At 46.5% G+C, this 68,986-nt stretch overlaps 4 protein-coding genes and 2 pseudogenes across 7 annotated transcripts; 2 read left to right on the top strand and 4 right to left on the bottom strand.

Moving 5' to 3' along the window:
• The first annotated feature begins 570 nt into the window (after positions 1–570).
• Positions 571–7,214, top strand: Trim28 (tripartite motif containing 28). Its single transcript, XM_038338817.2, has 17 exons — positions 571–1,318; positions 1,604–1,716; positions 1,887–2,019; positions 4,002–4,137; positions 4,218–4,334; positions 4,406–4,520; positions 4,623–4,769; positions 4,866–4,980; positions 5,067–5,173; positions 5,268–5,304; positions 5,392–5,437; positions 5,524–5,779; positions 5,856–6,178; positions 6,260–6,383; positions 6,469–6,555; positions 6,643–6,780; positions 6,868–7,214. Exons 1-17 carry the CDS (start codon positions 979–981, stop codon positions 7,042–7,044), a joined length of 2,511 nt encoding a protein of 836 aa, XP_038194745.1. The 5' UTR covers positions 571–978; the 3' UTR covers positions 7,045–7,214.
• A 659-nt stretch (positions 7,215–7,873) lies between these two features.
• On the bottom strand, positions 7,874–10,746 carry Chmp2a (charged multivesicular body protein 2A). Of its 2 annotated transcripts, none has more exons than XM_038338837.2 (6): positions 10,589–10,746; positions 9,770–9,983; positions 8,499–8,678; positions 8,298–8,428; positions 8,153–8,214; positions 7,874–8,079 (listed from the first exon to the last, which is right to left on the bottom strand). In XM_038338837.2, the coding sequence occupies exons 2-6, from the start codon at positions 9,935–9,937 to the stop codon at positions 7,952–7,954; spliced, it is 669 nt and encodes a 222-aa protein (XP_038194765.1). In that variant the 5' UTR covers positions 9,938–9,983; positions 10,589–10,746; the 3' UTR covers positions 7,874–7,951. The 2 variants fall into 2 exon arrangements, with proteins under 2 accessions (XP_038194765.1, XP_038194766.1); XM_038338838.2 differs by having other exon boundaries at positions 10,456–10,592.
• A 471-nt stretch (positions 10,747–11,217) lies between these two features.
• On the bottom strand, positions 11,218–14,258 carry Ube2m (ubiquitin conjugating enzyme E2 M). The gene is made up of 6 exons (XM_038338840.1): positions 13,586–14,258; positions 12,525–12,619; positions 12,378–12,416; positions 12,174–12,277; positions 11,818–11,881; positions 11,218–11,729 (listed from the first exon to the last, which is right to left on the bottom strand). The coding sequence occupies exons 1-6, from the start codon at positions 13,692–13,694 to the stop codon at positions 11,589–11,591; spliced, it is 552 nt and encodes a 183-aa protein (XP_038194768.1). The 5' UTR covers positions 13,695–14,258; the 3' UTR covers positions 11,218–11,588.
• A 5,500-nt stretch (positions 14,259–19,758) lies between these two features.
• Mzf1 (myeloid zinc finger 1) lies at positions 19,759–34,546 on the bottom strand. 3 transcript variants are annotated; one of them, XM_042055509.1, is made up of 6 exons: positions 34,330–34,546; positions 32,584–33,014; positions 32,010–32,196; positions 31,528–31,598; positions 31,306–31,426; positions 19,759–21,191 (listed from the first exon to the last, which is right to left on the bottom strand). In XM_042055509.1, the coding sequence occupies exons 2-6, from the start codon at positions 32,974–32,976 to the stop codon at positions 19,759–19,761; spliced, it is 2,205 nt and encodes a 734-aa protein (XP_041911443.1). In that variant the 5' UTR covers positions 32,977–33,014; positions 34,330–34,546. The 3 variants fall into 3 exon arrangements, with proteins under 3 accessions (XP_041911443.1, XP_038194742.1, XP_038194744.1); XM_038338814.1 differs by lacking the exon at positions 34,330–34,546 and having other exon boundaries at positions 32,584–34,194; XM_038338816.1 differs by lacking the exon at positions 34,330–34,546 and having other exon boundaries at positions 20,355–21,037; positions 32,584–34,194.
• A 4,280-nt stretch (positions 34,547–38,826) lies between these two features.
• On the bottom strand, positions 38,827–40,172 carry LOC119821112 (annotated as a pseudogene).
• Positions 40,173–51,522: 11,350 nt separating this feature from the next.
• Positions 51,523–52,386, top strand: LOC119820319 (annotated as a pseudogene).
• Positions 52,387–68,986: the final 16,600 nt, after the last annotated feature.

Here is a 68,986-nt window from a genome sequence, read left to right on the forward strand (position 1 = left end):
ATTCAGCTTTTATTCCTCTGCATTAAACGTTCAGTTCGCTCACCTCCCCAAAAAAACGCCATCAAAATCAGGCTAGCAGATGGCTAACACAAGAAGGGGCTATCGAGGGACAGGGCAGAGTTTTACAGAGTGGCTTCTCAATAGCTCTCTGGGATCTACGGTTTGAAACCTTGGGCAACTTTCTGCTTCCCGAGTTTAACAATAAAAAAGTTTGGGTTAAGACCGCCTCCGCGTTCCGGCGGGAACTTCCTTCCTGCTAAAGACCCCGCGCCCCCTCCACCTGGGCTCAGTCTCTTTGCTCCGCCGGGGCCCCGCCCCCCTATTGTCCCGCCTCTCTTCCCCGACTATAGGCCAGGTTGAGGCTGCAGACGTCGCCACGCCTGCTGAGGAGGCGGGGCCTAAGGTGCAGCTTTGCACGACTCGCACGCTGGAGCACACTGGGGTCAGCATTGGTGCACCGTGTCTGGGTCCGGGAGTCGTCGCGCACGCACTCTGCCGGTGAATCCCGTACCCGCCACTCGCTAAACAGGCCCTGGAAGACCGGCCGCGAGTGGAAGGGAGGGTACTGGCGCGTGCGTAATCTGCCTGCGCCCCGCCCCCGGGTTGCGGTGCTCATCGCGCGTGCGCGGCGTCGTCGGCGCCAGATATTTCTGTCCCGCCTCCAGGCCGCGGCTCTTTCTGCGAGCGGCGCGCGGTCGGGCGGTTGTTAGCAAGTCTTGCGGCCTGCGTCTCAGCAGCAAAGGAGGAGGCGGCGCGGGTGGCGCCGTCGTCTGCAGAGAGGCCAGTAGCCAGCGGCTCGGCCGCATCGCAGCTGCGCCCGGGGCGCGGCGGGCGTCGGCCCAGGAGACGCGTGGCGGCGCTCGGCCTCGCGGCAGCAGCAGCTGCCGGGCCGTTGGCGGCGAGCGCTCTTGCGCCTGCGCAGCGGGCTCCGTGCCCCTCCTCCCCTGGGTGGCCCCCCCACCCCCTGGCGGCGTGTGAATGGCGGCCTCGGCTGCGGCTGCTGCGGCCTCGGCCGCCGCGACGGCCTCGGCGGCCTCTGGCAGCCCCGGCTCGAGCGAGGGCCCGGCGGGCGGTGAGAAGCGCCCTGCCGCCTCTTCAGCCGCCGCGGCCTCTGCATCCGCGTCGTCGCCCGCGGGGGGCGGTGGCGAGGCGCAGGAGCTTCTGGAGCATTGCGGCGTGTGTCGCGAACGTCTGCGGCCTGAGCGGGAGCCTCGACTGCTGCCCTGCCTGCATTCGGCCTGTAGTGCCTGCTTGGGTCCCGCCGCACCCGCCGCAGCGAATAATTCTGGGGATGGCGGCGCAGCGGGCGACGGCGCTAGTGAGTGCTGGGTGGCCAGGTGCCCCTCCCCCTCCTCGCAGCCTGTACTCGGGACTGCGCCTGTGCGAGAGTTTGGGGGGCCCGGGTAGGGTCAGGCCTGGTGATTTACTTGGGAACGGACTCTTGGCTTCTGTGCGATGCGTGTGGCTTGGTCTGGACATAAGATAGTGTGATAGGAGATGGGGAAATAACGTCAAGGAAGGAGAATGTTTGTGGTTTAGTCTTTTGAGTGGGAGGCATAGCTTAGGTGAGAGTCCAGTATTTCACACATTTTTGTCTCAGCAGTGGTGGATTGTCCAGTGTGCAAGCAGCAGTGCTACTCTAAAGACATCGTGGAGAATTATTTTATGCGTGATAGTGGCAGCAAGGCTTCTTCTGATTCACAGGATGCTAACCAGGTGTGTTCTGGGGGAGAGAAGGGGGTCATATTCTTTCCGGAGCCTATCACTAGCTTTCTTCGCTGGTTCAGGATGCAGTCTCAGTCTGTCGGAGGGCAATGCATTTTCTGGAATGTAAATGCGGGTCTGCTGGGTGGTTCTGTCTGTACTAACCCTCTATTCTTTCATAGTGCTGCACTAGCTGTGAAGATAATGCCCCAGCCACTAGCTATTGTGTGGAGTGCTCTGAGCCACTGTGTGAGACCTGTGTGGAAGCCCACCAGCGGGTGAAGTACACCAAGGACCACACTGTGCGCTCCACGGGTATGTGAAAATTTGGAGGCTGTTGAAGCTGCCCTCTTACGTCTTTTATTTGCCTAAAATGCCTGCTCGCTAGATAACTGGGTTTCCAGGGACCTGACAGGGAACTCAAAAAATTACTTGTTTAAGGAGTACATACTCTGGGGGTCTACATGGAAAGGGAAAGGCTACAGACAGGGAATGTGTGTAGCCCCCTCCCCCTTTGGATTTTCAAGATTGTTCTCAGCGGCTCCTTGGCTGGCCTGGAACTCACTCTGTACTCCAGGCTGGCCTTGAACTTCTTGAGATGCCTGCTCTCTGCCTCCTGAGTGCTGGGCTTAAAGGTGAGCACCACCTATGTGTAGGAGTTTAAGTATGCTGCAGTCAGTACTAAGGATTGAGCCGAGATTGTCTTGGAAGACTTGGGGGAGAGCAAGGTGGTTTCTGGTAGACAGCTTAACATAAGTACGTAGTTAGTGAAAGCAAAATGGAAGTGACTTTGGATTTGGATGGTTTCTGGCACTTGACTTTAGACTGCTTGGAAAGTAAGGGCTCTGTAAGGAAGGGTTTCTTGACAGGTTGGTAAGGCTTTTGGGCCATCAGTGAGGGTGAGTCTTAGCATAATTTAGCAGTGACCCTTAGGCATCTTCCTTTAAGGCTCTAGCATTTTATGGTGTATGGTGACTTGGGTATGGAATAGGTCTTGTTTTATGGGCTTGGTCTAGATTCCTTAGAAGAAGCTTTTTGGTGTGGTAGTTCCTCCCACCCCAGAGGGCATTGTGATGGTGGTAGTGGAAGTTAGTGGGCATGAGAAGCCAGGAGGGATAGATAGGGATCTGCAGGTTCTACTTAATAAGCCTTACAGGACAGATCAGGGCTACAGCAGTGGGTAGTGTCATTAAGGAAGCCAAGGCCTGATTGGCCTGTGTTCTAGTACATAGTTGGACTTGGTTAGTATGGCCTGGATTGGGGAGAAAAGGGACTAATATATAAGTCTGTTACATTCTGTTTTTGTGAGAAATTGTCTTATTTTAGCTCAGGCTGGCCTTAGACTCTTGATGTTCTTTCCATAGCTCCAAAGTGCTTGATTAAAATAGGCTCTTGGCAGCATGCTAAATCTCCCCACCCTTTTTGATTTTTTTTTTTTTTTGAGATGGTTTTTCTGTTAACAGCCCTATCTGCGCTGGAACTCCCCTCAACTCAGATACCTTTATCTCCCAGGTGCTAGCTAGAATTAACGGAGTGTGTTGCCACACCCAGCTTTAACTCACTGTGTGTGTAGACCAGGCCTTCACTCTGATTCCCCAGTGCTAGGATTAAAGTGTTGGCCACACCCAGCTCTTTGTAAGGTTTCAGTATAGCCCTTCCTATCCTTTAAATCACTACCTAGACCAGACTGACCTTCACATTTACAGAGATCTTGCTTACCAATGCCTCCCAAGTGCTGGGATTAAAGACCTTTTTGAGGAGAGATAGCTCAGTATGTAGTTTTGGCTGACCAGTTAATCAGGTTGGTGTCAAAGCCAGATCTGTCAGCCTTTGCTTCCTGGGATTATGTCTAGCCTCTTTTCAAGATAAGTCTCACTGTAAAGACAAGTCTGGCTTTGAATTCAATTTATGTAGCTCAAGTTTGCCTTTGAACTTGCGATCATTTTTCATGGGTTGCAGATAATGCAATTAGATTTTTTTAACAGGGAGAAGGTACTATACTAGTGTTTTGGTGTCTAGGCATCATTAGCCCAAAGCCATCAGCACCATATAGGGTTAGGGTTAGGCATGATTTGTTGGCAGGCAGAAAGATGAGCAGGAAATAAGTTTCTTCACAAGCTTGTTATCCATTATGATGGATAATGTGATCATCTGGGAGCAAAATGTTCCATTGTTGATCTAAGTTTCAATAGGTGGGTCAAGGTTGTAGGATGAACTAGAAATAAATGGTCACAACGGTTTTGTCTGCTGCTTAAGTATTAGATGACTAAGGGCATGATTTTCTTCCTATTTTCCAGGGCCTGCTAAGACTCGAGATGGTGAACGCACAGTCTATTGTAGTGTGCACAAGCATGAACCCCTTGTGCTGTTTTGTGAGAGCTGTGACACTCTGACCTGCCGGGACTGCCAGCTCAATGCTCACAAGGACCATCAGTGAGTTTCAAGTCATACTGGGTAGGTGGATGCCACCATTTCCAAGTTGAGCATGCAGGCTCACTTTTTTGTGGTTTCAGGTACCAGTTTTTGGAAGATGCAGTGAGGAACCAGCGTAAACTGTTGGCTTCTCTGGTGAAACGGCTTGGGGACAAGCATGCCACACTGCAGAAAAACACCAAGGAGGTTCGCAGCTCGTAAGTGTGGGTGCCAAGGCTATTGGGTTCCCAGGGAAAGGTTTCCTGGCTTAACTTGTTTTGTCTATTAGGATCCGCCAGGTATCTGATGTGCAGAAGCGTGTGCAGGTTGATGTCAAGATGGCCATTCTGCAGATCATGAAGGAGCTGAACAAGCGGGGCCGAGTACTGGTTAATGATGCGCAGGTAAGCCTTATTCTGCTGGCATGACACCATCCAGGGTGTAGAGAATGATCCTAGAACTCACTGTCTTGTTTTTTAGCTGACACTGTTCTTTTGAACTTGCAGAAAGTGACAGAGGGGCAACAGGAGCGTCTGGAGCGCCAGCACTGGACCATGACCAAAATCCAGAAGCATCAGGAACACATTTTGCGATTTGCCTCTTGGGCTCTGGAAAGTGATAACAATACAGCCCTCTTGCTTTCTAAGAAGCTGGTGTGTAGTGGTGGGCTTTAGGTGGCCGGCCCTTCAGTACCTTTGGGACCCTGTAAGTTGCCAAGTGGGCTCATGTGCTACCTTTTGCCCCATTAGATCTATTTTCAACTGCATCGTGCTCTCAAAATGATTGTGGATCCTGTGGAGCCTCATGGTGAAATGAAGTTTCAGTGGGATCTCAATGCTTGGACCAAGAGTGCCGAGGCTTTTGGTACATTGCTTGTCTTGCTTGACCTGGGAGCATCCTGGGAGCATCCTAGGCAGTACTGCACCTACTGAGGATTCTCTCTCTTTCAGGCAAGATCGTGGCTGAGCGTCCTGGTACAAACTCCACAGGTCCTGGACCTATGGCTCCTCCAAGAGCTCCAGGGCCCCTAAGCAAGCAAGGCTCTGGCAGCAACCAGGTGAGCTGGGGAGAGGAACCAGGAAAGGAGTGAGGGCCATAGGGTGCCATGGCATAGTTAACCACTGATCACACATTCATTGTTCTGTCTCTAGCCCATGGAGGTACAGGAGGGCTATGGCTTTGGGTCAGGTAAGTAGTTTTGTCTGGGGAGTTAGTTGGAAGGGCTCGGGGAGTACCCTGTTTGTCTTTTCTGCCAACTCTTTTGTCTCTGAGCAGATGATCCATACTCAAGTGCAGAGCCGCATGTGTCAGGCATGAAGCGGTAAGTATGGCAACCCATTGGAGTAGGTGGGTATAGTACTGGTGTGGTAGGGATGCATAGGATCTCATGACAATGTGTTCTTACAGGTCTCGCTCTGGTGAGGGTGGAGAGGTAAGTGGCCTCATGCGGAAGGTGCCACGTGTGAGCCTTGAACGCCTGGATCTGGATCTCACTGCTGATAGCCAGCCACCAGTCTTCAAGGTCTTTCCTGGAAACACCACTGAGGATTACAATCTGATTGTTATTGAGCGTGGTGCTGCAGCAGCAGCTGCTGGCCAGGCTGGGACTGTTCCCCCAGGAGCTCCTGGTGCCCTACCCCTGCCTGGCATGGCCATTGTCAAGGTGAGCCCGTCTTCCCTTACAGGACGGTGACGCCTCTTAGCGCAGATTTGGTAACAGCACTTCAATTGTCTTACAGGAAGAAGAGACAGAAGCTGCTATTGGAGCCCCACCTATTGCCACTGAGGGTCCTGAGACCAAGCCTGTGTTGATGACTCTGGCTGAAGGTCCTGGGACTGAGGGACCCCGTCTGGCTTCACCTAGTGGCAGTACTACTAGCTCAGGCCTGGAAGTGGTGGCTCCTGAGGGTACCTCAGTCCCAGTAGGGGGAACAGGTATCCTGGATGACAGTGCCACTATCTGCCGTGTCTGCCAGAAGCCGGGTGACCTGGTCATGTGCAACCAGTGCGAGTTTTGCTTCCACCTGGATTGCCACCTCCCTGCCCTGCAGGATGTTCCAGGGTATGTGTGAGGCTGGGCAGGATAAGATAGATCATGGAGAGCTGAGTGTTTGTCATCATTTACATCTACTCTTCACCCTAGGGAAGAGTGGAGTTGCTCACTCTGCCACGTGATCCCTGACCTAAAGGAGGAAGATGGAAGCCTTAGCCTGGATGGATCAGATAACAGTGGTGTGGTAGCTAAGCTCTCACCAGTCAACCAGCGGGTAAGGGCCGAATGCTTAGATGTTGGGTGGCCCAGTGGCTGAAGCCCCCTCCATTGCTTTAACTGCCATCTCTTGTGCCCTCTAGAAATGTGAGCGTGTCCTTCTGGCCCTGTTCTGCCATGAACCCTGCCGCCCCTTGCACCAGCTGGCTACCGATTCTACATTCTCCATGGTGAGTTCTAGAACGTAGGAGAGGTTGGGGATGTCAAGAAGTGGTGGTGTATCCATCCCCTCATGCCAATGTTGTGTCTCCCTGCAGGAGCAGCCTGGTGGTACCCTAGACCTGACCCTGATACGTGCTCGCCTTCAAGAGAAACTGTCACCCCCTTATAGTTCTCCCCAGGAGTTTGCCCAGGATGTGGGCCGCATGTTCAAGCAGTTCAACAAGCTGACTGAGGTGAGCCTGCAGAATGAATGCGGGAGGATGGGGGCGGGGAGGAAAAAGCTGGGACCTACTCACAGTTGTACTCTTAAATCGGTCCAGGACAAGGCGGATGTGCAGTCCATCATCGGCCTGCAGCGCTTCTTTGAGACGCGCATGAATGATGCCTTTGGTGACACCAAGTTTTCTGCTGTGCTGGTAGAACCACCACCGCTGAACCTTCCCAGTGCTAGCCTAAGTTCTCAGGAGCTGTCTGGTGGCCCTGGTGATGGTCCCTGAAGCTGGAGCTCTTGTGGTCAGCCCAGTCAAGCTCTGGTCTCTGTCCTTTTACCCCATACCCTCTCCTTTGGTGGCCCGACTCCTGCTCTTGGTGGCCCTGTCCTCCAGTCCCTCTTCACAAAATGGTTTTTACTTCTGTGGATTTAATAAAAACTTCACCGAGTCGCTTACGCCTCAAGCTGTTTTGGGGACTCTACTGCCTGCATTCCACCATATCAAACTTCCCCAGGGGATCTTCTCTGACAGAGTGAAGAACTGGCACACTATCCTATCCCTAAGGAGTCTTGGGTTGAGGTCTCAGGCTACCATGTGCCTCCCAGTGACCAGATAGGAAATCTGGACCTGAAGCTACTCAGCTACCAGTTTGTACTATTGGTACTTTAAGTGGGTTATATGCCGAGATAACAAAGTTTTTTTGTGCGGGCCCCCCCCTCCCCCCCCAATGGTTTTAACTCAGGACCTGCCTGCCTCTTGAGTGTTTGTTCTGATTTGTTACTTGCTTAATATCCTGACACAAGATTGTCATTGACCCCTGGCTTGGAGCCCCCATTCTGACCCCAATTGGCTGACAGTCACTATATCTGTTGGCATGTTTTAACTTAGTATTAAGCTATGGGTCAAACCTTGTTGGTTAGTAGATGTAGGTTTGTATTACCAGGATGCTACCCACCCACTTGGATGGTTGGGCTTTGTACTGCAACTCTGTAGACCAGGCTGGCCTTGAACTTGGAGATCTGCCTCCTGAGTGCTGGGATCAAAGGCGTGAGCTGCCATTGCCCATCTCTTATTACATGTTTTATTAAATGGGGAAACTCACAGCCTTGGGAAATTATGTCCAAATTTCGTTTATTTCAGAGGGGGACAGGGTAAAGACCCTGAGTGTAGAGTCCATCATTTGGAGAATTGTTCAGTCCCTGCGAAGGTTCTTGAGCCTCTCTTCCAGGTCTGCATCAGCATCAGCCAGGGCTGAGGCTGTGGCCTCTGCTTTCTTCCCACCAGCAGCCACACTGAGTGAGCCACCAGTGGAGGGGAGGTCTGTAGAGAGAATTGAGGATCAAGGGCTGTGGCTGAGCTTTGGGTGGGGAAAAGAAGGGTTTGGAACACTCACTTGATAGCTCATCTGTGAGGCTCAGTCCTAGCTCATCCAGGACCTGGGACACAACAGCATCACTAGGAAAGAAGGATAACTCATGAGGGCTATGAATGGTTAAGAGGCCTGGAAAACATCCCTGCCTTCCTGTTACTTTCCATACCTCTCCTCTTCATCTTCCTCATCACCCATGGCATCATCGATGGCATCATTCATCATCTCTTCCTTCATGTCCATAATCTCTGCCTGCCGTTCAAACTCCATCATGATCTTCTGAATCTGGGGTAACTTCAGCTGGAAGAAGGGGGAGGGTAAACTGCCTGCAGGTCAATGGGAATGGGAAAGTAGATTGAGAGGGACAAACCTGTCTGTTCATGGTGCCCATGGCCTTAGTAACACCCTTCATGGCTTGTGCCATTGAGTTGTTGGATTTTAGAGTCTGTATCTTGAGGGACACAGCCTGGATGTTGGCTCGCATCAACACAAACTTGCGTACATATCGCCGGGTTCGCACTAGGTCTTTTGCCATGATTCGAACAGCATCCTTCAGAGTGGATAGAGAAAAAATTATGAAGCTGTGAGGTTTCGCTTTAAGAAGACTAATGGAAATTTACCCGAGTGATCACTTCAAAAATCTCACCTTCCTCTTAGGGATATCACTCCAGCCATCTATATAGCTCAGAGTAGCCTACTGGCAAGTTCTGTCTCTGCTTCCTTAATCCATCCAGTTATTCAGGCATCTCTGTAATCTGGTCCATAAGTGCAGGAAGGCAGCAGGTCTAGGCTCATTCCTTATCCCTGTTCCCTTCTATGCCTAGAGTCACTTCTTAGACTTACACAACGCTTCTCAGTTTTGACTCCTAGACTAGGCCAAAATCTACCCTGGGCAAGGGACTCTGGTGGAGCCTTGCCTGACATGCACAATATACTGGAGTCTATGCCCTGGCACTGAAAAAAACAAAATACACAACTCCTCTGTGTCACAGAGCCTATGTATGCCTCAGACTGTTTCTAGAACCACATGCAAACCTATCCAAGGTCCAGCTTTCATTCCTTACTTAAATGTTAATGTTGCTGGAACACTCAAGGAAATGGTACCTCTAACCAACTGTTTACACCAGCCTACCTCCCATCATCACTGGTTATTTGTTTTGAAATTTTATTTTTTGCATCAGGGTTTCTCTGTGTTAACAGTCCTAGCTGTCCTGGAACTCACTCTGTAGACCAGGCTGCCCTTGAACTCAAATCTCACGCCTCTACCTCCCAAATGCTGGGATTAAAGGTATGTGCCACCACTACCTGGTTCTCACTGGCCTTTTTGATAAGGCGCATTAACTCAATCCTTCATCCTGGCTCACACTGCGGCCTCCTGTTTGGCTCACAACCACTCAGGTCTTGTGTTCTCCCAGTTTACTATGGCTACCATTGTCTGCTTGATGCATGCACTTCTTAGGCTAGCTTCTCTGCAGGCTCACTCATTGCACTTCTATTAAGAAGTCCTCCCAGACAGCCCAAACTAGGACACTTCTGTTCCACCCTTCACTCAACTTTCGTCGAGTCTTCCACTGTCGTACTTAGAATAGTGGCTGAGATGGCATCTTGCCTTGTCCCAGCCCTTGACCACTTGGCACTTACCATCTGGCCTTGCTTTGCCATCTTTTTGATATCCGCAATGATTTTCTTTTCCTGGGTTTCTAGCTTCTGCCGCTCCCTGTCCAGCTCCCTCATGGCTCGGTTCAGGGCCCTCTGATTTTGACGAAGAAGTTCCTCTGGCGTCTTCCGGCGCCCAAACAACAGGTCCATAGTGGTAGGATTCCACCAGTATGACTGGGGCACACTTCAGACCTAGCTGTAGGGTGTGGGGCCCGGGCAAAAGGCAGAAGTAGGGTCCTGTAAGTGGTTAGGACCTGGGAACTGGAGGTATGCATGAGTAGTCAAAAAGAATTAGGACTAGAAGTGAGAATGGCCAGAACTAAAGTTATCCACTTCTTTGGCTCAGGCGCACCCCCTCCGCCCTGCTTTCGGACAGTAGGACAGAATTAAGGGTGTGGTTCTGGAGTATTCCAGGGACCCAGACGTGAGTGGGCACGCTGAGGTGTTTTAGGTTCAGTCAGGAGAGGATAGTGTGGGGGCCCCTCAACAAGGGAGAATAGGATGGGGTAGGTTCTGAAACATAATAAGGTGGAAGGTGGGCCCTAAGGTGATCAATGGATTTGAACGATGAGGGATCCTGGCTCCCTGGGGTAGAAGTGGCATTCTACACCCAGGACGTGACAGAGACACGGAGGGCAGGTCTTGGGGATGTAGAGGAGCCTGCATACCGAGGGCAGGCAGAGGTGGGGACCTCGTTGACGAGGGCAGGGTCGGGCAGATTGCGCGACATCTGATACCCCAGTGAGAAGTCCTCCTACGCTGCCGCCCACCCGGGACTGCGGCCCAGCAGGGGCCACTCACCGGAGACGAGAGCGCGATGGGCTTCCGCTTCCGGGTCACGCCCCTTTCTCTGCAAAGCCTTGGGTCCCCACCAACGACAGCCCCTCGGTTCGGTAGCTTCGGCCGCCGCCGCCGTTTCCGGATTAAACGGCCTGACGTCACAGGTCCCACCCTCTCCCGGAATGCTGGGAAGTGGCAGGACGCACGCGCACAGCCAGAAAGCGGGCGCATGCGCAAAATGCCCCACACCGCTGCGGAACTCGCAAGTCCCACCCTAATAACCCTTGCAGGACCCGAGCAGGAATGCAGCACGAAGGCACCTTCGGCCTATTCATTCTGGAAGAGTCATACCCCACCCTTCTTTGGGCGGTTCATTCAGAGAATCTTAGCAAGTGCGAAAACTGGCAAGAGCCAAATCGGCGGGCCCTCACATGACATAAAGAGGCAAGCCTGGAGATGATTTGTAGCTTCTTTATGTTGGTGTAAATGCCAGGAACTGAAATTAGCCGATTCTTCCATTGCTTGCTCCTCATCCCAGTGAGTGGTCCCACTCAACCCAAGGACACAGTTGCCACACACTTATCTTCATCACAGACGCTGGAGGACCTCACTTGTCCCTCCCAACCCACAGAAGGAAGAGGCAGAGGCCATGCAGTAACATTCCCCTTTAATAGCCTGGTGGGACCTCCAGTGGTGGTGGGGTGGGTTGCTTGGGCCCAGCGACCCAGGCCCGTTGCCCACTTACCCCACAGTCAAGAGTGGGGTGTTGGACAGCACCCAGCGGGAGGGGGGGCGCTAAACAAGCCAATTCATTTCCCATCGCTGAGCAGGTCGGGAGGAGGCAGCGCCGACCATAATCATGTGGTGGTTAAAAAAAATAACTAGGGGCAGGTGACAGGAAGGAGAGGCAAGGCCAAGGCAGGAGCCAAGGCTACCCCACACACCCTACCCGGGCCCCCAATAAATATTTGCAGGGGATGCCTGGGCTGGTAACCCTGGCAGGGATGGGTATTTGCTAACCCTATTTCAGGCAGCGCTCGAAGTAGGTGGACCCGATGTAACCACCTCTCATGGAGCGCTGCACGTTTTGTTCAAACAGCCGCCGGTTGTTCTGCAGGACCTCGGCGGCCTCCTTGTTCAGTGGGTCCTCGGGGTTGGGCTCCTGTGGCCAGCACAAGCGGAAGTTAACAGGCAAGAGAGGTAGGTAGACAGCCAGCAAACCCTCAGCCTCAAATGCCTCTCTTACTCACCAAGAAGAGATACTGCAGGCCATAAATTATGGAGTTTATCGTAAGAACTGGCTTCCAGTCCTCTCTGTGGGCAGAGAGCATCAAAGTTATCACGGGTTGGTGAGTGGGAGGCTGCCACAGGCCCTGCTAGTACCAAACAGGTCAGGCCCATAGGAGGCTCCTAACACTGAAGAGTGAGAGGTGAGAAAGGGGTAGGGTATGGAACAGGGCAGGCTATGGAGAAAGCCCAGGTCAGGCTGTTAGGAAGGCAACTTGGAAATGAAAAGACAGAATCACGACCATAAAGGAGAGACAAAAGGCTGAGAGGATGCAAGGAAGGCAGGCCTTGGGAGGGAGAGGCAAGGCAGTGCCATCACCTGAGGATGTTGAGGCAGACGTTGCCCTCGAGGTCAATGTTGGGATGATAAACCATTGTCTCACACTTCACCTTGGGGGGATCATGAGGATAACCTTGTCCCACCTGGCCCCAGAGAAAGAGAAAGGAGAAGGGTGGGTGTTTTGACTATGCCTCAGCTGCTGCTGCTTCTCCACAGAGCCACCTCTGTCCACTTGGGACTCACCTTAAAACTGAACACAAACTTCCCACTCTTGTAGAAGCCCTGGGAGAGGAAGGGGAGAATGAATTAAGACCCTATTCTTAGGGTTCCCTATTCTCTATGGGGCTACCCCTGGTCTGTTCTTGGGAACCCTGCCATGCTTACTCTTACCTCATCAGGACAGATAACCAGCTTGAAGTTGAGGAGGTCGTCTGGGTCTGAGAAGCTGATGTCACAAGTCTTAGGCAGGTTCAGCTCGTTAATGTCTGGGTTTGGGCAGCAGAGAGAGGAAGAGAAAACAGGTGAAAGAAAGGCGGTAGGTCTGGGCAGGTGTCAGGAGAACTCTCAAGTCCTGGATCTGCAGAGCTGGCTCTGCTGTATGGTGTGCTTTATTTACATCTCAGTCTGTACTATACACTCTCCCCACTTTTCAGTCTCTACATGGACTCTCCTGGATACACAGTATCCCACATACAAGCATCTTCAGTTGTAATTGGGTGCCCATCTCTTGGGACAGGGAAAAACCCTTACTACCCTTCTAAATCCCCCACCACAAGTGCCCACAACAGTCCCCAAGAACCTCTATTTCTACAACCCTGGTTTCCAAGAAGCCCTGAGCACCCTAAACCGGAGGCTCTCGAATCATGCTCTCCACTCACTACTATGTACCTGTGCATCCTAACTCAAGGACCACTGACCCTTCCAACACTACATCATCCCTTCTCATCAACCATCCAGCCTCCACTGTCCTTTCTCTTCTCCGGGTTATTCCACACCCCGGTTCCCATTTGACTCTTGAGACTTCCAGCACGGTAGCTTAAATTGACCCTCACTCCCATTTTTTAGTCACCTTTCCTCCCTCCCCTTCACCTCCAACTCAAAACTGCTCTGCCCGACCCCTGAGCCCTAGGCTACAAGTCCTCAATATAATATATTAAACTGTTTCCTAATTACCTCCAGTTTACAACCTTCACCTTATCTTCGTAGCCCGTGAAGCAAAGTTTCCGTCTGACTCTCAAACTATTCCCTTCCCCTAACAGATTCCGGGCACCTAACACTCCAGGCCTTAGTATCCCAACGCCCCAAACCCGGCCCCAATCGCTGACCCTCCCTAGTGACCGCATCCCCGTTCCGCACCTCAACCCTCGAACCCTGACTTCCGATACTCCACCTCAGAGGCTGCATTTTCACACCCCGGTCCCTGACTTCAAACGCGGGGTCCCGACCCCTACCCTTTTGGATCCGGAGCTGCGCCGCCGACGCCTTCTTGCTGCTGCCCTTGGTGCCGCCAGCCGACTCCTCCTCCTTCTTCTGCTGCTTCAGCGAGAAGAGCTTGATCATCCTGCCGCCGCCGCCGCCGCCGCAGCCGCCGCGGGGCCCGGGACCCCGGCCACCCGGCCCCCCCGCCGCCTCCTGCGCCGCTTCCGCTTCTCGGACCCGCTGCCGCGGCCTCCTCCGCTGCCGCCCGCCCGGCCTGCCGCTCTGCTCCGCGCCCACCACACGGCCCGCCTCGGCTTCCGTAGTCCGGCTCCTGGCCTGGCTTAGCGCCTCGGGTGAGTTCGGAGGCGCTCGGGAAGACTCGGCGATCCTCGGCCCCGCCCCTGCTTCGGCCCCCGCGCCCTTCTCCCCCTCTTCCGCTCAGGTCTTGCGAGGCCCCGCTGTGGCTGAGGACGCCGGCCTTCCCGGGTCCGCCGCTCTCCCGCCTACTTGTTCCCTTTGCGAGGAGGCTGTGGTGAGGTGGAAGGAGGAGGTGGCAGCCGCGCTGACGGTGGCAGGGTACCGGTGGAGGCTCAGCTTCCGCGGCAGGCGCGGGTGCTATGCGGAGGTCGGCAACGGCCTCGGGCTCCCCGCCGCTTCGGCACTTTCCGCCGCCTGCCTACTTCGGTTCTTCCTGTCCCGGTTGCGTTCTGCGCCTGCGCAACCCTTGCAGCCCCCAGGTTGCTCCTCGTGTTGTTGGGAATCGGTCTTCTTCGGCTAAGCTCGAGTATTTCCGTTTGTGGCGGTGACTATTCGGCGGTCCAGTGGGTACTTCCTGGGATGCACGCCCAGCAGAGTAGGAAGCGGTGCTTGCAACCATTTTTTGAGCGAGGCGGGTAGTGGCCCTTTGGTTCTTGGTGGTTCCATCCAATCTTGCGCTTATGCGGAACGCAGCGGGAACGTGCTAAAATGGATCTTGCTCTCTGTGGACTCAGCAAAGGCAGAGCCTGGGCATTATAAGGGACGTTGTCTGAGCTTCCGTAGTCCCTTCGCAAACCCAATTCCGATTGATGTAAATTAGCTTAAAACTCTTATTTTTCTGGAGGCCGAGGCATTAGGTTCGATTGAGCTCAGGCGTTCAGGGACATCCTAGGCAACAAACACATCGAGGCCCTTGTTCTTTAAAATAGGTTTCTATTGTGCAACAGAAAGTGAGCGCTGTGTAGTTTTACAATCCAAGGTGGACGTGGGTACAGTGTCCATAGCTGCGGTCTAGAGACCAGCAGAAGTGGCCTTGTGCCTCTGACGGACCTAGGTTGAGTCAGCTCGCATCCAGTCACAATTTAGGGTATTTGGGAGGCGGAAGGAAATAGCTCAGGATGAGCCAGTGACTTCCGACTGTCATCGAGGAAACCAGCAGGCAGCCACGGTGGATGTTAGGCTTTTCTGCTGCTGGTCTGGTCACCGCTTGAAAACATGCCTAGAACAGGTTGGGACTACGTCTTTATAAAGCAAAGGCCCTTCTTTGCCATCTGGCATATCATTCATACCGCCAAGCACGAACCACGATTCTACATTTGGAACTTTGTACACCCTTGCTGGCAGCGCCTTAATCTTCCTAACCTATTTTTGTTTATTTTGTTTTTCAAGACGGTTTCTCTGTGTAGCCCTGGCTGTCCTGGAACTCACAGCGATCTGCTCCCGAGCGCTCCTCCTGACCTTTTAAGTCTAGTCCCTTTCAGCCCTCTGTCATCACAGTGGCCCACCCCCAGCAGCCTTTCCTGGCTTTATCTTTAAAAGCTGAGAGAAGTTTGGGCCAAGGATGGGAACTCAGCTTGGGTTTGAAGCCAGCCTGGCCTCCACCATCTGCCCTAACCTCAAGCCCACACTGAGACCCCCGAGAAAAACAGTCACTCCAGAACTACTCTTACCGCTCCTCAGGCGCACAGCTTTTGTGGCTTTACCGTTCTTCCACCCAGGACCCATCCCTGGCCCAAACTCAGCAGGTAGTCCAAGCTGACCTTGAACTCACATTCCTCTGCTACAGTTTTCAGAGTGCTGTGATGGTACGCCCCTCCTGGCCCTCCCAGGGTCTCAGGACTAAATGGGCTCGGGCTATTTGTAGTCCTGCAGTTCTACGGTGTTCTAGCACTTCCCTGCCTGTGTCCTTTCCCCACTGCTCAGATTCTAAAGTCTGCTTATCTTGGTTCAGGATCTTTCTTGATTTTTGTTATGTTTTGTTTTTCGAGACAAGGTTTCTTTTTTTTTGTTTGTTTTTTTTTTTTGTTTTTTTGTTTTTCGAGACAGGGTTTCCCTGTAGTTTCTAGAGCCTGTCCTGGATCTAGCTCTGTCCTGGATCTAGCTCTTGTAGACCAGGCTGGCCTCGAACTCAGAGATCCGCCTGCCTCTGCCTCCCGAGTGCTAGGATTAAAGGCGTGCGCCACCACCGCCCGGCTCCTCGAGACAAGGTTTCTTTGTGTATCTTTGGAACTTGTCCTGGCACTCTTGTGAACCAAGCTGGCCTCGAACTCATAGAGATCTGCCTGCCTCTGTCTCCTGAGTGCTGGATTTAAAGCCGATTGGTTCAGGGATCTTTGCTGGTCTGTGAGGTAGAAGAGAACACTGAAAATTACGGGGACCCAAGAAAGGGATAGAACCTCTGACCCTGGAGCCTGGTTGAACCCTCTTTCCATGGATAATAAGCAAGAATGCCAGTACAAACCGGGCGATGGTGGCGCACGTCTTTAATCGCAAACACTCGGGATTGTAATTCCTACAATGTTCTTAGGAATCTCACCGAAACTCCATTTACTGGGCAAGGATGTGTACTGAACCTGTACACTTTAGTAGCTTTTATTTTACCTTACGAGATGATAATTCCATCCAAGGCTTGTCTGGAGCTGGTAGGAAAAGGTTTCTTAGCAACCCTTTGAAATGTAAATTGAGAGCCACCCAAAAAGGCATTTTACATAGCTAATGCTAAGATAATTGAGACTCTTCCTTGAAGATCCCACATCCACTACTTCCCCCCCCCCCCCAATCCCCCAATTCTTCCATGGAAAACACATCCACACTTGGTTAAGTCATTTTGAGCACTTCTCTCATGCTTAAAGCTTATTTACAACATGTTTAATAAAACCTCCAATTTTGCATCATACTGGCTAGGGCTGAAATTCTTTTCTGCATTGGAACCATGAATCTCAGTTTGGTTTGAGTCCATATCTCTATAAAATGTAGGGTGTTCCATAGGCCACTAAGTGGCCTCATGGAGCTGTGTCTTTGTCCCTTCACAACTGACAGTTGGAGGGAACAAGGGAATGTTATAGGGACCAGGGATTTCCCCCCTCCCCTCACTCTGTCACACAGGATCAGCCTCTGACTTGGTCTGGCTTGTTTATTTTCCTTGAATCTAGATCCTGGTTTTGGGTGTCATGATGAAGTGGCAGGAACAAGTGAAGCAGCTTGGACATGCAGACCTTAAAATGGTATTCCTGGGACCTCCCAGAACCGGTCTGACAACTACCCAGAGAAAAACCTCAACCTGGGTTTAGGGCTCAAGCTGAATGAATTGTGTTAAATGGGTCTTTGACTACTTGCACCTCAGTAATCCATGGGAGGGGGCGGCTGTGCCAAAGTCATAGATGGAAGGGAAGGTGGCTATTAAAAGGAGGAAATGGCATGGGACACCAGGCCTGAAGTGTCCAGGGTCATGCCAACTGTTGTCAGCTGTATATCCTGTCACTTCTTGCAGAATGCACTCCTGAAGAATCCCCAGTGTGAAGGAGACTCCTGTAGAGCTATGAACAGAGCCATGGTGGAAGGGCCTGTGGTTGGATTGAGGGGAAAAGAATCCAAAGGCTAAAGCAACTGGTCCTGAAGTCTGTGCTGCACAATTTGGGGGTCTCACTCATTTCTTCTTAGTACCTGTTAGTTGCAAACCCATGAGGACAAGAAAATACTGAAATGTTTATGAGTTTCCAGGATAAACCTCCCAATCTGGTGTTTATCTCATGGCACCTCCCATGTTCACTCAGTGCTCATCCTGCTGGTGGGAAGAAAGTTTTGACTTTCTGCTTATGACTTTTCAGGGGGTGGGGGTGGGGTGCTGTTAGGAGGAAAGTGACCGGACAGAGGATTTGGGCACAGGGAAACGATGTCATGGGAATTGCTGGTGTTGACTCAGCAAGATGGAGAGCACAAGAGGTGGGCAATCCCTTTGGAGGCTCTGGATGTGGTGGGAGTATCACGGCACCACGAGATCCTGTCTCCTGACAAAGGTTGAGGTATCATTCAAGTTCCTGCCTCTGGTCTCTAGACCTGTCTATCTGGGCATCGCTGCAGGGCGGGGACTCCACAGAGGCCTCTCAACCTGCTGCTCTGAGAAATGGTGCCACAGGGGCTGAGAAGAGTGGCCTTGTGGCCCTCCACCAGCCAGACTCTTCACTTGGCAGCCAAGGCCCCTCTGGTAGTAGTGTACACACTGCCCAGAGTCAGGCCTTGCAGCTCTCTGGAGAGAAGGGCCCTGAAGGTCCTTCCTCAGGATTCTCAATCACACTGGCACAGGATGAACAATGAGTGGCTCCTACCCCAAAAGTCTTACCTCCTTGACAGTTCATTACTTTAAAAATGTAAAGCACTCGGAAGTTGCCAGAGATCTTCACTGCTAAGCCTGCCCACTTTTCTGAGTTCTAGCTCAAAATGCATAACTTTTCTTATCCCCCTCTCTTTGAATACTCGCTAAAGTCCTAAGTGTGCTTATCTTCTTACTCTGGACATTCTGTCTCCGATAACCCCAGCCCTGCTGCTCCCATCCAGCTGATTGCTGACAACCACAGCTGAACCTTCCTGCTTCCTGGGACCCTGACTCAAATGGCATGCTTTTGTCTTCCTCTTTCCCTCCCTTTCCTGTCCATTTCTCTCTTCTCAGCAGCAACCAAGATTTGTTTTTCTCTCCAACTCATAAAATGGTCTTTAAAGCAGAAGGCATTGATCCCAGGGCCTGGTGAATGTTAGGCAAACAACCCATCAATAAACTACATTCCTGCCCTCTTTTAAGGCTCTCCCCCATTTATTTCTTTACCTGTGTGTGTACATGTGCACACATAACAGAAAAACACATACACACACAGAGCTTGTGCAGGTTAGAGGACAACTTTCAGGAGTTGGTTGTCGCCTTCCAACACGTGGGTTTTAGGGATCAAACTCAGGTCATCAGGCTTGATGACAAGTGGCTTTACCACTGAGCCACCCCACCCAACCCCATAAGCCCTATGGGTTTTTGTTTTGAAATAGGTCTGTATGCTAAGCAGGCCTTGAACTAGCTAGCAGTCCACCTGCCTCAGCAATAGCTGGAATGATTACAAGCCGGTTCCCATCATACCACCACATTTGTATAGTTGTATTTGGGCTTCTTTGTTTCTGGACAGGCTCTCACCTGCCTGTTGAACTTAGAGCAGTGCTTTTGCCTCTGCCATCTATCTGCTGGGGTATGGGTGTGTGCCACCACACTCAGTGTGTGCTTTTGAGACAATAGCTTATGGTGTAGCCCAGATTAGCCTAAAACTCTGTAGTCCTTTCTCAGCTTCTGAAGTGCTAGGGTGCCACCACATCCAGCTGGACTACCCTTTGTCCCTTTGTTGTCACCCAGAAGTCATGTAGTTGGTGGACCGCCCCAACCCCCCCCCCCGTTTTTTTTCTTCCTTTTTGTTTTTTGTTGTTTTTGTTTTTCGAGACAAGGTTTCTCTGAGTAACAGCTCTAGCTGTGGCTGTCCTGGAACTTGTTTTGTAAACCAGACTGCCCTCGAACTCACAGATATCCAACTGCTTTTGCCTCCAGACTGCTGGGATTAAAGGTATGGGCCACCACTGCCCAGGTAGATCTCTCAACTAGACCCTGGTTAATTTTTTTTTGTGTGAGTGTGGCTACTTTTCACCATCTGAGGCTGGGCATACCTATTGTATAAGCCAGAGGTATGGTACAGATTATATCCCACAAGAGAGCAGGTGTGATAGGTACGGTTACTTGGGAAGTATACGGAAGGCCATGGCGCAGAGGATATACCCAACCTGAAACAGCCGTAAGGTGGGCAGAAGAACCGTGCAGGTGAGAAAGCATCATCTATTTATTGAGCACCTACTGAAGACCTTGCCCTCAGCGGGCCTGTTGAGCGATGCCAGCCTCACAACAACAGTGTGAGGTGTTTTTGACCTACTCAGTGCTGTGCACACGCTGGTGCTGAATGAGCTTGGTGCTCTGGTGGAAGCGGCGGCCACAGTCCTGGCAGGCGAAGGGCTTTTCGTGTCGGTGGGTGCGCAGGTGCTGCGTGAGCGTGGGCCGCTGGCGGAAGGTTTTGCCACACTCGGGGCACGCATAGGGCCGCTCGCCCGTGTGGATGCGCCGGTGCTGGGTGAGGTTGGCATGCTGCCGGAAGCTCTGGCCGCACTCGGGGCAAGCGAAAGGCCGCTCACCTGTGTGGATGCGCTGGTGCTCAGTGAGCCGGGACACCTGCGTGAAGCCCAGGCCGCACTCACTGCAGTGGTAGGGCTTCTCGCCCGTGTGGGTCCTCTGGTGGCGCGTGAGCTTGAGTCGCTGGCTGAAGCGCTGGCCACACTCGGGGCAGGCGAAGGGCTTCTCGCCTGTGTGCACACGCAGGTGCTGCGTGAGTGTGGGCCGTTGGCGGAAGGCTTTGCCACACTCGGCGCAGGCGAAGGGCCGCTCGCCGGTATGGATACGCCGGTGCTGGGTGAGGTTGGAGCGCTGCCGGAAGCTCTGGCCGCACTCGGCACAGGCGAAGGGCCGTTCGCCGCTGTGCACGCGCCGGTGCTGCAGCAGCACCGAGCGGCGGCCAAAGCGCTCGCCGCACTCCACGCATCCGAAGGACTTGTCTCCAGTGTGCACCGCCTGGTGCTCTAGCAGCACGGCACGGCGTGGGAAGCTCTCACAGCACTCGCTGCATGGGAAGGGGCCCGGGGGCTCGGGAACTCCCGGGAGGGGCAGGGTGAGTGGTACTGGGCCTGGTGGGTCACCGTGGATGCGCTGGTGCTGTAGTAGGTTGGAGCGCTGCCGAAAGCTCTGGCCGCACTCTGCGCAGCAGAACGGCTGCTCACCCGTGTGCACTCGCCGGTGCTCTTCCAGGCGCGCGCTGCGCACGAAGCCCTGGCCGCAGTCACGGCACACGAAAGGCCGTTCCTCGGTATGCGTGAGCTGGTGGCGCAGCAGGTGAGAGCTGCGACTGAAGCTGCGGCCGCACTCACCACACACGAACGGTCGCTCGCCCGTGTGGATCTTCTGGTGCCGCAGCAGATTGCTTCGCTGACTGAATACCTTGCCACACACGTCACAGCGGCCGCCTCGCACCGCTCCGGTCCCGGTACTAGGGCGGCCCCGGCTCCGGCCCTTTGGGGCATGCCTGCGAGTTGCCACCAGAGCTGGGCCCACACCGGGGCAGGGATTCTCGCAGGCAGGATCCTGTTCACCTCCCGGGTTGCTGGGGAGCACGAGGGCATGGGCGAAGCCACCTTCTCGGGAAGGGGACTGCATCTGCCCAGAGAGGCTAGCCATGTCGAGATCCCAGGGAACATGGAGGTGGGGGCTCACCGTTTCTGGTTCTGCCGTGATGCTGTCCATCTGAAGCGCAAACCCTGCACAAGGGGACCCATTCCTTCATGAGACTCTGGCTTTCTGCCCTAACCCACCGAATTCTGGGAGACTGAACTACAGGCCTGGAATTGGCAGGTGATGCAGACAGGAGAGTGGCAGTTGTATCTGAACAGATTTCCCTGAGGTGTGTGTGAAGTCTTTCCTGATTTGACTTAAGTTGCTGGGAGAAAACTAACACCTCTTTGTGGAAGATTTCCAGGGTGATAGTGGGGCCCAGTTTAGGTGGGGAGTGAGGGTCTGGGAAGATGCAAAGAATGTAGATTCAATAAAGACCAGAAGAACATCAACAGGAAGCAGTAAAGGTGGGAATACAGTTCTTTAGTTTTGGGTTTGGCCTTGCCACACTTGAGATGGCCCAAACATACTAGAGTAAGAGGATTGCATTGTAGGCTTGGAGGTTGGGGATGAGATGAACACAAGCCTACATTTGATCAACATGAGAGTTGATTGTAGAAGCATGTTCCTGCTACAGACTGAGCCGTCCAAAGTGCAAGCCTGAGGCACAGTGGACTACAGAGTGAGCTTCCAAGATAGGAGGCTAATCGAGGCTAATCGAGGGATGAGGTGTCTGAGGTGTCCACCCAGGCAACTGAGGCTGGAGACAGAATGAATGACAGAAAATCCAAGAGGCACCAAAGGGAAGTAAGAGAAATTAGAATGCACAAAAGGAAACCAGAATCAAAAGCCACAACTCTCCAGAGACTAAGGGATAATTAAATTACTACAGAAGCTTCAGTCAATTCATAGCTTGCTGACAGCCACACTGTGGAAGTACATGAACAAGAAATAATGTAACTAATTGTTTAAGCTTCACTGAACATGCTAGTTCCTGCTTAGGAAAATTCACAGTAGGGCTGCATTGACACATTGTTTCCTAGTCGCAGCATTTTTTTTTTTCCAGTGATGGGACTTGAACCCAGGAATTCTCGTGCTAGGCCAATGTTCTATCATTGAGCTACATCTCCTAACCTGTTACCATATCTTTTCCTTTTTTATGATTTGTGTGTGTGTGTGTGTGTGTGTGTAGGTGTTTTGGCTGTGTGTCTTTATACCATGTGAGACCATGTGGCTACAGTTCCTGTGGAGGCCAAAGTCGGGGGTTGGATTTCCCGAGACTGGAGTTAGATAACTGTAAGCTAATATGTGGGTGCTGGGAATTGCAAGAGAAGCCAGTATGCTCTTAACCACTGAGCCATCTCTCTAGCCTTGTTTCCATATTAAGTGTTTGTATGCATTGCTAGTACAACACAGGCTGGGTCGGAATTTTTTATCACAATAGCGTGTGGAGGTGAGTGCTTCCATTCACAGAATTTGGGGGATGGAGGTAGGAGTTCAAGGTTGTCATCTACTGCAATCAAGGCCAGCTGGGTTACATGAGATACTTTCTTGAAAACACAAACTAAAACAGCAGTGTTTTACACCATCCCAGGAATTATACTTTTAGGTATTCCTGTTTAGTAGTTGTATTCCTCCTGGTGTCAATGACCTGTGCACAGGGTTTTCTAGTATTTAATGAGAATCAATCCAAAGAACTGTGGACAAGGGAGTAAGTGTGGACCACAGTGAGTCTTCAGAGCTGTGTGAAGACCTGTGACCACCCCTGCTGTTTGCCAAGCACATGACATGAAAAGAGGGGAATGAGGCCATTTGGGAATCCATGAATTTTCTCTCTCTCTCTCTCTCTCTCTCTCTCTCTCTCTCCTCCTCCTCCTCCTCTTCCTCCTCCTCCTCCTCCTCCTCCTTTTTTTCCAAGACAGGGTTTCTCTGTGCAGCCCTGGCCATCCTGGAACTCACTCTGTAGACCAGGCTGCCCTCAAACTCATAGAGACTCACCTGCCTCTGCCTCCAAATGCTGGGATTAAAAGTGTGTGTCACTAATGCCTGGCCCATAAAGAGTTTTTGTAAACATGTGCATGTATGCATGACTGCATGCATTTAATTGTACCATGTGTATGCAGGGCCCTAGGAGGTCAGAGGGTATCAGATCCCCTGGCATGGAGTTCCAGGACATTGTGAACATCCTGATATGTGTTTGAAAAGCCATAAACACTCTTAACCACTGAGCTCACTCTCTAGCCTCAAGGTTTTTTTTTTTTTAAAAAGATTTCTTTTTCTTTATTATGTATACTGTTGTCTGCATGTACATCTGCAGGCCAGAAGAGGGCACCAGATCTCATTATAGATGGGTGTGAGGCACCATGTGGTTGCTGGGACTTGAACTCAGGACCTCTGGAAGAACAGCCAGTGCTCTTAACCTCTGAGCCATCTCTCCAACTCAAGCCTCAAGTTTTTAAAAATATATTTTTAGCCTACGTATTGGTGTGTGCGCGTATTTATACTGGAGTGCACATGTGGAGGTCAGGGGGAAACCTGCAGGACTTGGTCTTTTCCTTTCACCATGGGGGTTCTGGTGGACCAAGCAAGGTTGGTTCATTTTCTATGTATTTGTTTAGCCTTTTGAGATAGAGTCTCACTTATATATCCCTGGCTGTCACTCTGAAGACCAGGCTGGTCCTAAACTCACAGAGATCCACCTGACTCTGCTTCCCTACTAGTGCTGGGATTAAAGGAATGTGTCGCTTTACCTGGTTTGTTCATTAAATTTTTTAAACCTATTTTATGTGTATGAGTGTTTTGTCTGCATGTATGTCTGTGTACCAAGTGTGTGCCTGGGGCCAGAGGAGGCCAGAGAGGGTGTCAGATTCCCTTAACTGGAGTTACAGATGGTTGTGAGGCACCTATTCTTTCCAGCCCCAGGGTTGTTCATTTGAAAATACTATTTTTATTTGAGACAGAGTCTGTATGGCCCTAGCTGTCCTGGAACTCATTTTGTAGATCAGGTTAGCCTTCATCTGACAGAGATCTACCTGCTTCTGCCTCTGCCTCCTGAGTACTGGGATTAAAGGTGTGTGCCACCAACTGGCCGGCTATGTCCCAGTATTTTTATTTTAAATTGTGTATATATGTATATGTCTATAAGCATGTGAGCACTGTGACCTCCAACGTTACTGAAGCTGGAGTTACAGGAGGTTGTCAATTTTTCTGACCCTAATGCTAGGAACCCAACCTGGTCCTCTTATCTGCTTATCTTCAGTCCCTTAAACATTTTCTTCTTTTTGAACTTTTCTTGCAGTGCATGGTAGTGCATGCCTATAAGTCCAGTACTCTTGGTGGCAAAAAGGCTGACATAAGTTTGAAACCAGCCTTTGATACATAGTGTGGTCAAGACTCCCTGGTTACACAGAGAAAACCAACCAAAAACAAGGAACAAAAGCAAACAACACCCCCCCAAAAGCCACAAACACAAAAATCCAAACTACCATCACCACAACAAAAGACCCTTTTGTCTTTAAATTTTTTATTTTAGATATATATGGGTGTTTTGCCTGTATGTATGTCTGTGTACCATGTGTATGTAGTTCCTACAATAGCCAGCCTTATCCTCTGGGACAATTTCAAGTTACCATGCGGGTGCTGGGACTCAAACCCACGTCCTCTGGAAGAGCAACCTGTCTTTTTAATCACTGAGCCATCTTTCCAGCCCCATAAAAAAAAGCCTTTTCATCTTTCTGCTTTTTTGTTTTGTTTTTGGTTTTAAACAAAACAAAATGGGTCTCACTAGCTCTGGCGATCTGGAACTTGCTATGTAGTCTACATTGGCTTTAAATTCACAGAAATCTGTCTGCCTTTGCCTCTTTTAGGTGCTGGGATTAAGGGTGGATGCTATCATTCCTGGTTTGCTTTGTGCTTTTGAAACAATGTTTCCCTACATATCTAGACTGGATGTACTTGTGTTTATATAAGGCTACTGAGCACCTGGCTGTACAGGTTTAACCAAACGGAAAACTCTTGAGAACGGTGTTGTCAAATGGTTTTTGATTTTTACATTTAGAAATTATTTTTGGTGTGTGTGTCTCTATGGCCATGGGCATGCTGTGATGCATATGTGGAGGTCAGAAGACAACCTGTGGGAAAGACTCTCTCCTTCCACCACGTGGATCCCAGAGATTAAATTCTTGCTGCCAGGCTTAGCAAGTACTCTTTCTGCTTGAGTTATTTTACCACAGAATGGCGCCTAACGTGGATAACTGAATCCACTGAAAGCCTGAGAAAGCTTGGAAAAGAATAGAGTAAAGCATGTCTTCTTGGTAGCAGCAATTTCTCGCGTCTGCTCTGCTTGCTACAGGCAAGCAAGCACTCTCATTTAAGAAAAGCTTCCTGGGGCTGGAGAGATGGCTCAGAGGTTAAGAGCACTGGCTGCTCTTCCAGAGGTCCTGAGTTCAATTCCCAGCAACCACAAGGTGGCTCACAACCATCTGTACTGAGATCTGGCCCCCTCTTCTGGCGTGCAGGCATACATCAAGGCAGAATGTTGTATACATAATAAATAAATAAATCTTTAAAAAAAAAAAGAAAAGCTTCCTGATTCAGCTTTAGCTGCAAAACCTTGAAGCTCTTTTAAAATGTCCTGCCAAGAAACACTTAAATAGTGTTGATAAAAAGTTAACCACATGCTTTTCGGTTTTCAGCCATAGCAGGAAAAAAGCTGCGCCATTTTAAAATGCTGGCTTTCTGGGCCGTCCTGCCAGAGCAAACTCTGACTCTTTCAGGCAGGCAGTCCAACTGAGTGTGGTCTGTGAGCAGAATGCTGCAGCTTGTTGGCTGGCAAGGACCTTGAAATACCATAGAGTTATGGCAATAAAAATGGCTACAGCTGGTACCTCCGCCATGAGGCTGGAAAGCTAAGGAATGGGCTGGATCCAGTGGTCAAAGCCACGGCTTTCATCATCTCCTTAAAGACTCATGTCAGAAGAAGAGAGATATATAATAAAGAGAGATTCAAAAAATAAATCTCTAAATGCTTTATTGTGTGTTAAAAATATATGCTGGCTTGGGAGAGAAAAGAAAAAGGTTAAAGTTCTTAAAAAAGATAAAAAAAGAGAGTAGTTGGGTGTGGTGGTACACACCTTTAATCCCAACACTTGGGAGGCAGAGGTAGATTGACCTCTGTGACTTCAAGGTGTGGTAGCACACGCCTTTAATCCCAATGTCTGGGAAGCAGAGACAGACAGATCTCTGTGAGTTCAAGGTGTGATAGCATACACCTTTAATCCCAGCACTGAGGGGGCACAGACTGATGGACCTCTGTGAGTTCAAGGACAGCCTGGTCTACAGAGTTATTCCAGGACAAAGATATACAGAGAACCTGTCTCAAAAAATAAAAGTAATTTTACAAAATAAATAAAAAGTAATAAACAAAATAGATGTTAAAATAAAGCCGCACAAAGATGGAAAATACAGAGAATCTTGATACTGTATGCTATTATGCTTTCTTTGAATTGTTTGAATGCTGAGGAAGGAGCAACAGCTGCTAAAAGATATTTATTTATAAATGCTGCTGAACTAATCCAAGATAGATATTTTGAAAATACCTTGACTTCAAAATTTGGATCTAGGGTTATGATGCTTTGGAAAAGTTCTTCTTTTGTTTTCACAGAGGATGAGACCCTCTGGATTGCTTCTATCCCAATATGGTTTGATAGACAACGCCCTCCTGAAAAGTTGCTGTGAACACCCTCAAAAAATTACTTTGCTCAACTGTTGACTGAGAGGAACCTAGCACACAGGTTATACCATGAAAGACCCGAATAACAGCACCCCCATTCAGCATGAAACAGTTTGGAGAGAAAAAAAACTATGCCCATATTCCCAAATATTGTTTATAAATGTTCTTTTACATTTAAAGGGGAGATGATATAGATATGAATAATTTGCATTGGTATGGATTTTAAGGTTAATTTTGTTATATATATACATTTCTGATCTTGATTAAGGTATTGTGATTGTGTAGTTCATTTAAAAATGTAATGTATAATTAAAAAATATGGGTTAATGGATAATCATTGATAATAGTCAAGCTTGTAGCCATGTTAGTTAGATTTTCTAGATATACAGAGATATATTTCAGTTAGACATTCTTCATATCTTTCAAAGACTACAGAACATGGCATTTAAGATGTTTTAATAACTTAGGGCTTTTCATGACAATGAGACACGTCTGCTCCTGGCAGCACTAATCTACTTCAAGAGGAAGATAGGCATTGAAGAGGCTCCTGATGGAGTTTGATAGCCACTTGGGCAAGAAACTGCTCTTTCCTGGACTGTTGCATAAACTGGACACAAAGAACCCGCAGAGAGCAGACTGCTAAACTTGCCTAAAGGTGAGATGGTCTTTCAGGGTTCCTGCTTCATAAAAGAGTCTGCGAGACATTCTGCAGGACACAAAAGAAAGTGACTGAACTGTCATTGGAATTTCCTGCTTCATGGAAATGTCTGCTGCATACTATGGGCCTGTAGGCCGAAGATGGATGCCCCAGTGTTACAGAGGAACTTTGGGTGACTGTCCAGACAGTGAGATGCCTCTGTCATTTCTAGAATTTTGTAAGTTGCTTATTTCTTGTTTTCTTAGGTAGTATTATATCCTTCTGGAGTCTTTGATATAGTTGAAGAATAAATAGATAGTTATAGTTTTCCTTAGTTATGATAAAAGATAAAATAGATATCAATATTGTAACTGTAATTCTTGCTTGATAACTTTTGTTATATGTAATTTTGCTATGTTAAAGTTAAAAACCTTACTTTTTTTTAAACAGAAAAAAGGGGAAATGATGTAGGTGGGTCTTCTATGTGTTGCTTTCATTGGTTAATTAATAAAGAAACTTCTTGGCCTGATAGGTCAGAACATAGGTGGTCAGAGTAAACAGAACAGAATGCTGGGAAGGAAGTGAGTCAGCCGCCATAGCTCTCCTCTCCGAGATGGTCGCAGGTTAGAATCTTCTCAGTAAGCCACCACCTCGTGGTGGTACACACATTAATAGAAATGGGCTAATCAAGATGTGCGAGTTAGCCAGTAAGAGGCTAGAGCTAATGGGCCAAGCAGTTTTTAAATGAATACAATTTGTGTGTTGTTATTTAGGGTGTAAAGCTAGTTGTGCAGAAATGCAGTCCGCTGTTCCTTCTACAACCAGCCACAATTTTTTGAGACAAGATATCACACTGTAGTCCAAACTGGCCCTGAAGACATGGCAATCCTCCAGTTTCTGCCTACCTCCTGCCTCCACCTCCCAAGTGTTAGGGGTGTAAAGCCATATCCAGCTTTGGCAATATTGTAAGGTAATTGTTATTTTTTTAAAAATATTTATTTATTTATTTATTATGTATGCAATATTCTGTCTGTGTGTATGCCTGAAGGCCAGAAGAGGGCACCAGATCTCATTACAGATGATTGTGAGCCACCATGTGGTTGCTGGGAATTGAACTCAGGACCTTTGGAAGAGCAGGCAATGCTCTTAACCTCTGAGCCATCTCTCCAGCCCCAAGGTAATTGTTATTTGTGATCTGGGTTGACCAGCACACTGTTGTGCAGTGCATGATTAGATTGTGTCTGCTTTGCATGCGATTTCTTTCTGGAAGGCACTGAGAACTTGTGCTGACTGCTGGGCACAGATGGGCACTGTGCTGTGTACGCTTTGTACACCTTTCAGAGTTTTCACCATGTGAATGTATTAACTGTGGATGCTGTGCTGAGCTGGTCTAGCCTTGTGAAACAAGCTCGCTTTTGCTGCATGGTAGGGTGGGTTCAGGGCAAGGAAGCTGCCACATCTGAGCAGGACTATTAACTGCCCTAGCTGCAAAATGTAGATGCCTGTTTAGGATGGGTGGTCCCACTGAGCCATTTCTGACTCGAGATAAGACAAACCATTATTGCCTCAAGGCTATGTATGCTGCTGCTAGTCAGGATACACCCCAAATGCAGATATCTCAGGGCTCCAGGACACCGAGATGCTGCTTGACTGTACACATGGAGACTCACTGCTACCCAAAGCAGCCTCATAGAATGGCTCTGTGGAGACAGGCTCTATTTACTGTCTTGTCTTCTGAGGTCCCACCATGTATTAAACTACTTCTGCCTTTTGTTTTTTTTTTTAAGATTTATTTATTGATTATGTATACAGTGTTCTGCCTGTATGTATCCCTGCGGGCCAGAAAATGGCACCAAATCTCATTATAGATGGTTGTGAGCCACCACATGGTTGCTGGGAATTGAACTCAGAACTGCTGGAAGAGCGGCCAGTGCTCTTAACCTCTGAGCCATCTCCCCAGCCCCCTGCCTTGTGTCTTTAGTGAATTCATTTGTATCTGCATGTTACCAGCCTGTTAATGCTGTCCCTGGCATGGTGTTAGCATTTAAAATGGTGTCATAATGAAGCACTAGAAAGATCTCTGGGAGTATAGCTCTCATAGTAGAATGCATGTTTAGCGTGTGTAAAAGGCCAGGGTTCAATCCCTGGTGTACAAGTGTGTGCACAAACACAAACATGCACGCCTTTGTATGCACACACCCATGTGCGTGCGCATGCACACACCCATGTGCGTGCGCACGCACACACCACCACCACCAAATCACCAACAGGGCTGTGACGTGTATCAGCTGGTAGAGTTCTTGTAGCATGCATGAAACCCTTGGTTTTGGCCACAACACTGCCTAAACCAGGAGAGGTATCCTGCACCTGTAATTCCAGCACTTGGGAAGTAGAGGCAAGAGGATCAGTTGTTCATGATCCATCTCAGCTACATATTGAGTTCCAGGCCTGCCTGGGATATAGCAGACCCTGTCTCAAAACAAAGCAGGACCCTCTCCCAATAACCAAAACTCTGGCCTCCACAAAAGTCACAGCTGGAGGATGAGTCAAGCAGCCAAGGGGCATGACAGGAGTCATGGAGGTGAAGATGAATTGATGTTTGAAAGCAAGAAGTATGGTTATCTACAGCAAGAGTGGCCCAAGGAGGAAGCAGCTAAGGGTCTGGAAGCAATGGTGCCAATGTGTCTGCAAGAGAGCTAAAAGACTGAAACTGTGGGTGAAGAGAGGAGCAGGTCCAAGCAAGACAAAGTGGTCTCTAGGCAACAAAAGCAGGGCTGGTCAGGCCCGGTGACTGCTGAGGCACCAGGCGCTTATGCTGGGTGTTCTCTTCTGCCTCAGTGTGCTGCCAAGCCTGATGACCTGAATTTGAGTCCCAGGATCCTCATGACAGGGAGAGAAAACTGACTACTTCAAGTTGTTGTCTGAGCTCTATCTACATGTGTGCTATCTACACGGGTTCAAATACACACAAAACAGGGTGGGAAGCTGGAGAGGTTAACATTGAAGGACCATCCCAGAGGCCAAGAGCCTCGGTTACACCATCACATCATGCGCCAAAGAAACATCTCATGGCAGTTCCCTACTAGGAGATATGTGAATTTCAAATAGAGAGGACTCGTCAACAGCAGAAATTAAACAAACAAAAGAAGCCTGAGACTGACTCTAACTGAGTTCCGGGACTGCAGATACAGCTCAGTGGTAAAACTCCTACCTAGAATGGGCTAAAGCATGGCTCAGTGGTGGGACAAATACCTGGCTCCACCAGAGAGGTTAAAGTAGGGCTCAGTAGTAGAGTTCTTGTCCATAACCCAGTAGTGGGAAGCTGGGAGTGTAGCTCTGTGACTGTGTGCATGCCTAGCATGCTCAATCCCTGAGCTCCCTACCCAGTGTGGAAAAATAAACTACCTAACATGGACTAGACAACCGCGTTTCAGATCTGTAACCTCTCAAAAATTTACCTCCTGCACCAGAATTCAGAGGATGATGCCCTTACACAGGGAAGTCAATCAAGAAAGAGGAGGCGGGGTCCTGGTCCATTCTCACCATTCTCAGCAGTTCTCAGAACTACTTTTGCCTTATCTACTAATAGGCTTTCCTCACCAGGTCTCAAACTTCCCTGCTCTGGTATCCAACCTGCAAGATGCAGACCAGAGTCTGGAGGCCATGCAGCATGCCACGACTGAGCACAGGATGTGGGTATGGGGGAACACAAGGTCTGTTTCCAGGAAGATATTATGATGCAGAGCAGAGTCAGGAGGCGCCAAGGGGACAGCAGCAGAGAATGCTAAGGGAGCTACTGCAGAGATGAGACTGTCTTGCATAGGGACACAAGGATTCGTGGGTGTAGGGGATCACGAGGAGGGCTCAGTCCTATTGTGTCTATCTCACTAACCTGGTGAGAAGATGCCCCCTACTTCCTCTTGCCATAGGGCTACAGGGTCCTCACTCCATGGGGCCACATCAGGCTCAGTGTCGCTGTGAGGAGAGGTCTGGTCCAGTGCTGTCCCATGGCCCTGCAACCACAGTGGTCACTGTTGGACTGTGCCTGGCTGGGCCACCCACCCATTAGAGGCTCTTAGGGCAAAGGGTGGCTCACATTCTGTGTAGGGCTCACCTGGGCCTCCTTAGGTAGGAGAGCAGCTGTAGCCTCTTGGGCAGCAGGAAGAGGCCCAGAATCCAGGAGTTCTGGGGAGAAAGAGTGGGGTCAGGCAGCTCAAGAAAGTTCTTACCCTCCCTAGCAGTGCTAAGTGCTGGGTTCCAGACACAAAGGTGATAGGGCATGAACTCAAGGCTGGGAAGGACAAGGTAGGGTAGCTCATGACCCAGTTGGGAATGGGGTCAAGTAGGGCTTTCTAGAAGGCAAATGGTTGAGACAAGAACTGGTTTGTGCCTCTGCATCTCAGTGGGTCCCGGGGCGGCGTGTCCCACGATGCTTGGGGAAAACTGTGGAAATGGGGCTGTGGTGGCAAGACTGGAGGGAAGACGAAGGCCAGAGGCAACACTAGAACTATTTCATCTAGCAGGGCCTGGCTTAGTGGAGTGTAGGCAGCTTGGCCCAGGCAGGTTTTAAGCCCCACCCACTTTGTCTACTCTCACCTGGATTCTCTATCACCTTTGTCTCCTCCTCTTTCATTTGAAGGTTCACTGGCAATTCCTGCAATTCCTCAGGGGGAGTTTCAGCCCCAGGCTCTGGAGTCTGGAGCTTGATGTGAGGTATAGGCTGGAAGCTGGAGGGTTCCATCTTTTCTGATAGGACCTCCTTTCCCTGTACCTGGATTGTGACCTAGAGAGATGCATCAAAGGACAGAGTGGAGCTGGGTGCAACCCATGCTCCATGGGCACCCATTCCACTGAAGGATTTCCTGGTCAATACATAATGAGTAGGTCTTCCAAAGTCCTCCCCCTTCTCTTCCCTGCCCCCAAGCAGAAAGCAAAAGGACTCTCTGCTGGCACAGGGCTGCCTGATACCCTTTGTGTCTCATCCAGCTTGGGGGATGATAGGTAATAGAGGTATGGGCTCCTGTCCTGAGCAACCACACGAAGGATCCCCGTTGCTGGTATACACTTCTGTATGACCAAGGAGCATGTCTCACCGGGCATAGAACTCCCAGAGGGAGGCAAAGCTTGAATAATGCTCCAGCTCTGACCTTCCACTCAGCTATTGACTCACCCATTTCCGAGGTCCATCCAGCTCCCAATGAAGCCCGTCAACCAAGGCAGCAGCCTCTTCAGGGCTGCCTGGCCACTGCCCTTGCACATGGGCCTGTATCTGAGGAGGCAGTGCACCTAAAAACTGTTCCAACACCAAGAGTTCCAGCATCTGTTCCTTGGAGTGTACCTCTGGGCGTAGCCACTGGTGACACAACTCTCGGAGCTGGGCCAGGGCTTCCTGAGGGCCAATGGCCTCCTCGTAACGGAAGCACCGGAAGCGTAGACGCGCAGCCTCAGGGCCTGGGTCCCACAGACTGCCTTCTCCCTCCTCTTCAGTGTCCTCCAGCTTCACCGCAACGGGCTCATTTTCTGGGGGTGCACGGCCTGAGGAACCCAGCACAGTGGGTCTCATCAGGAGTACCAGATAAGGTCTCAGGTCAGCGTCTGTCCCTAGGGAAGGAACAGTGTGAGGCATCTGGAATAAGGACAGACAGTGGCAGCTAATGCTTACTGAGTGCCTACTGTATGCTGTGTTGTTTGCCCCTGAGACCTTCTCCACAGAGTACCCATGAGGGAACAGGCACTGACAGGCCAGCCACACCCCAGAGACCCATGGGAACTCAGCAGAGCCACTTGGTTTGCTGATCTTTCCAGCTGGGCCTATGCAATGTCTGGTAGCTTCTCCTGTTCTAAGTACAGGCTGCTGTTTAGGTTCTTCCCTAAATCCTATTCTTTTCATTTCTTTTTGAATCCTATCCTTTTCTATACCAGCAGCATCATCCCAGAAGTCACCTCTTTATTTACATCCGGGCATCAGTACCACTGCTGCCTCCTCCCCCGACTCCCACTATCAGCCTATTAATGTTTTCTCTCCAATCTCAGACATGCATCCCCTCCCAGTGGGTTCTCAAAGAGATAGCCATCTTATCCCGCATCCCAACTTTTCTCAGGCAACACCTTTCCACTGCTCCTCTCCAACACTTGAAGCTATCACATCACATTTAGCAACCATCCATTTCTTCAGCTCTAATTTAGTTGGCTTTCGGAGGTAACGGGGGGGGGGCTTCTGAGGACCCTCAAAAGGCCCCCAAATCACTTGAGCAACAGTCTGCAAGAAAGGTCCGAGATGCTGATTCCGCTGTGCCTATGTGAACTCTGCAGTCTGCAGTTTCCTCACCTGCAAATAGGGCTGACTTCCCTTCCCTATATACTTTCTGCAACTGGGACTTTGTGAAAATCTGAATTTATTATTGGGGTGGCATCAACTTAGAGGCAGTTAGATTTCTGTGGGTCACACCTCTGCCGCCTCAGGGTGCCAAGACAACTCTAAACCCTAGGAGAAACTTGGAACAGCCACTAAACAAGTAGAGGAGGGTCCGGAAATACATTTCCCAGAAGTCTACCACTACTTTAGCCTGACTATTTTAGGGTACTTAAGAGATCTGTCGCCATGGCAATGGTGGCGATTGGAAAGCTCGCGTGACAGCACAGGGAGTTCTCAGACTTCTGCCGAGGTTCAAGGTCTAGCTGGGCAGCCGGAACCCCAGAATCCACTCCCCTCTGTAGTCCCCACTCCATCTCAGTCCCCTCCTGAAGTTTCGCGGTGCAAGGACTCCCAGCCTCCCTTCAGTGTTCCGAGGGCGGCTGAGCGCTCCTAAACATGCGCACTCCCGTTCGCTTCCTCCAGGTCAGACTACATTTCCCAGACTACTCCGCGCGCAGCTCCAGCCCTTCTGCCCTTCCCCCACCCCACCTCCGTTTCTACCCTTCTTCCTGTCCCCAGGGGATTGCGCTGGTAACGATCAGGTCGCTCTCCTGGCCTTCTCTTCCCACACTCCCCGTCTCAAATCCAGGCGTTTGGGCCCCGTCGACGTGCGCAATCCTCTCTGGGGGCAACGGATGGTTGCACCGCCTTCCAGACAGCGCATGCCCCCCACCACATTTTTGTCAATTCTCTGCGGGCCTTCCCAGGATTTGCAGGTTTCTGCACCAATCACCGTTCTCACTAGGACGCCGTCAGCCTCCTCGTCTCCATGGCAACCCCGGTTCAGGAGGGGCGCCCCCTCGACAACCTCTTGAGCTGCGGAGAAAAACGTTCAGCTAGAGGCTTTCTGGGAGTCGTAGTCGGCAGGGTACTCCGTGTGTGCAAGCACAGCATTACCGGACCTGGGTGGGACTGAGCAGAGCTCCACGGTAACCGGGAGACCAAATCTGGTGGTTTCCCGGGTAATGCCCAGACTACCTGGTTTGGGAAAGGCTGTCCGGTTCTGTGGTGAGGGAATGGGAAGGGGACAGGGACACCAAATACCCAACGAGATAGTTATGAAGGAAGGAATTAGGGTGGCAGATATACCCGCACACAGAGTCGGGAGCAAGAGGGGCAAAAGGGACCGAAGATTGTGAGGGTGGAACGACTGAATGCAAGGAGGGAGTAATAGTGAATATAAGTGAACACACACAGGGATACAGGTCTGAATGAAAGGAAGAGTTTCATTCATTAGAGTCAGAGCATTTGGACCTGAGGCATGTCAGAAAATTTAGCGAGAGGAAGAGAGAAACAGAAAGGGATTGGGATTAGGAAGGTGAGACATCGAGATTCTAGAGACCGACATGAATAGAAAGGTAAGTAGGGAGAAAAGACGGAGAGTAGAGATACAGTAATACGGACTGTTGTTGGGTAATGAATATTAACACCACTCCAGGACTGAAGCAGTGAAACAGAGTGAGGCTAGACCCTAACAAGAAAAACAAGTCTTGTAGCATCATGTCCAGTACATTGCGTTGGTTTGATCTGAGCTCCAGTGGTCCTGGGCAGCCCCTACCCATAGGGCCTTTCTGTTTGCAGCCTGCGTCTTTTCTCAGCAGTCATACCATGCGTTGTGTTCTTGCCATCACCAACATCTTGGGGTCTTTACCCTTAGGGAATCACACATTGCTCTTTTGTGGTAGGGGGAAGAGAGGCACAGTTTCCTGGTTCATGTATGTACATGTAGGTTGCTCAGTGCCCTCCTGTGGCCAAGCAAACTGATCACATCTCTCCGGTAGCCCCTCTCTTTGCCCTCTTTTCTCATTCCAGCCATTACTGTCTAGTAATTTAAAGCATCCAATCAAAATGCATATAGGCATATACGGGAGACAAAAATGTACAAAACCTCAACCCTATAGCACTTGTGTCTCTAGCCTTTGATACAAAGCCGGATGACCAATACAGCAAACTACTTCCTGAGGAAAGCAGCCTTGAGTTCTGGCTTCTTTTCTTTCTGTTTAACAGTACTCATAGCCTCAATTGTTTCTGATTTTTTTAAGACACATCTATTTATTGTGTATGCGAGCTTATGTGTAACCTTGAGAGCCTGGTGCCTTAGGGGGTCAAGAGGCCCTCAGAGGTGAGAGGATCCCCTGGCGCTTGAGCTGTGGATAGTTGTGAACCAGCATGTGAGTGTTAGGAACTAAACCTAGGTTCTTTACAAGAGCAAGTACTTTTTTTAAAAAAAGGATTTATTTATTTATTTATTATGTATATTGTTGTTTTGCCTACATGTATGTCTGTGAGGATGACTGATCCCTTGGAATTAGAGTTATAGATAGTTATTGAGCTACCATGTGGGTGCTGAGAATTGAACCTGGGTCTTTTGAAAGAACAGTCAGTGCTCTTAACCACTGAACCATCTTTTCAGCCTTGTACTTTTTTTCTTAGTTGGGTGGTGGTAGCACATGCCTTTAATCCCAGCACTCAGGAGGTAGAGGTAGAGGCAGGAGTATCTCTGTGAGTTTGAGGCCAGCTTGGTCTATAAGAACTAGTTCAGGACAGGCTCCAAAGCAATATATATATATATATATATATATATATATATATATATATATATATATATATTTGAGACAGGGTTTCTCTGTAGCTTTGGAGCCTGTCCTGGAACTGGTTCTGTAAACCAGGCTGGCCTCGAACTCACAGAGATCCACCTGTCTCTGCCTCTTGAGTGCTGAGATTAAAGGTGTGCGCCACCACTGCCTAAGAGTTGTTTTTCCTCTTTTATGTGGTTGAGTGTTTCACATGCATGTACATTTGTGCACCACATGCATACTTGGTACCTGAGGAGGTAGTGTGCCTCCATGTGGGTGCTGGGAATTGAGCCCAGGTTCTTCACAACAAGTGCTTTTAACCCCTGAGCCAACTCTCCAGCTCCTCTACCCCCAACAAGTACTCTTAACCCCTGAGCCATTTCTTCAGCCCCAGGGTCTTGCCTTTGGAAGCCTGCAAATCTCTCTAGAGCTGCACATAGGGACTCTGACCCTACTATACATTGCCCGAACTCCCAAGCTATCACCCTTTGAAATCTGGTTGTGAGTCTTCAGGACTTGCATTCTGCATGTTTGCAATACCAATATCATGTATCTGATATTGGTATTGCAAACATGGAGCAATGCCATAACCTTCTTGAACTGTGGTTGTAGCTACCTTTGAGCACTGGAGGAGCTGAATATCCTGAACTGAATCCTGGGTAAACATTTTACTAGGTGGTGGCTCTGTTCAACTAGGGAGTTCCTTCCCAAAGGAAAGGGTCAGCCTTTCATACTTTTGAGCCAGTGATGAGTGGTGCCTGGCCATTTTCTGAGATACTCTCAAGACATAATTTATATTGTTCTAGTGAGACACTTGTCGCCCCCCTCCGCCACCCCATACACCTACTTAGACTGTATCTCACTATGTAGCCTTGGCTGTTGTGGAACCCACTTTGTAGAGCAGACTGGCTTCACATTCACAGAACTCTGCTTGCCTCTGCTTCCCAAGTGCTGGGATAGTCGATAGTCATGCACTACCACTGCCCAGATTGCTTGACCTCTCTTTAAATAGTAAACATGGAGCAAATGTGTTTTACAACCACTGATTTATCCACAATTTTCAATTCACCCCTTTTCTGGTAAGACTTCTCCCTCCCCTACTTTGAGACAGAGTCTCCATATGTAACTCTGCCTAGACCTGGCCTGGAACTTTCTGTGTGGATTGGCCTAGTCTGGAACTCACAGAGATTCACCTGTCTCTGCTCCCCCAGTGTTCAGATTAAAGTCATTTGCTACCGTCCTGGTCAAGACTGTGTTTAAAAATATAAGATTTGTGATTGATGTGTGTGTTCCTGTTATGTTTGTAAGCACCACATATGTGTAGTTTTCCACACAAATCAGAAGAAGGGGTGGAATCTCTTGGAACTGAAGTGACAGGTGGTTGTGAGCAGCCCAACATGGGTGCTGGAAACTACCCAGACTCTCTGGAAGAGCAAGTCCTCTTTAACTACTAAGCCATATCTTCAGCCCCAAGACTATATATAGGTTTTAACAATATTTCTGCTCTGCTTTTTGTGTTTCAAGTTCTTGGCTAGTTAAAAGGAGCCAGTAATAAACATAATTCAAATCCAGTATGCTGTAGTCTTAGTTAGCATGATTATTACTGTGATGAAACACCATGATTAAAAGCAAGCTGGGAGGCTGGGCGGTGGTGGTGCACACTTTTAATCCCAGCACTTGGGAGGCAGATGCAGGCAGATCTCAGGCTGGCCTGAATTCGAGGCCAGCCTGGTCTACAAGAGCTAGTTCCAGGACAGGCTCTAAAACTACAGCTAAACTCTGGCTCGCAAAACAAAAACATAAGCAAAAACAAACAAGCAAACAAAGAAAAGAAAACTCCTAGGTAAACTGAACTTCAAAGACTGAGACCAGACCACCTGCCTTTAAGAGGTTTAGAGTAACTGAGGCACTTGGAATGGACACTTTCCAACCTGTTGAATTATTTGCAGGCTGTGTGGTGTGCTCCAGGTTCCCGGCTTTGTGAACTGTTGCACATGCTGGGATGGGCTTTGGTGATAGAGCTGTCTTTGAGTAATTTCTGCTCCTGTAAGTAACTCCAATAAAACTCATGGTTCACTAAGTTGGACTTCATTCTGTGTGTGTTGTGTATGTGTATGTGCATGCATAAGCAAATGAGAAAACTCTCCAGGAGTCCTATACAACACCTGATGTTATATGAAGGAGCTGATACAGAGGCCAAGGCTTGCTACACGGCTTGCTCAGCCTGATTTCTTATAGAACCCAGGACGGAAAGTCCATGAGTAGCACCACCCACAATGGGCTCCCCCATCAATCGCTAAGAAAACGCACTACAGCCCAGTCTTGCAGAGGCGTTTTCTCTTTGGAGGTTTTCTCCTTTCAGATGACTATTTTTTTTTCAATGTTCAGTTTCCTTTAATGACCCCCATCTCCCCTAAAGGGTAGGTGCAGGCAGCTAGGTGACGGCAAGACATGTTCACTTGAAGATCTTGCCTTGATTGACGGCTTTGCCCACATGCTGGAAGGCCCCCTCCCAGGAAAAGTACTCTCGAACCAGGGTCTGGGTCTCCTCGCTACCAGGATCCAGTTTCCGCCATGTATATGACTCGTAGTCCACCTGCCAATCTGGACTTAGCGGAAAGGCAAGCTCTTGGCCTCGGAAGACCCAAACGCCGGAAATGGAGCTGCTGTTGTTGGTTCCAAAGAGGATGACACTAGCAAAGGCATTCTTCCTCAGTTTGTCCAATCGCTGGAACATGCCAGTGATGAGGTTGCAACTCATAAAAGTCTGGGTGAGCTCCTCAGGGAAGCGATATTCAGCATACCACAGGGACCAGCCGTCCTTATCAAAGTGCTCCCAAAAATATGGCAGCGCCACGGAGAGGGTGTCCTCGTTGGAGTACTTACGCTTGAACTCATCCAACACAAAGGTACTCTTGGGCAAGTGAGCAAAGGGGTCCTTGGCTTTGGGCTCAGCGGCCAGTGCCTGCTCACACTCATCCATCTCCTCCTCAGGAGCTGGGGCAGCTGCCTTTTTCTCCTCTTTCCGTTCAGCCTGGGGCTTCTGTTTCTCTTCCCGTGAACCCTTCTCTTTCCTTGGAGTATCTTTTTTAGGCTGGCTCTCTGCAAACTTCTTGGCATCAAACTGGGCCATCTTCTCACACAGCTTCACCTCCCCCAAGACTGCCCTGAACTGGGGCTGGTTAATGCAGGTGAGGAACCATCGGTTGGTATTGGGGAAGGCCTGGCGAAAAGAAGGCTCTAAGACCTGCTTGTAGAGCCACAGAAGGGTACAGACAACTGTGATATCAGCCAGAGTCACTCGCTCACCCACCAAAAAAGTCCTTGTCTTCAAATGAGTGTCCAGCAGCCCCAGGATTCGCCTCACCTCTTCTTTTGCATTTTCAGTGGCCTGTTTGTTATGGTGCATGATGCCCAAGGTGGGGAACACCCAGGTGCTGGCTGGAGGAACGATATCACTGTCAGCAAAGCTCACCCACTGCACCACCTGAGCTGCTGCCTCTGGAGTACTTCCCGCAGGTCCTCGTTGCTTACATAATAGGCGATGGCATTGCTCTCAAACACACAGAATCCATCATCCCCCTCAAATGCTGGAACCTTGCCAGCAGGAAATTTTCTGAGAAATTCAGGGGTGCGGTTGGTTTGGTCAAAGTGGAAGTGGGGGGGTGCGGAGAGCACGCGGACCTGAGCCCCACTGTACTGAGCAGCAATGAGGGCCTTGAAGGCTCTCCAGTTTTCAGGATATGTGTACAGGGTCCCAGCCACCATGGTGATTCCGCTCAGATGACTATTTTATGCTAACAGAAAACTAGCTAGCACAGATGTTTTGACATTTCCACTACCAAGTCAGTTAGTTCAGGACCTTTGAACTCATCCTCAGATTCCATGTGCATTCTATGGTGTGTTGTTATGTGACATTATTCCTAGGAAAACATGGAAAAATATTACTCACCTCAGATAGGGCGCCATTGTAGGGCCACAGGTCTACCTCTCCTCCTAGGGCTCATATTGAGGACAGCTGGCATTTTCTGGCAAAACATCCTGTTTGTTCCTGAACTCCCTCTGCCCCGCCCCCTTAATCACCATCAGCTACTACTGAATCCTTGCACCTGGCACCTGAGTGCTTTCTCTTCTGTAAACACCCCAGACTCTCATTACAGATAATGTCACTGTGTCTGCAGGTGACATAGTGACAGCCACCTGGGAGCTTTACTCTGGAGTTCCAGTCCTATCATCACTGGCCACAGACAGCTACTGTGCACTTCATATCTGACTCCCTTGCTTGTGGCCACACAAGGATTACTGAGGTTCAAGTCCATAGGCAAGGGTGCAGTTGAAGATTTATAAGCTTGAGCAGACGTACTACCCAGAGCCAGGCTTTGTCCCTTTAGCCTTATACTATAGCCAGCTCTGCCTGGGGCTGGCACCAAGAGGCTGCTGAGAGGCAATTAGGCCAGAGGAGCATGTCTTGAGAACCTGTGAGGATGGGAAGGGAGAGGGTGGTGGGGTTGCAGCTTGAGGAATCCCCATGTCTCTGTCTGATCCTGACAGGGTGTATGTGAAGGGCTGTCGTTCTGAATGCAAACTCTTCCCCAAGTCTCAGGATTGTCATTGTAGTGAAGAAAGGGCAGCCTCCTGCCCCAGCTTGGTCTCAACAGGAATGTTCTGTTTTCCAGTGTTCAGGATACTTAATGTAGCTCCTAACTTATAATAGGGTCTCTTGTGTTCTCTTTCTGTCTCCCCCCCTTCCCTCCTCCTTTTCTTTCACCTTCCCTGTTTTCTCAATATCATCTATTTTTTTTTCTTTCTCCTGAGAAAGGGTTTCTCTATGTAGCCCTAGCTGTCCTGGAACTATCTCTGTAGACCAGGCTGGCCTCCAACTCACAAAGATCCACCTGCCTCTGCCTCCTGAGTACTGGGATTAAAGGTGTGCGCCACCACCTCCCAACTTCAATATCATGAATTCATCTTCTCTTCCCAAGTGTTCTGTTCTATGTTTTTCCTTTGATCCTTTAGGTTTTAAATTTTATTAAAAAATAATAACAAAATTGCCAGGCGGTGGTGGCCACATCTTTAGTCCCAGCACATGGGAGGTAGAGGCAGTAGATATTTGTGAGATTGAGGCCAGCCTGGTCTGCAAAGCTGTTGGGGGCTATGGACCCAGACCCTGAATTTCCTGTAGACAACCTGCTATGCTTGCAGCTGCTGTGAGCAAAACAATTTGTTTTCCTGTGTTTGTAGCTACTCTGAGCATGAGACCCTCAGGAGTTCCTGATGGCAGGGGAGTAGTTTCTGGTGGGTTTGGCTGGGGAGTGGCTATCAGTTAAGGATCCCTCTATAAGCAGCTCTGGTACACAATAAAGAGGGCATTCCTATTTCAAGGATGACCCATGTCTCTGTCTGTGTGTCTTTGTGTATTTAAATCTCCGGGCCCTTGCCTGGCTCGCGAATGATCCTGTAGTGCAGGCTCCACACTACAGGCGTAGTACTGTAGTACACATAGTAGTACGGACAGTATACAAAGTGAATTCCAGGACAGTCAGAGCTACACAGTGAAACCCTGTCTCAAAAAACAAAACAAAAAACAAACAAACAAAAAATCAAATGTATACTTAGACAATAAATGTATGGTTCTATGTCTTTATGTTTGTTTTGAGATAGAATTTCACTATGTAGCTCTGACTGGCTTGGAACTCACTATGTAGTTCAGGCTGGACTTGAACTTACGATTCTGCAACCTCACCCTATGGAGTGCTGGGATTACAGGTATGTGACATCATGTCCAGCTTCTGCTGACTATGATTTTTAAAAATTACTGTTTGCTGACTAAATGTGGTAGCACATGACCTTAATCCCAGCCATTGAGAGGCAGAGGCAGGCGTCTGGATCTCTGTTAGAGGTCAGCTGTGTTCACATGATGAGTTCTAGACCAGCTAAGGTTACATAGGAGACCCTGCCTCAAAAAACTGAGAATAAAACAGTGTATGTTTGTGTGTGCACGTGTGGGTGTGACATGACATGCATGTGGAGGTCAGAGGACAACTTGTGGAAGCTGAGTCCTTCCTTCCAGCATGGGTTCTGGCGATCAAGCTTTGATTGCTAGGCTTGGGAGGAGCCATTGCACCTGGCCATCTGTCAACTTCTTTTTTTTTTTTTTTTTTCGAGACAGGGTTTCTCTGCAGCTTTAGAGCCTGTCCTGGAGCTAGCTCTTGTAGACCAGGCTGGTCTCGACCTCACAGAGATCCGCCTGCCTCTGCCTCCCGAGTGCTGGGATTAAAGGCGTGCGCCACCACCGCCCGGCTATCTGTCAACTTCTTGAACCAATACCGTGTCAGAAAGCAGCGTCTGCTGTGGGCAACCTCCCTAATGGTTACTTTGGGTGTTCACACATTTTTGAGAACACTGTGTCTACTTGTCTGGGTTCAGGTCTTGTTGCTGCCCCGTGGAGCTGAAGGAGCTTGAGTGGCAGGTGGGAGTTGGAAGGGAGGCAGATGCTCAACACCTTCTTTTCCGAGGTACCATGGGAGCCTCTGCTCTGTGTCTTCAGTGTGTAGAGAGGATGCTTCCTCTATGCTGGGAATGGAACAAGATCTAAGAAATGGGTCACTCATCCTGACCTGTTGTGGCATATAGCCCTGTGGGAAGGCCTGGAGTTCCGGGAAGTCTTGCAATATTCTGGAAGAAATAACGCCCCCTTTAGGATCCTATAACACTGGGACTTCCCTATTCCCATCAAAATCTTCATTATCTGCCCATGAAAGTCAATGAACAGAATGTGGAAGGTGTTTCTGCACAGCCATTGTGTGTATTTGGAGGTAAGACTGTGGGGGTGGGGTGGGGTCTGGGGTTAGCTCTGAGGTATAGTGTCAATCATGCGTGATGCTTTGTTTCATCTCAACATCACAAAATAATGAAAAGCACATGGGACTTGTGTTGTTGTCTGTTGTCACAATAACATCATTATTTTTATAACAGACAATATATATTGTATAATAACAGTCAGAAGTTAATGTCTGATTAAAATTTAATCAAAAAAATTTTTAAAAAGAAAACAAATTCTTATATATCCTAGACTAATTTAGACCTCATTGTTTAGTCCAAGTTGCCCTCAGACCCATGACAATCCTCTTGCTGTTGTTTCCTGCATGTTGGGATTACAGGTATTTCCAGGCCCTAGCAGATGCAACAATCATATAGTAGTTGTGATGGTAATAAAAATGTCTAATATGGAGTTAGAATTCTGTTTGCGGTACTGGAGATAAGAAGGAAAGGGCTCATGAATGTCAGGAGAGCTCTACCACTGAGCCATCTCACTCTGTCCCACAAAACTGGAGCTTAAGTGCCAGGAAGCTTCTCAGCAACTCTCAGTTTAATTAAAAAAAATTAATGGAGTTGGAGAGACGGCTCAGCACTTAAAAGCATTGACTGCTCTTCCAGAGGACCCTGGCCCAGTTCTCAAGCTCCTGGCAGTGATGGCGTGCGCCTTTAATCCCAGCACTCGGCTCCCACGTAGCAGCTCATAACCCCCTGTAACCTCCAGTCCCAGGGGATCCAGCGCCCTCCTTTGGATTCCTTGGGCACTTACAGGCACGTGGTGCACAGGAAATAAAAATAAACCTTTAAAAAGTTAAAAAATAGCTGGGTGGTGGTGACACACGCCTTTAATCGGAGCACTTGGGAGGCAGAGACAGGTGGATCTCTGTGAGTTTGAGACCAGCCTGGTCTACAGAGCGAGTTCAGGCTTCAAAAACTACACAGAGCAACCCTGTCTTGAAAAACAACAAAAAACAAACAAAAAAGGTTAAAAAATAGTTCTGTATATGTGTATGGATATGCACATAAGAGTTCAGGTGCCCGGAGGCTAGAGGCATAAGATCTCTTGGGGTGGGAGGTGGAGACAAAGCTGTCAGCCTCCATGTGGCTGCCAGAGGCTGAATCTGGATTCTCTAGAAGAACCTCCAGTTCTCTTAATCACCGAGACATCTAGCCAACCTACTCGGTTGAGTTTTTTTTTTCTTTTTTTGGTTTTTCGAGACAAGGTTTCTCTGCAGCTTTTTTAGAGCCTGTCCTGGAACTAGCTCTTGTAGACCAGGCTGGCCTCGAACTCACAGAGATCCGCCTGCCTCTGCCTCCCGAGTGCTGGGATTAAAGGCGTGCGCCACCACCGCCCGGCGAGTTTTTTTTTTTAAAGACTTTAGTTTGTTGGATTTTAATTTATTGAGACAAAGTCTCATGCAGCCCAGGCTGGCCTAGACTTTGCCACGTCCTTGTGGATGACATTTGACCTTGAATCCTTCTGAGTTCACAACCTGTGTGCTGGGGTTGTTGTCCAGTACCACCAAGCCCAGGCTAAGGTGTTGACGATGCTTGCATATGTTTGCATATGTTTGCATATGCAGGATGTTAGGCTAGCCCTCTACCTACTAAGATGTATCCTTGTCTTGTCAGTTTAATCTTTTAAGAAAGGAAGAATTGGGGCTGGAGAGATGGCTCAGTGGTTAAGAGCATTGCCTGCTCTTCCAAAGGTCCTGAGTTCAATTCCCAGCAACCACATGGTGGCTCACAACCATCTGTAAAGGGGTCTGGTGCCCTCTTCTGGCCTTCAGGCATACACACAGACAGAATATTGTATACATAATAAATAAATAAATAAAAAGGAAAGAATTGTGAGCAGGGAGGATGACTAAGTCAGCAAAGAGCTTGCATCATAAGCATGAGGACCCAAGGGAGTGTCCTCCACACCCATGCAAAAAGCCAGATGTGATGGCAAGTACCTGTAATCCTAATACTGGGGAGGTAAAGACAGGAGGGTGTGTGGACGTTCCTGGCCAGGTAGTTTTGTCAGCCAATGAGCTCCAAGTTAAGTAGGTGCTTTTATTTTTTTTTGCATTATATAGATCAGGCTGTTCTCAAACTCACAGAGATCTGACTGCCTCTGCCTCCTCAGTGCTGGGATTAAAGGCATACGCCACGACTGACCAGCATGAGAAACCTTGTCTTAAAAACATAAGGTGGAATACAACAGAGGAAGATAGCTAATATTGACTTCTGACTCCGCCCCCCCCCTTTTTTTAACTCCTCAGCAAGACCAAAGTAAGCAGGTCTTTGACCGCAGGATCCCTGTCTTAGGCTATGTGGAGGGCAATCCTCGTCCCCTGACATCACGTCATGTTGAGCCGGCCTGTACGGCCTCTGTATGATGTGCTGTTCAGGGGAGGGCTCCACAATATTCCCGTTGTTGGGCCTCTGCATGAATCATAAATGAAAAGACTGCGAGGAGCTTCTGGGGTTAAGAGGGCGGGCCGGAAGGTCATAAGACAGATTTCAGCTTATTGTTTTCTACCCAAGATCCTGTCCCAAGGGTTCCAGGGTTGAGGAGGTGGGTTAGTAAGGGTAGAGAAGGGAAGTGGACGTTCCGCATCTGGAATTTCAAGGTTCTCTCTGGAATCATAGATGTTCAGGCGATGGTAATGGACAGTGACAGAATTTCTGGTCATTGCATCTACCTGGGTCTTAACAAATCTGGTTAGTTTTGCAAAGGCTCATGGGCCAAAAGATAATGGCAATAATATCCCCATAAAAGGGCCCAACAAACTAGGCAAGAGTGTGAATAAACATAGGGAAGTAGAAAAACAATTCTGATACCAAGATTCCTGTTTTTCTCTATTTCTTTTTCTTTCCTCCAGACTATTTTTAACCTTTTGTATGCTATGCTGTACAAGTCCTGTTTTATCTGAATAAAAATAGCATTCTTCTTTAAGAGCAACACAAAGGCCGGGCGGTGGTGGCGCACGCCTTTAATCCCAGCACTCGGGAGGCAGAGGCAGGAGGATCTCTGTGAGTTCGAGGCCAGCCTGGTCTACAAGAGCTAGTTCCAGGACAGGCTCTAAAAAAGCTGCAGAGAAACCCTGTCTCGAAAAACCAAAAAAAGAAAAAAGAAAAAAAAAAAAGAGCAACACAAAGTCCCCCTTCTTTAAGAAAAACCAAGTCAAGACCCCGTCTATTCTGTAAAACTACCTCTGACAAAGAAACTATTGAATCTTTCAGACTCTCTAGGCCTTTTTGTAATTCCTGGATGTCTCTCTCCACTGCCAGGCTAAGTTGGGCATATTGTTGTTGAGAGCTGATAAGTGAGGCAATTCCCATCCCTGCACCTGTGGCTCCCAGTCCCAGAATAACAGCCAAAGTGATGGCTGAAATAGGCTCTTTCTTATTTCAGGGCAAGGCAGCACCTCATTCCCCAAAGCAGAGAAGGTCCTCTGGCTCATGTATAGTCAGCCAAGGCACCAACCACATGAGCACACAATAATCTTCATTGATCAAAAAGTTATTGGTAATTATATAAGTGGTGAGGCCCAAGGCACAAGCAAAATAAAATCCTTCAGGTGCAGAAATATAAGAAAAAGAAAATATTAACAATAAATGTCTGATTGTAGGTATGCTGCAATGGTTGGGGGAAGCGTAAAGCCGGTCCCCTAAGGCATAGTCCTATGCTGGAGACCTGGCTCATCGTAAGACCTTCACCATCAACAGGATGCCATCTTAAATGCTTTGTATCATTAGTTAAGTTGGGGGAGCTAAAAGCAGCCACACCTTCATAAAAGGGGGGCTTTGGCGAAAAGCAAACCCAGCATTCCTCATATAGGGAATTATTAGTAGCATGTAAAGCAATTATAGAAGCATTGACCATAGATAAAATAAGATCAGCAGAAGAGGGAAGTTCTCAGGGTAAGGTGGGTTGAAAAGCCGTAGAGGCCAAAGGAGGGGCTGTTACAGAGGAACTATTGTTTGGGGGTTGTTTGTAAGATGAAGGACGACTAGGTTGCTCACTGGTCAGAGAATGTAAGGCCTTATTGGGGCCTACCACAGTAACGGTGGATTGGGGGACCATTTTTAGTAACTTTATTTTAAAAGTCACCCCAAAGTCCCTTCCGACCTTATAGAGACGGAGCCCCCATTCTACCCCTCTAGAACTGGCCCAGTCAAATTTTTTTCCTGCTTCTGTAAAGGAGATTACCAAGGGGTTACACCAGCACTTAAATTGGCTATTAGATGCACATTGAGCAACTAGTTTTTGGACTGGATCTTTTCTCTTTACTTGAATATAATCCCAGGAAGAAGAGGGATTCCAATATGTATCCCCAGTAGTTTCACAGCCCTATGAGGCACAGAAATAATCAGAGCTATATCCACATTTGGAGGCCAGGGAGCGATCTCTGTGGGAGGCCCGGGGCAAACATATATTGGTGTGAGAATGAGGAAGACCCTGCTAAGTTTAGTGGCACAGCCAGGCTCCATGATACGGCGTGAATCTTCTGGAGCCTGTGTTAAAACTTATCGGGCACTCCCCAATCTGTATGGCCTCTCAGAACCAATTTGCAGAGCTCTAGAGGGCCCCAATCAGGAGTTGCAGCTATGGTGGAGGAGGAGTTAGCAGTGTCACCCACTTCATTTATGACCTGCCAGGTAAAATTGAAAAGTTGGTACGGGGGTGCCGTTCTTCCGATATGGCGGACCCAATTTAGAAGGAGCCATAGCTAAGGTGGTTTCAAGATTTCTATCAGCATCTGAAAGAAAACACAAAAGGGGAAATTTTCTCAGGGTTTATTTTCCCTGGTTGGATTATATAATTTTATTAGACGCTCTGGGAGCCATCTGGCATTCTGTGCCTTGGCATCATAGATACATGCATGGCCCTTGCCCCAAATAAGCACAGGGTCGGGGCCAGCCCAGACTCCCAACAGGGGGTCCTTCCATAGGGCTTGTGCATAGGTAGATTGGGTAGAAGGGTGCCACAATCTGTCCGCAGTAGACTTCCCCTGATTGTCCAATGTTAGGAAATTGAGCACAAAGGGAGCATGGGCCAAGATTGTCTTAGCATTGCCTTTTATGGGGTAAAGGGTCTCTTGTGCCATAAATTTAGAGATGGTATGCTTAAGAGTCTGATTGGCATGTTCAACAATGCCCTGGCCTTGTGGATTATAGGGGATACCAGTACAATGTTTTATATTTAAATGGGCACAGAATTGTTTAAATTTCTGGCTAGTATAGCCAGGTCCATTGCCAGTCTTAAGTATTTTGGGCTGTCCCATTGCAGAAAATGCAAGAAATAAATGGGCAATAACCTGTTTAGTTGCTTCCCCTGTCTGAGCAGATGCATACAGGAAGCCACTATAAGTATCTATAGTAACATGAACATATTTAAGTTTACCAAAGGAAGGGATATGAGTAACATCCATTTGCCATAGCTCCCCTGGGATTAGGACCCTAGGATTGACTCCCAGATGGGGTTCAGGTAAGAATGTTACACAATTTTTGTAACTTTTGACAATCTGTCTAGCCTGTTCTCTGGTTATGCCAAATTAGAGACACAAAGTTGAGGCATTGAGGTGATGAAGCAAATGAGCAGCTTGCGCTGCCTGTACAGGATCTTGTGGGGAGTTTAAGGCAATCAAACGAGCATTCCTATCTGCCAAATCATTTCCTTGTGTTAGAGGTCCGGGCAAACCAGAATGTGCTAGAATGTGACCTATAAAAAATGAATGTGAGCGGTCCCCGATTAACTTTTGAATTTTGAAAAATAATTGAAAAATGGCTGTCAAAGGCTGAATGGTAGGAACCATCTCAAGGACCTGAGGGCCCTGACAACATACTGGCTGTCAGAAAATACATTAAATTCTTGGTAACAAATCAATTGAAATAAAATGAAGGCCTCATACAATTCTACCATTTGGGCAGACTTGTATGGGGTATCAACAGCATAGGCCTTATTATTAATAACATATGAGGCTCTTCCATTTTTTGAGCCATCTATAAAAACAAGTAAGGCATTTGGGATGGGCTGCAAGCATGCATTCTTTAAAAATGTAAAAGGTGTAATATTAAGAAGTTGGATAAGCCTGTTTCCTGGCATGTGGGTATCAAACTTTCCCTGAAGCCCAGCAAGTAGCACGGCCCATTCATCATGTCTCTGTTGTAGCCAGGCTATCTGATCTCCCAAATATGGGGTAACAATAACATCCGGGTCACGGCCAAAGTATCGAACTGCAGTTTTGATACCTGAGAACAGAATCTGATTCACCAAAAAGGGATAAGAGGACAAAACCTTGGATGAGGTAGCAGGCGCATGTATCTAAAGAAGCGGCTGCTCCTCTTGCCACAGGAGGCCTGAAGGCATATAATCAGTGGCAAATGTCAATAAATAAAGAATTTTTTCAGGATCAAATTATCCTGAGCCTTGCTGGGAGATGGCTTCTTCTTCTTCTGGCGGCAGCAGCGGTGCCCTTTTTGGCTGACTAAGACGCGAGGAGCTTTACCCCTCTATCATACCTCTCTTCCTCATATCCAGCCACTTTTTCGTCTAACTCATTCTCGGACTCTGAATCTAAAGGCTCTGAATCTTGTCGGCCGGCTTGGTTTCATTTTTAAAAGCAGCCAGTGATGGATAAATGCCTTTGGGCGGTTTTTGGTTTTTATCTCCAGCGGGCACTATCTCCTTTTGGGGAGCTGTTGTAGATTTAATAGGTCCTGGAGAGGGGTCCTTGGGGATACTAATAATAACCAAAGGACAGGGGGAAGGACGCTCACTCTCGTTATCTTTATGAGATGGCGAGCGGGATGCCTCTAAGAATTCAGTGACCATTGTTAAGAGACAGGAACCATCCCCTCCCTTTTCTGGACTGTTTATGACGTCCCTGATCAGGGACCAGTAATTAAGAACAATTTCTGGCACAGAATCACCTACTTTAATAATCTTACTAAGATCTTTGCCCACTTTGTCCCAAGTTTTAGGGTGTATTCCTGGGCCGGTTAAAACTAACCAGAGGTATTTTTCATCTATAAAACAGAAGAATTCAACTAATCTCTCTTTTTGACTCTTACTCCTCTCTCCCTGAGTGACTGATTAAATTCTTCCTTTGAAAGTGACTGTCGCATGTCTATTGGATAACAATGAACCTGCACCTTACCTCATCCTGCAGATCTGTCTGAGTCCTACAGCTGGCAGAACCTTTTGTTCCTTATCTGTAGTGAGGAGCTGCGGGCAGGCCTGCTTTTCATCCTGCCCAGCTCCCGGATGGTTAGCTTTTCACCCGAAATAACAATACACAAATTGTATTCTTTTAAATACTGCCTGGCCCATTAATTCCAGCCTCTTATTAGCTAATTCTCACATCTCTTGCTTTAACCCATATCTAATAATGTATGTAACACCACGAGCAGTGTCTTACCGGGAAATAGTCAGCATGTCTGACCTGGTGGTTAGCTTCATCGCATCTGTCATCTCTCTGAGGAGAGGCACGGTGGTCTGCCTAATTTAAGAGAGGCGTGGCATCTGACTGAGCCATCTACCTCACTTCCTTCTTCCTGTTTTGTCTACTCTGCCCACCTAAGGGCTGGCCAATCAAATGGGCCAGGCAGTTTCTTTATTAGCCAATGGGAGTCCTTCATCACTTATCCCGGGATTGCGCCTCTGTTGTCTGGTAGTTGGCCGTTCTTCAGGTCCCTGTTCAGGCGCCCGTCCAGCAGGTCCAGTTATTCAGGGTCTGAAGAGGCACTACCTGAAAGAATCATGGGCGGGAGAAAGAAAGGAGACCAAGCAAGGTTCCGTTGTCAAGGTCTCGTTTATTGAAACAAGCTTTTGGTCTTAAATAGTCCTCCAGTGAGGAACTAGGGCAGGGGGAAGGGGGAAGGGAAGGAGGGACTTGGCAGCTATGCGGGGTAGTTGCGAGGTCAGCGGTTAGAACACCTGCTGTTAGCCATAAGCGACAAACAATGGAGACACTCTGTGGTGCTTTCCGGAGCTTGAGTCTCTAAGATTAGCACACAATATTTTAGTTAACTTTAAGTTTCTGTCTCCTTAGGTTTTTATCTCAAGGTCCTGTGAGAAAGGAGAGGCCAAAAATGGCCCCTAACATCTGACACCCCCAGTCTTGTGGGGCACACATGTATATATGTGTACATACACAAGTGACACCTTCCACGTCTGTCTACAAATATAAAAATCAGTTAATGAAGCCTCTGGATTCACTGGGCAGCTGTAATCTAAGCACAGTAATAATACCAATGCTTTTCTCTTCCAGGACACAGTGTGGGTCCCTGACCACAGACCTCCGTAAACATGGCGCAAATGAGTGTTGATGATATGGTCCTTAAGGCTGTGTTCCTGCCGCATGTGGGCATAGGCCTTCTGGCAAACACTTGCCTGTTCTCATGCGAGGCTCCTTCCTTCTCACAGAGTACAGCCCAAACCCTACAGACCTCACTCTGTCCAACTTGGCCATGGCCAGTTCCTTTGTTCTTTTCTCCAAGGGCCCCAGCAAATGATGGACGATATTGGAAAGGTGCATGCCCTAGGAGGTTCTGGGTGTCAAGTCTTCTCTTACTTCCATAGGGTGTCTCGAGAACTTTAGCTCTGCACCACCAGCTTGCTGAGATGCTTTCAGGCGGTCACCGTCAGCCTGAGGCATGGGGTATGAACAGGGCTCAGATGCTGGGTTTCTAGACTGCTCCTGCCTCCTCTGCTGGACTTTCAGTCTGGCTATCAGAACTATCTCTACCATTGAGATAAAAGTCTTCTGGGATAATAATTCCTCCATGGGGAATGGCATTGCTTGCCAGTATGTGGTTGCTGTTACTTATTCAGGGTGCCCTGTTGATGACACTTATGGTAGTAGCCAGCATGTACATGGTGTGTCTCCTGCACTAACACCACCAGAGGGTCCAACATGTTCGAAGTTACAGTCTCTGTCTCACCTCCAGGACCTCCCCGGAGGCGAGAGCCACTCAGAGCATCCTGCTCTTGGTGGCTAGCTTCATCCTCTCTTAATTCTTCAATTCAATCTACATATTTTATGGCACAAGATTATTTAGCTCCTACTTGTGGCTGCGAAGCTCCCTGAAGTTTCTTGCTGCATGATTCCCCTCCCTGAGTCCCTTGGTGCTGATTTTCCAGAACCCCAGAACACTGAGCTCCTGCTTTTAGATTCTGGGAATGTGCAGCCTGAGTGCCCATCTGTGGGTGAACATCTGTCACCTCACGCAAGTCTTCCTCTTGCCTCCAAAGTCTTTCATGAGAACCTGTGAGTTCACCTTGCTTGCTGTGGAGGAGCTGGAAGGCCCATTAAGAGCTACCCTTAAGGGGCTGGAGAGATGGCTCAGCGGTTAAGAGCACTGACTGCTCTTCGAGAGGACCCGGGTTCAGTTCCCAGCACCCACATGGCAGCTCACAACTGTCTGAAGATCTGAAGATCCAATTCCAGGGGATCTGACACCTTCACACCAGTGCACATAAAATAAAGTAAATAAACAATAAGAAATATTAAAAAAAGAGATACCCTTAAATTTAATCCCAGCACTTGGGAGGCAGAGTCAGGCGGATCTCTGAGTTCGAGGGCAAGTTCCCGGACAGGCTTCAAACCTACAGGGAAATCCTGTCGTAAAAAAAAAAAAACCCAAAAAAAAAAAAAAAAGATACCCTTAAGCCAACACCAGTATTCTTTTTTTTTTCTTTCTTTTTTTTTTTTTTTTTTTTTTTTTTTTTTTTTTTTTTTTTTGGTTTTTCGAGACAGGGTTTCTCTGCAGCTTTTTTAGAGCCTGTCCTGGAACTAGCTCTTGTAGACCAGGCTGGCCTCGAACTCACAGAGATCCGCCTGCCTCTGCCTCCCGAGTGCTGGGATTAAAGGCGTGCGCCACCACCGCCCGGCTAACACCAGTATTCTTAAACTGGAAGAATAAGTTAGTGTCTTTTAAATTTTTATTTTATTGTCGTGGTTTAAAAATTCTCATTATTTGACAGATGAATGGATTTATATAATAAATTTAAGGCCTTGTGTGGTGGTGGATTCCTTTAATCCCAGCACTCAGGATCCAGAGGTAGGCAAATTTCTGTGAGTTCAAGGCCAGTCTGGTCTATAGCATAGCAAGTTTCAGGATATCCAGGGCTATATAATAGACTGTTTTAAAAAAAAAAAACCCAAATAAATAAATAAATAAATAAATAAATAAAAATTTTAGTCATTTTTTTGCCCACATTTCTTTTTCTCATTCTCTTTCTTCTCCCCTAGAGCCCTTTTTTAAATTGAGCTCTACATTTTTCTCTGCTCCCCTCCCTACCTCTCCCCTACCCCTTCAATCCTCCCCCAAGGTCCCCATGATCCCAGTTTAATTTACTCAGGAGATCTTGTCTTTTTCTACTTTCTACTTCCCATGTAGATTAGATCTATGTAAGTCTCTCTTAGTGTCCTCATTGTTGTCTAAGTTCTCTGGCATTGTGTTTTTTAGGCTGGTTTTCTCTGCTTTATGTTTAAAAACCACCTATGAGTGAGTACATGTGATAATTGTCTTTCTGTGTCTGGGTTACCTCACTCAAAATAATGTTTTCTACTTCCATCCCTTTTCCTGCACAATTCAAGCTGTTGTTATTTTTTTCTGCTGTGTAGTACTCCATTGTGTAAATGTATCACATTTTTCTTATCCATTCTTCGATTGAGAGGCTTTTAGGTTGTTTCCAGGTTCTGGCTATGACAAACAAAGCTGCTTTGAACATAGTTGAGCACATGTCCTTGTGACACAATTGAGCATCCTTTGGATATATACCTAAAAGTGGTATTAGTGGGTCTTGAGAAAGGTTGTTTCCTAATTTTCTGAGAAATCGCCACACTGACATCCAAAGGGGTTGTACCAGCTTGCATTCCCACCGGCAATGCAGAAGTGTTCCCATTTCCCCACAACCTCTCCAGCATAAGTTGTCATCAGTCTTGGCCATGCTTACAGGTGTAAGATGGAATCTCAGAGTTATTTTGATTTGCATTTCTCTGATGACTAAGGATGCTGAACATTTCCTTAAGTGTCTTTCAGCCATTTTAGATTCCTCTGTTGAGAGTTTGCTGTTTAGGTCTGTACTCCATTTTTTTTAAATTGGATTATGTGATCTTTTGGTGTCCAATTTCTTGAGTTCTTTGTATTTTGGAGATTAGACCTCTGTCTGATGTGGGGTTAGTGAAGATCTTTTCCCATTCTGTAGGCTGTTGTTTTGTCTTGTTGACCGTGTCCTTTGCTTTACAGAAGCTTTTCAGTTTCAGGAGGTCCCACTTATTAATTGTTTCTCTCAGTGTCTGTGCTGCTGGTGTTCTATTTAGGAAGTGGTTCTCTGTGCCAATGTGTTCAAGTGTACTTCCCACTTTCTCTTCTATAAGGTTCAGTGTGGCTGGCTTTTTATATTGAGGTCTTTGATCCATTTGGACTTGGGATTTGTGCATGGTAATAGATATGGGTCTATTTTCATTTTTCTACATGTTGATATTCAGTTATGCCAGCACCACTTGTTAAATATGCTTTCTTTTTTCCACTTGATATTTTTTGCTTCTTTATCAAATATCAGGTGTTCAAAGATGTGTGGATTGATATCCGGGTCTTCTATTCTGTTCCATTGGTCCTCCTGTCTGTTCTTATGCTAGTATCAGGATAGGAGTATTTTAAACAGTTGTCAATTACTCAACTGAAATTCCCTCCTAATACTATCCTATATATTTCTCCATTTTATTATGTTCATTTGTGTCCTCATATTCTTTACTATATTTCTAAATTCCCAGGCCTCTACTCTGGGAAAAGGTATTTCTGTCGAGGCTGGCCCCCGACAAGGAACTATTACTATCTAGTCTTCAACCCCATCAAAACTAAGAAGGGTACATAATATTACCTGAGTAAACAAGAAATGCAATCAAGCAATTTTAAAAAGATTTAAGAAATGACAGAATCACTAAAGTCTCTTTTACAATGTTGGGGCAACCACCTTTGCCTAAGGCCTAGAGTATCTGACAGACCATTTTTCAGGGGCAGGAAATTTAAAACACTGTCTTACCCTGTCTTGGCAAGGTTTGGCAGTCTTTTTGCTTATATTCTGTTTATCAAGATTGGACACTGTGCATTTTGTCTGTAGTCGAGGCAGGGGCAGTTTTTTGAAGGGATTGAAGATTGCCTATCTATGCAGAATACTATATGCATCTAAAGAACCTAACTAGTCTAACTATAAGTATTACAAACATGAATTAATATTGACCTGTAATTATATTAACTATATAGCTTAAAGACTAATACTTTATATTAAAAATTAAAGTCTTTAAACAAATACTCAGCAAATGAGGACAATGACCTCTCTCTCTCTCTCTCTCTCTCTCTCTCTCTCTCTCTATGTATCTATCTATATATATATGATGTGGGAGAGTCTTCTGTTTGTGTTGATTTTATTCGTTAATAAAGAAAACTGCCTTGGCCCATTTAATAGGCCAGCCCTTAGGTGGGTGGAGTAGACAGAACAGGAAGAAGGAAGTGAGGTAGATGGCTCAGACGGTTGCTATGCCTCTCCTCTCTGGGACAGTTGCCATGAAGCCAGCCACCAGGTCAGACATGCTGAATCTTTCCCGGTAAGATACCACTTCGTGGTGCTACACAGATTATTAGAGATGGGTTAATCAAGATGTGAGAATTGGACAATGGGAGGCTGAAACTAATGGGCCAGGCAGTGTTTAAATGAATACAGTTTGTGTGTTGTTATTTCTGGGGCTAAGCTAGCTATGCGGGAGCTGGGTGGAATGAAAAGCAGGCCTGCCCACAGCTCATCACTATATATATATATATAATATGTGTGTATCGTGATCAGAGGTAGAAATGTATAGTGCAATATGATAAATATATCCTAAATTTGCATCAATATACAATATATCTTAAGCAGAGGTAGAAAATGCATGCATTCAATATGACAAAAATAACTTCAGATAGGTGCACAAATGTGGTAAACATAAATTGGAATATATTCAATATAACAATTATAATCTTACTTTGTTTCTATATACAAGAATCTATACCAATGTAAATTGTCTATAAATAATAGCTCACAAGTAACATACTAACCTACCTATTATCCCATCCATTCCAACCCCCCTTTTTTTTATCAAAAGAGATCCCTAAGCCTACTTCATTTCCAACCCCAACTCTATACCACTTATAACCAACCCTTAGTAGATGTCCCTAATCCTGAGGACAAACTCTGTTGGGAGAGGGGAATGTTGTTTTCTAGAATTACTTCCAATTCTCATGGGAGAATGATATTATATCTATGAGATCCCGAAAGAACCAAAATGATGTTTAAGTTTCAAGATTACTGTTTGGTATAATTGCAGATTTTCTCTGAGTAGTCAGTAGGGTTTTTCTGAAATTCTGATTTGAAGTTCTGTTCAGAACTTTGTAAGAAGGTGCACCATCTCAGCTAGCCAAGTTGGATTCATTTTGAGTAGTTTTTTTTTTTCGAGACAGGGTTTCCCTGTAGTTTCTAGAGCCTGTCCTGGAACTAGCTCTTGTAGACCAGGCTGGCCTCGAACTCAGAGATCCGCCTGCCTCTGCCTCCTGAGTGCTGGGATTAAAGGCGTGCGCCACCACCGCCCGGCTTCATTTTGAGTACTTTGTAATACAATACAGATTTTAATGTGTTGCCTTCAGCATAATGACATCATATCAACCAAGTTGAATAGTTGTTATGGGGTCCCATCTACTTTCTGGAGACTTCAAAGATTACAGCAGGAAAATTGATTGTTGATTGTGGAAACCTTAAACATTATTCATATCTAAATGGAAAGTTTGAATTTCTATAGATATATATTCACCGAAAGACTTCCCACACCAGAATGTTGCCATAGAGACAAAAACAGGTATGGGGATTTTGAAATTTTGAAAGCAGAGTTTTGTTGAGAGCAATCTCCAGATTTTATCTTTCTTCTGTTTCATACCAGGTGGCTCCTGATATGAGACAGAAACTTTGAAATTTTCTTTTAACAACATGCTTGGATTTAGAGTATAGCCACATCCAACTCCAAAGCCACTTTTTAATTTTAATAATTGGCAACTACAACTATATGTATGTAAGTAAGATCTTACCCTGCAGAGGATATTGGTCTTATAAGTCAGATTTCTCTTTGCTTCATGACACTTTCTGGAAAGTTACCTTTTTTCTTTAAGTATCTAGATGTACAAAGTTTCTTGACTTAGAAGATGGGTATATTCCTGCAAAGACAAGAACAGAACCCTGTTCCAACCTATGAGGTTTCCTTGCAACCTCTGGATTGTTGTCTATGTGGATGAACTGTCATTTCTCTTTATCACGAGGTTTCTCCTTTTCAAACTGAATCTTGATTCGTTTTGAAGGTATCCATAGCTTTTCTTCTCCTGTGGAAACAAGAGCAAAACCCCTTCCCCAACACAGCATATCTCCTGGTTTTCATTCTGAGATCAACACATCCTTGAAGTACACTGGCTGATTAAATTTAGAAGTTTTTTTTCTATTATCCAATGTCTCTGTGTAGCCATTGTTCCTTTCTCTTTAGCGTTAAGAAAATTCAGGGTTAATAAAGCAAGCATTACGCAATCTATTTCTGGGGGCATTTTTCATCCCTTTATGTTGGTTTAACATATCCTTTAGTTTGATTTGATCTTTCTATAATTGTCTAATCTGAAGTATTGTGTGGTATATCTGTAATAAACTTTATATTATAATAAGCAAAAACTGCTTCATTTTATTAGAGACATATGCTGGACCATTCTTCATCTTTATTTGTGCAGGTATTCCCATGATAGCTGTAACTTCTAGTAAGTGTGTAATTAATGATTCAGTGTTTTCTTAACACAAAGCAGTTGCCCATTGCAAACCTGAATCAATTGTGTGGTGTATATATTTCAGTTTTTCAAATTCTACAAAGTGGAATAAATCCATCTATCAAATTTCATTCCTTGCTGGAGAGATGGCTCAGCGGTTAAGAGCATTGCCTGCTCTTCCAGAGGTTCTGAGTTCAATTCCCAGCAATCACATGGTGGCTCACACCCATCTGTAATGAGATCTGGTGCCCTCTTCTGGCCTGCAGGCATATATGTAGGCAGAATACTGTATACTAAATAAATAAAATAAAGTTAAAAAAAAGAATACCAAATTTCATTCCTTTTGAGTACCCTTTGGGATACTTCCTGCAGGTAGTTGTGTTTGGTCATATAAAGAACAAATAGGCTATTTCCTTATAATCTCCTTGGCTTGTTGCCATATGATAGAGAAGTCCTTTTTAAACCTTTGCTATTGACATGATGTTTTTAAATGAAATTCTGAGGCCTTCAGCACATTTCCAATCAGTAATTGATCAATTTCTGCATTCTGTGGTAGAGGGCCTAGCAGATCTATATTGGACTGGATGTGTGTTATGTATATGTGACAAAGCTTATTCCTGATTATATATTATTCTTGACCTTTAATAAATAATGAAGTCAATTCTGTATCATCTGGTTTCAATTCAGTGTTTTCATATACAAAACAACTTTTCTGCATGTTGCGATCAGTAACTATGTTGAGAGGTTCTTTAAAATCTTTTAGCACCATGAGAATAGCATGTACTTTTCACTTGTATAAAGAATAATAAGGGCTTTGTTCCACTTACCTAAGTTTTCTGATTTGTAACTTGCCTTTTCTGATTTATTTGCATCAGTATAGAATGTAGGGGCTGCAGTTATTGGTGTGTCATATACAAAGCCAGGAAAGAACTAATTAGTTCTCTTTATAAGTCTAATTCTATCACTTGTAGTGAGAAGCGGCGGGGCTGCGTCCCGCCACCCGCCGCTGGCTAGCTTTACACCCGAAATAATTACACGGAAACTGTATTCTTTTAAAACACTGCCTGGCCCATTATCTGTAGCCTCTTATAGGCTAATTCTCACATCTTCCTTTAACCCATATTTAGTAATCTGGGTAGCACCACGAGGTGTGCCTTACCAGGAGAGATCTTAACCTGTGTCCATCTCGGAGAGGAGCAGCATGGAGACTCACTATGGCGAATCCCTGAAGCGTCTCCCTCACTCTACTTCCTTGTTCCCACAATTCTGTTCTGTCTACTCCACCTACCTAATTTTCTCTTAAAGGGCCAAGGCAGTTTTCTTTATTAATAATGAAAGTAACACATAAACACTCCTCCATCATTTCCCCTTTTTCTGTTTAAACAAAAAAGAAAGGCTTTAACTTTAACATAGTAAAATTACATGTAACAAAACAGTTATCAAGCAAGTATTACAGTTACAATATTTAAATCTATTTTATCTTTTATCATAACTAAGGAAAGCTATAACTATCTATTTATTCTTCAACTCCATCAAAGACTCCAGAAGGATATAATGCTACCTAAGTAAACAAGAAATAAGTAACTTATAAAACTCTAGAAATGACAGAGACAACTCGCTGCCTGGACAGTCACCCAAAGTTCCTCTGTACTGTTGGGGCATCCATCTTCAGCCTACAGGCCCATAAGTATCCAGCAGACATTTTCATGAAGCAGAAAAATTCCAAAGACAGTTCAGTCACTTTCTGCTGTGTCCTGCAGAACGTCTCGCAGACTCTTTAATGAATCAGGAACCCCAAAAGACCATCTCACCTTTAGGCAAGTTCAGCAGTCCTCTCTCTGCGGGTTCTTTGTGTCCAGTTTATGGAACAGTCCAGCCAAGAGCAGTTTCTTGCCCAAATGGCTAACAAACTCCATAAGTAGCCTCTTCGATGCCCATCTTCCTCTCGAAGTAGATTGGTGCTGCCAGGAGCAGACGTGTCTCATTGTCATGAAAAACCCTAAGTTATTAAAACATTAAATGCCATATTCTGCAGTCTTTGAAAGATATGAAGAATGTCTATCTAACTGAAATATGTCTCTACATATCTAGAAAATCTAATAACATGACTATAAGCTTAACTATTATCAATGATTATCCATTAACAACCTATATTTCCTAATTATACATTACAATTTTTAAAATGAACTACAATCACAATAGCTTAATCAAGATCAGAAATACATATACATATAACAAAATTGACCTTAAAATCTATACCAATGCAAATTCATATCTATATCATCTCCCCCTTTAAATGTAAAAGAACATTTATAAACAATATTTGGGAAAATGGGCGCAGTTTTTTCTCTCCAAACTGCTTCCTGCTGAATGGGGGCGCTGTTATTTAGGTCTTTCATGGTGTAACCTGTGTGCTAGGTTCCTCTCAGTTGGCAGTTGAGTGAAGTAATTTTTTGAAGATGTTCACAGCAACCTTTCAGGAGGGCGTGGTCTATCATACCATATTGGGATAGAAGCAATCCACAGAGTCTCGTCCTCTGTGAAAACAAAAGAAGAAACTCTTTTCCAAAGCATCATGTTCTTAGATCCAAATCCTGAAGTCATACCGTTAAGATGTCCATTCTGGTCTAGCCTGGCAGCCCATATAATGAAATGTCTCTCTGTACTTAGCTCCTTTACAGTCAAAAAAATCAAAGAAAACACAACAAAATACATAATCCAGACTCTCTGTGAATTTTCCATTTTTACGTGGCTTATTTTTACTCTATCACTTTACTTCTTTTAATCTATAACTATCTATATTCTGTCTCTTTAAAGACTTTAACCTTTTTTTTTAAGGCATTAACTTTATTCTCTATATTTTCTTTTTCTCTCTTTTAAACCTACGTGAGCCATTTAAAGGCCTTCTATGTCTGAATCTTTTCTATTGTGAATCTGTAATTTTTTACTATCCAGGAGCATTTCTTAAAAGGTTAACCACTTCTTAAAAACTTAAGTTGCGCCAGGTAGGGGTAATACGGTACCGCCTGTTTACAGCCAAGTCCAAACCTTAACTGCGCTGTTATCATGGTAATTACGATAGTTCCTGCCTGAGGTCAGCACAATTCAGCGTGGCGGAGCAGAGCCGGAGCCACTCCTGCCTCAGAGCATGGTCTCAGAGAACCTTCTTTCCGATCCCCAGCGGGCACACAAACATCCAGTCCATAAAAGCCACTGAAATGCTTTATAGCCAGAGTTTGCACTGGCGGCACAGCGCAGGAAGCTGCATTTTAAAATGACTCAGCTTTTTTTTTTTTTTTTTTTTTTTTTGTGCCGCTATTGCGGAAACAGGAGATCTCTCTACAGCATGTCCAGGCAAACAGCAAAAAGCCGTGTTAAACTCTCTCTCTCCTTTATTTAAAGCTTTTTCAGGTTTTTACGTGGATTTGGTCACCACGTTGGCGCGCCAAACTGTAGTGAGAAGCGGCGGGGCTGCGTCCCGCCACCCGCCGCTGGCTAGCTTTACACCCGAAATAATTACACGGAAACTGTATTCTTTTAAAACACTGCCTGGCCCATAGTTTCAGCCTCTTATTGGCTAATTCTCACATCTTCCTTTAACCCATATTTAGTAATCTGGGTAGCACCACGAGGTGTGGCTTACCAGGAGAGATCTTAACCTGCGTCCATCTCGGAGAGGAGCAGCATGGAGACTCTTATGGCGACTGCCTGAAGCGTCTCTCCAACTCTACTTCCTTGTTCCCATAATTCTGTTCTGTCTACTCCACCTACCTAATTTTCTGTCCTCTTAAAGGGCCAAGGCAGTTTTCTTTATTAATTAACCAATGAAAGAAACATAGACAGATAACTCTCCTCCATCAATCACTTTTAGAATAGTTGCTATTAATCTCTACCAAAATATTAGTACAAGCTCTTAGCCAGGGCTTTTTGTCTTTTCATAATTCCACAGTCACTAGAGCATGAGACTCTTAATCTCAGGGTTATGGTTTGGACCCCATGTTGGGTACCAATTTGTAGTAATACCAAGTGTTTTACAATAGACCAGAATCAAGTATAACAAAGCGTTATTTATTTGGGGATAAACTCACAGTAAGGGTAATGATTCACATTCCTCTGTGTGTACTGGGAGCTGGAACTGAATCCAGCAGAAAAGAGGACCATGTATGTGTTTGTTAACACTTGTAGTAGATGAGATCATGACCAAAGTGGGCCAGGATCTTGGAGGCCATTGGCTGAAGGAGTTCTCACAACAGGATTCTAGTCAAAGACAGACTATTGAAAATGTTTTATTTGTAAAAAGATGCTTTATTTGAATTCATTACAAAAGTATGAGCAAACATTCTCTCGGGAGTAGAGCTGTGTTGCCAGGAGTGATTGTGTCTCGTTAGCATGGAACTCTAGGTTAGACTAAAGGCCATTTTCTACAGCTCTTCAAAGAGGTTGAAGATTATACTATCTATACTAAATATAATGTCTATGTATTTAAAGAACCTGATTAGCCTAAATATAAATATGACAAACATATATGACTATTGATTTATAATTCTCGATACCTATCTATCTTGAAGACTAAGAGAATAAACAACTGTGCAATAAATGAGGACAATGACCTCCAAATGTAAACAATGTATATCATTACATAAATAATATATAAGTATCTTAATCAGATAGAAATGTACAGTGCAATATGGTAAATATATGTATATATCAATACTATATATATACATATCAATACAATATATAACAAATGTTTTAAACAGAGGTAGAAGCATACTCACATACAATATTCAATATACTTTAACTTTGTATCAATATATAAGAATCAAGACCAATACAATTTTCCAAAAACAATAACTCACAAATGCCAATATGTTATCCCATCACCAATTATTCCCTCTTTTTTTCATTAAACACCCCTGAGCCCATAAAATACATTCCCCATCCCCTCAACCCTATACCAACCCCTAAATGATATCCCTAAACCTGAGGGCAAACTCTGCTGGGAGGGGAGATGTCATCCTCTAAGATTGCTTCCAGCTGTCATGGGGATGACGTTCTTCTTAGGGGGTCCTGTGAAAGAAAATGATGGTAAAATTCCAAGATTAATATTTGGTCTGAGAGAATTGCAAGTAGTCTCTGAGTGTTTTGAGGAGGTCCGACCAGAGTGCTGTCAAAAATGTGCACCATTTGGAACTGACTTGTGCAGCTGGTACCAAAAACAGGTCTAATAGTAGCGCTATCAACATCATGACATCATAGTAACCAGGTGGAGTTGATTTTGTGGGGCCCCATCTTCATCCTGGAAACTTCAAAGATTATTGCAGGAAAATTTATTGTTTGTTACGGGAAAGTTAAACATTATCCACAAAGACATATACAGACATATATATTCAATGAAAGGTGTAATAAAGACAGAAAGAGATATGAGGAAAGGCAAAGAAAGTTTATCTATTATTATTATTATTATTATTAATTATTATTATTCTGTCCCATATCATGGCTCCTGACATGAGACAGAAACTCTGAGATAGCTCTTATCAGCAGGCTTGGATTTGGAGAGGGACTGAGCCAGAGTCCAACTCTAAAACCAGCTCTACATTTTATAAATAAATGCACATTAATACATATTAAAAATGTTCATACTTACTGAACGTATTTATTTTTATTGCTGATCCGTATTGGGTTGTAACTAGTTTCCATCTGTCAGTATTCAAACATCCAGGGTCCCTTAAATTCTTTGAAGATGAGTGTTTACCTGTGGAGATAAGAAGAGAACCCTGCCCCCAATCTATATGTTTTTCTTACCATCAGTATGATTGTCATCATTGTGGATGAATTATCATTTATACTTTCTAAGATGCTTCTCCTCTTCAAACTGAACCTTTATTAATTTTGATGGTATCCACAATTTTTCCTCTCCTGTGGAGACAAGAGCAAAACCCCTTTCCTAATGCAGCACATCTCCTGGCTTCCATTGCGAGGTCAGCACATCCTTGAAATAAACTGGTTGATTTAATTCAGCAGACTTTTCCATTATCCTATGTCTTTCTGCAGCTGTTGTCCCATTCTCATTAGCGTTGAGAAAATTCAAGGTTAATAAAGCATTATGTAACCTATTTCTGGGGGTATTTTCCTGATGGAGGAGTGTCTATGTGTTACTTTCATTTTTAATAAAGATACTGCCTTGGCCCTTTAAGAGAACAGAAAATTAGGTAGGCGGAGTAGACAGAACAGAATGCTGGGTAGCAGGAGTGGGGAGACTCTTCAGGTAGTCTCCATGCTTCTCTTCTCTGAGATGGACGCAGGTTAAGATCTCTCCTGGTAAGCCACACCTCATGGTGCTACACAGATTACTAAATATGGGTTAAAGGAAGATGTGAGAATTAGCCAATAAGAGGCTGAAACTATGGGCCAGGCAGTGTTTTAAAAGAATACAGTTTCCGTGTAATTATTTCGGGTGTAAAGTTAGCCGGCGGCCGGGTGGCAGGACGCAGCCCCGCTATTCCTTCTACATTTCCACTCCTTTCTGTTTATTTAACATATCCTTTATAGTTTGATTTGATCTTTCTATGACTGCTTGACCTGTAAAATTATATGGTATACCTGTAACATGCTTAATATTGTAGTAAGCAAAAAAACCATTTCATTTTCCTAGAGACATAAGCTGGACCATTATCCATCTTTATTTGTGCAGGTATACCCATGATGGCCATAACTTATAATAAATGAGTGATTACTGAATCAGCTTTTTCTGAGCTTAAAGCAGTTGCCCATTGGAAACTTGGATAAGTGCCAATGGTGTGGTGTACATATTTTAATTTGCCAAATTCTACAAAGTGGAACACATCCATATGCCAGATTTTATTCCTTTGAGTACCCTTTGGATTAGTCCCTGCAGGCAGTGGTGTTTGGTTATAGAAAGAACAAATAGGTCATTTCTTTACAATCTCCTTAGCTTGTTGCCATGTAATAGAAAACTCTTTCTTCAAGCCTTTGCTATTGACTGATGGAGATTCTCATTGGCTAATAAACAAACTGCCTTGGCTTTTTGATAGGGCAAGATTTAGATAGGTGAAGTAGACAGAACAGGAAAAAGGAAGTGAGGTAGATGGCTCAGACAATTGCCCTGCCTCTCCTCTCTGGGTCAGATGCCAGATGCCAGACACGATGAAGCCAGCCACCAGGTCAGACGTGCTGAATCTTTCCCGGTAAGACACCACTCGTGGTGTTACATAGATTATTAGATATGGGTTAATCAAGAGTAAGAGGCTGAAACTAATGGGCCAGGCAGTGTTTAAATGAATACAATTTGTGTTTTGTTATTTCGGGGCATAAGCTAGCCAGTGGCTGGGAGTCAGGCAGGATGAAAAGCAGGCTGGCCCACAGCTCATCACTACAATTGACGTGATGTTTTTTATGAAATTCAGAGGCCTGCAGCACACTACCAATCAACAATTGATCAATGTCTGCAATACTTTGTGCTAGAGGACTTGGCAGACCTGTATGGGATTGGATGTGTGTTATGTACACAGGGCAAAGCCTACTCCTGATCATGTCTTGTACCTGGATAAACAATGAAGTCAGTTCTGTATCATCTGGTATAAATTCAGCAGTTTCAATATGCAAGATAACTCTTTCTGCATATTGCGAGTCAGTAACTACATTAAGAGGTTCTTTAAAGTCTCTTAGCACCATAAGAATGGCATATAATTCTGTCTTCTAGACAGAATCATAAGGACTTTGTCCCACCTTACTCAATTCTTCTGTTTTGTAACCTGCCTTCCCTGATTTATTAGCATCAGTATAAAATGTACAGGCTCCGGTTATCGGAGCATCACGGATGGTTCGAGGAAGAATCCAGGAAGTTCTCTTTATAAAGTTAAGCCTATTGCTTTTGGGATATTTGTTATTAATTTTTCCGAAAAAATTAGCACAAGCTCTTTGCCATGGTTCATTGTCTTCCCATAACTTTTTTTTTTTATCTCATCAGTAGTGAAAGGCACTATAATTTCTCCTGGGTCTATGCCTGTTAGTTGACGAAGTCTCCCTTTACCTTTTATAATTAATTCAGAGACTTTTTCCATATAAGTTTTTAATTTTTCACTTGGTTTATGTGGTAAAAAGATCCATTCTAAGAGAATATCATCTCTCTGCATTAAGATTCCTGTAGGGGAAATTCTGGAAGGCAATATGACTAGAATACAACTGAGCTCTGGATTCACCCTGGCCACATGTGCCTCCTATAATTTTTCCTCAACCATTGTCAGTTCATTTTCTGCTTCAGCTGTTAATTCTCTAGGACTGTTCAAGTCTTTATCACCATCCAAGGTTTTGTTTAAATGAATTATTAGATCAGGTGTTATCCCAACAGCCAGTCGTAGGCTGGAGATGTCTCCTAACAATCTTTGAAAGTCATTAAGTATCCGTAACCGATCTCTCCTGAGATTTGTTTTTTTTTTTTTTGGGGTTGAATTTCTTTTTTTTCCGCTTATTTTTTTTAATTAAAAATTGCCATCTCCTCCCCTCCTCCTCCCCCTTCCCTCCCCTCCCCTCCGCCCATACCCCCACTCCCTCCCTCTCCAGGCCAAAGAGCCATCAGGGTTCTCTACACTATTTTGAGTCCAAGGTCCTCCCAACTCCCTCCAGGTCCAGGAAGGTGAGCAACCAAACTGACAAGGCTCACACAGAGCCTGTCCTTGTCATAGAGACCAAGCCCATCGCCATTGTCCTTGGCTTCTCGGTCAGCCTCCACCATCAGCCACTTTCAGAGAGTCCGATTTGGTCGGATGTTCCATCAGTCCCATTCCAACTGGACTTGGTGATCTCTGGGGGTGGGGTGGGATGGGGGCAAGGGGAGATGGGGGAGAAGGGTGTTAAGGGGAGGATGGGGAGAGCTTGGGGGAAGGGGATGCTTGGGATATAGGAAGGGTAGACATGGGAGCAGGGAAGCAGTTATCTTAATTAAGGGAGCCATTTTAGGTTTAGCAAGAGACTTTACTCTAGATGGGTTCCCAGGTATCCAGGGAGATTCCCCCAGCTACTTCCTTGGGCAGCTGAGGAGAGGGAGCTGGAAAAGGCCAGATCCTATAGCCATACTGATGAATATCTTGCATATCACCATAGAACCTTCACCTGGCGATGGATGGAGATAGAGACAGAGCCCCACATTGGAGCACCAGACTGAGCTCCCAAGGTCCTGATGAGGAGCAGAAGGAGAGAGATCATGAGAAAGAAAGTCAGAACTGTGAGGGATGCGTTCACCCACTGAGATGGCGGGACAGAACTAACGGATGATTTGTGTCTTTTGTGTCCTAATCTTTTGTAAACTTTTTTATAACCTAGATAATTGACAGAATCTTCTCTCTATATTTTTTCAGGAGCAATCTGCAATTCCCATTTAGTTAAAAACTATTTTTAATTCTTCAAACAGTCTTTCTAAGGTATCTATGTTTGAATTAGATAGCAAAATATCATCCATGTGATGGTAAATTATAAACGTAGGAAATTGCTTGTGTATTACTTCCAATGGTTGACTTAAAAAATATTGACATAAGGTAGGGCTATTTAACATGCCTGGTGGGAGGAGAGTCCACTGGTACTTCCTAGTAGGCTGAGAGTTATTATAAGTAGGCACTGTGAAGGCAAACTTTTCTCTATCTTTTTCTTGTAAAGGTATAGTGAAGAAACAATCCTTTAAATCAATAACTATGAAAGGCCATCCCTTTGGTAACAGAGAGGGCAAAGGAATTCCAGATTGCAGAGGGCCCATAGGTTGAATAACCTTGTTGATAGCCTTAAGATCTGTTACCATTCTCCATTTACCAGATTTTTTCTTAAGAACAAATACAGGAGAATTCCAAGGGCTGGTAGATTTTTTCTTTCTTTCTTTTTTAAATTTTTTTTATGATTTATTTAACTTTATTTTATGTGTATTGGTGTGAAGGTGTCAGATCCCCTGGAACTGGATTTTCAGACAGTTGTGAGCTGCCATGTGGGTGCTGGGAATCGAACCTGGGTCCACGGGAAGAGCAGTCAGTGCTCTTAACCACTGAGCCATCTCTACAGCCCCATGGTAGATTATTTTTTAAGACAGAGCTTCTCTGTGTAGCTTCTGGAGCCTATTGTGGATCTCATGCTGTAGACCAGGTTGGCATTGAACTCACAGAGATTCTCCTGCCTCTGCGTCCCGAGTGCTGGGATTAAAAGTATGCTCCACTACTGCCTGGCTCTAAAATTGATTTTGTTTAATCCTCTTTATAATACTTAAGCAGAAATCTCCTGGATTAAAGGTGTATGCTAGGGCTGAATCACACCACAGCTAGAAGCAGTTTTTTCCAGTCTATAATACAATCTTGGGGTCACAGTGTGATCGAGTTTCCTGCAACACACTCCCTATCAGTCTATGGGGACCAATTACATTTAAACTACTATATACTTGAACCTCCTACTTACACTTCCCAAGTATTGGGATAGTAGGCATGCCTTACTGAGTCTGGTTTATGTGGTGTTGGGGATTGAACCCAGGGCTTCATGGATGCTAGGAAATACTCTACTAACTGAGCCACATCACCAGTACCAACATATAATCTGGACTTGTCTTGAACTCATGATAGTCCTGCCCCTGCCTCTTTAGTGTGTGCTACCAGCATGCACCAACACAAACTGGCTGTATATTTTCCATATGGAGGGTCGAACATATTCTGAACTTGACTGATGAATCTGTAGAGGAGTGTTGCAGGATATTTGATCACACTGTGTAATAATGGGTCACCGTTTTATTCAGATTTGAATGGCCAATAGCTAGGCAGGAGAGGTTATGTGGGACTTCAAGGCAGAGACAGGACTCAGGCAAAAAGAGAGATGGAAGATGCCAGTAGAACATGGATGGAGTGGAATATACAGAATGAAGGACAGGTGTCAGAACGTAGATTAATTTAAGT

The sequence above is a fragment of the Arvicola amphibius genome, chromosome 8 (assembly GCF_903992535.2).
Source record: "Arvicola amphibius chromosome 8, mArvAmp1.2, whole genome shotgun sequence".
NCBI classification, from domain to species: Eukaryota; Metazoa; Chordata; class Mammalia; order Rodentia; family Cricetidae; genus Arvicola; species Arvicola amphibius.

What these genes read in the sequence shown, in the direction of transcription:
- Trim28 (XM_038338817.2), top strand. Translation starts at nt 979, where the DNA reads ATGGCGGCCTCGGCTGCGGCTGCTGCGGCCTCGGCCGCCGCGACGGCC. An exon ending in TCTTGCTTTCTAAGAAGCTG is followed by an intron (nt 4,770 to 4,865) that starts GTGTGTAGTGGT and finishes TTGCCCCATTAG; the next exon opens with ATCTATTTTCAACTGCATCG. An exon ending in CCGATTCTACATTCTCCATG is followed by an intron (nt 6,556 to 6,642) that starts GTGAGTTCTAGA and finishes GTCTCCCTGCAG; the next exon opens with GAGCAGCCTGGTGGTACCCT.
- Chmp2a (XM_038338837.2), bottom strand. Translation starts at nt 9,937, where the DNA reads ATGGACCTGTTGTTTGGGCGCCGGAAGACGCCAGAGGAACTTCTTCGT. An exon ending in GAGGAAGATGAAGAGGAGAG is followed by an intron (nt 8,215 to 8,297) that starts GTATGGAAAGTA and finishes CTTCTTTCCTAG; the next exon opens with TGATGCTGTTGTGTCCCAGG. An exon ending in CCTCACAGATGAGCTATCAA is followed by an intron (nt 8,080 to 8,152) that starts GTGAGTGTTCCA and finishes TTCTCTCTACAG; the next exon opens with ACCTCCCCTCCACTGGTGGC.
- Ube2m (XM_038338840.1), bottom strand. Translation starts at nt 13,694, where the DNA reads ATGATCAAGCTCTTCTCGCTGAAGCAGCAGAAGAAGGAGGAGGAGTCG. An exon ending in GTCTGCCTCAACATCCTCAG is followed by an intron (nt 11,882 to 12,173) that starts GTGATGGCACTG and finishes CTCTGCCCACAG; the next exon opens with AGAGGACTGGAAGCCAGTTC. An exon ending in GCCTGCAGTATCTCTTCTTG is followed by an intron (nt 11,730 to 11,817) that starts GTGAGTAAGAGA and finishes TGCTGGCCACAG; the next exon opens with GAGCCCAACCCCGAGGACCC.
- Mzf1 (XM_038338814.1), bottom strand. Translation starts at nt 33,303, where the DNA reads ATGAAAAGAATAGGATTTAGGGAAGAACCTAAACAGCAGCCTGTACTT. An exon ending in TGGATGGACCTCGGAAATGG is followed by an intron (nt 32,197 to 32,583) that starts GTGAGTCAATAG and finishes GCATCTCTCTAG; the next exon opens with GTCACAATCCAGGTACAGGG. An exon ending in TCCTACCTAAGGAGGCCCAG is followed by an intron (nt 31,427 to 31,527) that starts GTGAGCCCTACA and finishes CTGTGGTTGCAG; the next exon opens with GGCCATGGGACAGCACTGGA.